Source organism: Mangifera indica, chromosome 14 (genome assembly GCF_011075055.1).
Source record: "Mangifera indica cultivar Alphonso chromosome 14, CATAS_Mindica_2.1, whole genome shotgun sequence".
NCBI lineage: Eukaryota > Viridiplantae > Streptophyta > Magnoliopsida > Sapindales > Anacardiaceae > Mangifera > Mangifera indica.
The window spans coordinates 13,036,862-13,108,520 of record NC_058150.1 but is presented as its reverse complement, the minus strand read 5'-3'; the positions used below and the strand labels follow the sequence as shown (position 1 = coordinate 13,108,520).

The 71,659-nt window shown below is 33.4% G+C and overlaps 5 protein-coding genes and 2 long non-coding RNA genes across 15 annotated transcripts; 2 read left to right on the top strand and 5 right to left on the bottom strand.

Annotated features, from left to right (window-relative positions):
* Window positions 1-1,490: 1,490 nt before the first annotated feature.
* On the bottom strand, window positions 1,491-2,248 carry LOC123195421. Its single transcript, XR_006497451.1, has 3 exons — window positions 2,186-2,248; window positions 1,934-1,991; window positions 1,491-1,719 (listed from the first exon to the last, which is right to left on the bottom strand). It is a non-coding gene; the product is annotated as an uncharacterized LOC123195421 (long non-coding RNA).
* A 2,241-nt stretch (window positions 2,249-4,489) lies between these two features.
* LOC123195498 lies at window positions 4,490-5,228 on the bottom strand. The gene is made up of 3 exons (XR_006497478.1): window positions 5,128-5,228; window positions 4,963-5,025; window positions 4,490-4,833 (listed from the first exon to the last, which is right to left on the bottom strand). It is a non-coding gene; the product is annotated as an uncharacterized LOC123195498 (long non-coding RNA).
* Window positions 5,229-7,482, bottom strand: LOC123195676 (zinc finger BED domain-containing protein RICESLEEPER 2-like). Its single transcript, XM_044609493.1, has 6 exons — window positions 7,192-7,482; window positions 6,805-7,059; window positions 5,909-6,573; window positions 5,614-5,816; window positions 5,356-5,537; window positions 5,229-5,267 (listed from the first exon to the last, which is right to left on the bottom strand). The coding sequence occupies exons 1-6, from the start codon at window positions 7,480-7,482 to the stop codon at window positions 5,229-5,231; spliced, it is 1,635 nt and encodes a 544-aa protein (XP_044465428.1).
* Window positions 7,483-18,778: 11,296 nt separating this feature from the next.
* On the top strand, window positions 18,779-24,958 carry LOC123195392 (probable disease resistance protein At1g15890). 2 transcript variants are annotated; one of them, XM_044609065.1, is made up of 5 exons: window positions 18,781-18,925; window positions 19,907-20,037; window positions 21,157-23,450; window positions 23,582-24,439; window positions 24,550-24,958. In XM_044609065.1, exons 3-4 carry the CDS (start codon window positions 21,158-21,160, stop codon window positions 24,436-24,438), a joined length of 3,150 nt encoding a protein of 1,049 aa, XP_044465000.1. In that variant the 5' UTR covers window positions 18,781-18,925; window positions 19,907-20,037; window position 21,157; the 3' UTR covers window position 24,439; window positions 24,550-24,958. The 2 variants fall into 2 exon arrangements, with proteins under 2 accessions (XP_044464999.1, XP_044465000.1); XM_044609064.1 differs by lacking the exon at window positions 19,907-20,037 and having other exon boundaries at window positions 18,779-18,925.
* Window positions 24,959-26,214: 1,256 nt separating this feature from the next.
* LOC123196454 (probable disease resistance protein At4g27220) lies at window positions 26,215-31,980 on the bottom strand. Of its 2 annotated transcripts, none has more exons than XM_044610497.1 (2): window positions 30,024-31,980; window positions 26,215-29,404 (listed from the first exon to the last, which is right to left on the bottom strand). In XM_044610497.1, exons 1-2 carry the CDS (start codon window positions 31,816-31,818, stop codon window positions 26,400-26,402), a joined length of 4,800 nt encoding a protein of 1,599 aa, XP_044466432.1. In that variant the 5' UTR covers window positions 31,819-31,980; the 3' UTR covers window positions 26,215-26,399. The 2 variants fall into 2 exon arrangements, with proteins under 2 accessions (XP_044466432.1, XP_044466433.1); XM_044610498.1 differs by having other exon boundaries at window positions 26,215-29,383.
* Window positions 31,981-37,936: 5,956 nt separating this feature from the next.
* Window positions 37,937-45,358, top strand: LOC123196724 (disease resistance protein At4g27190-like). 4 transcript variants are annotated; one of them, XM_044610821.1, is made up of 5 exons: window positions 37,937-38,195; window positions 38,314-41,156; window positions 41,920-42,272; window positions 42,370-42,393; window positions 43,322-43,478. In XM_044610821.1, the coding sequence occupies exons 2-5, from the start codon at window positions 38,343-38,345 to the stop codon at window positions 43,344-43,346; spliced, it is 3,216 nt and encodes a 1,071-aa protein (XP_044466756.1). In that variant the 5' UTR covers window positions 37,937-38,195; window positions 38,314-38,342; the 3' UTR covers window positions 43,347-43,478. The 4 variants fall into 4 exon arrangements, with proteins under 4 accessions (XP_044466756.1, XP_044466755.1, XP_044466753.1 ...); XM_044610820.1 differs by adding an exon at window positions 44,028-44,137 and having other exon boundaries at window positions 37,941-38,195; window positions 41,920-42,393; window positions 43,322-43,933; XM_044610818.1 differs by adding an exon at window positions 44,293-45,358 and having other exon boundaries at window positions 37,943-38,195; window positions 41,920-42,393; window positions 43,322-44,137.
* A 2,972-nt stretch (window positions 45,359-48,330) lies between these two features.
* Window positions 48,331-59,544, bottom strand: LOC123195393 (disease resistance protein At4g27190-like). 4 transcript variants are annotated; one of them, XR_006497447.1, is made up of 7 exons: window positions 56,302-59,544; window positions 55,660-56,109; window positions 54,823-55,518; window positions 53,735-54,562; window positions 52,933-53,013; window positions 49,416-49,462; window positions 48,331-49,207 (listed from the first exon to the last, which is right to left on the bottom strand). XR_006497447.1 is itself a non-coding variant. In XM_044609067.1 (6 exons), the coding sequence occupies exons 1-5, from the start codon at window positions 59,497-59,499 to the stop codon at window positions 52,975-52,977; spliced, it is 5,211 nt and encodes a 1,736-aa protein (XP_044465002.1). In that variant the 5' UTR covers window positions 59,500-59,544; the 3' UTR covers window positions 48,331-49,462; window positions 52,933-52,974. The 4 variants fall into 4 exon arrangements, 2 of the variants coding, with proteins under 2 accessions (XP_044465002.1, XP_044465003.1); XM_044609067.1 differs by having other exon boundaries at window positions 48,331-49,462; XR_006497448.1 differs by having other exon boundaries at window positions 48,331-49,462; window positions 52,933-53,019.
* Window positions 59,545-71,659: the final 12,115 nt, after the last annotated feature.

Here is a 71,659-nt window from a genome sequence, read left to right as displayed (position 1 = left end):
GGTTGGTGTAACCATTATATAAAGAGGAATATTTATAGTCGGTACAAACAAATAAAACATGTAGAAAGATTATTTTGGAGAGTTATAAAAACTTATCGAATAGAAGATTTTGAGAAGGCAATGTGGATGGTTAAAACTGAAATCCCATTGTAGCAACTTATTTGGAAGGTATTAACTATTAACAGTGGGCTTGTGCTTATTTCCTTAGCATTTGATATAATACTATGATCGCAAATATTGTTAAGTCGTTTAATGCTTTGACACGACACGCATGCAAGTTGTCAATGATAATGCTCTTTGAATTTCTATGTTCTATCTTACAAAAATAGTTTTATATTTGTCGCAATATGACATGTTTGATTAATTTTGTATTTAATATTTGATGTTTGTATGAATTCATAAATTATTAATATTTTTATGTTTGTTTAATTATGTAGATGCTTATATCGATCTCGTGACTCCATGGGTAGGGGTGGATTCGAGTCGAGCCAAGCTCGAACATAGGGAAACTCGATTTCAGCTCGTTTACTGTTCACTCGAGCCGAGCCGTGGCTCGAGCTCGTCGAGCTTAATGAAAATGCAGCTCGTATTTGAGCTCGCTGGCTCGCGAGCCTTTAAACGAACCGGATCATGAGCCATATCGAATCGAAATATTCGCGAGCCTCTTATCGAGCTGAATTTTGAGCCGATAATCGAGCTAGGACCGATAACCCTGAACCAGCCGAGCCATCGAGCTTCTAACGAGCTTAAGAGTCGAGCTTTCAAACGAGCTTACGAGCTGAGCTTTCGAACGAGTTTTTGAGCTAAGCTTAACGAGCTTGTTCGCAAGATCATAGTTTAAAATTTTAAAAATATTATTTTCGTTTAAACATTGTTTAATACATTTTTATTGTTTGTAAATCAATCTATTCTATTTATATATTTTGAGAGAGAAGAGAAAAGAGTGAAATGTATTTATTAAAAGATAAACCCAAATGGAGAAGCAATGTAAAAAAGCAAATGGCTATGGCTTCCTCTGCTTTTGATTTTCCTTTTTTTCTCTTTTTTGGGGTAAGTCCTTGACACAGATTTAAATCCAAATAAAAAAATTGTATTTGTTTTTCCCTATTTTAAGGAATCAGGGGATAAGGAGAAGACGCAGGGTCCTGGCTAATTTTTTTTTTTAGTTTTAACTTATTACTAAGTAATATATTGTCATTGACAGTTGTGTCAGAGCATGCTCAAAGAGCAATCTTGTTAAGAGCTGCGAATGCCATAACAATATGCTTCTGCCTGAGTAGAAAGACTTGCCATCTTTCATATGATGCAAATGCAATGCAATTACCTACATTGAGCAGAAAGAATTAATTTTTCAACTTCTGTTTGCTCATCTATAAGGCCAATAGAACCAAGTTAATTATAATGACATAAATCATAACCTGTATTAATTCTCCAAGAGCAACAGAAAATTTTTCATGTATTAATTGAGTCAATGAAGAAGCACCAATCACTAAGAAACTTAAAAAAACCAAAGTTTGATGGATTTGAAGTCCAGCTTTATTAGGAATATGAGAATGAATAGTTAATATAGAACCAACGATGACAGGGCAGCATAAAGAGCTTCCTCCTGTTCATGAATCATGCGGAAATGTTCGATTAATTTGCTTTTGAAGAAGCAGGATTCCACCCAAACTGGATGATTATTGGTTTGCCTTTGAAAACGTATCCATTCACTAGATTCTGCAAGAGAACATTAGGATCATAGCTGAAAAGTTAGATTCCGTAACAAATCATTTACAACATTCAAAGAATAAGTCATAGTTCATCAATCAGCACAAAAGTTGTATAATAGACTATTTGAGCAAGACTTCATGCCATGTATGCCACATGGCCAAGCAAACATTTATAGGGATTAAAAAATTGGATATGAAATTGCATCATGTGAAAAACATACCAAAGCACGATGGGCAAGTTCACTTATCAGCATTTGGTGGCTGATCTTTATCTTTCTTCTGTTAGGATGACTAAAAGTTAAAAAGGCAGACTACTACAATAAGTTGCAACATACATGATGTATATTTCTGATATCCATAAAAACAAATAATAAGGCAAACATAGATATTAATGTTATAACATAGATATAAAATTAAAATAATGTAAAATCAGTCATCCATTCAAATTTTACAGAAAGTTCTAATTGACAAACCTCAGGCTGGCCTTGCAGAGATGCAATCAGATCTTTCATTGAAGGATCATTTGGATCAACTCCTAGAAGCTGTGAAGCAATAGGTCAGGATTCAGGTTTATATGCTGCCATTTAGTAGAAAGTTCATTTATACTGATGAAATTACACTTACTGATGTAAGGATAGATGAGACAAAAGACTGATCCCCCAACACCTTGTTTATATCTGATGGGTTTGATGAATCTTTTGTATCTTCTTGCATAGACATTTGAAGAGTTGCTTGCAGTGAAATAAGTCAATGGAAAGCAAAATGTTAATTCTTCAAAAACTAGAACTTTGTCAGCATTCAGGTAATGTTGACGATATCTTGAATTAAATTTCACGATGCATCTTTTGGTGCGTATTCTATATCTCTAAGATGCAACACTACAGTTAAACAGAAAAAGTTAACAAAACAAGAGTTTCCCAAATGTTCAACTTGGCATAGTTTTAGTAAGTTCTTGCAGCAGGTAATAACACAACTAAAGACAAGCAAATAACAGAGATCAGTTAAGTTGCATGTTAATATTTGTTCTCTCCTTTTCCTATATCAACCAAAAGGATCTAGCTAAGTGATTTTGCAATGACCTTGAACAAAAAATGAGAAAAGAAAACAGGAGATATAATACAAAAAAGTTTGATAGTTTTGACAAATCAATGAAGAAAACAATATAATCAACAAAAACTTATCACTGAATCTTTTTTATATATGGTGTAGCTGAAGAGACCCTGCCTGCCCATCTTGCGCATAAACTTTACAAATGATATTTCTTCCACAAAAATTTAGACATGCTCACTTGACAGACATGTTATGAGATCTTGATTGGCTAGAAGGAAAAAATATTTAAAAGTGAAAATGCTGTCTCAAATGTTACAATATCTGATTTGGAAAGGCTGCTTCTGTTATTAAAAATCTAATAAATATGTTGTATTACACTAATGTTATGCACAAGTTTCAAGACTCAACCCAGTTGAAGAGCACAGATTAAGATTACCAGCCAATTTTCTCTAGCAAAATGCCTCCTGGAACATCAGAGTTTCCTCAGACACTGGCTGAGACTTCATTTGCAACTGGATTACTAGTTTTTTCTTTGGCGGTTCTTGTGTCTTCTGTAAACAGCCTTATTTGGAACCAAAACAATAAATATGTTCCTGTCTCTGAAGTTCTTGCTCTCCTCAGTGGCAATTTGCAAGCCATTGCACCAATGAAGACTTGAAATTAACAAAAGAATGAATCATAGTTTTAAATTTACTAGCTCAAAGCAACAATAGCAAAATGTGAATACTAATACTGACTGATACTAGAAATTCATGTGTAAATTATGCCATCAAACTACACACAACAAGCATATGATAAGTACATTAGAACCCAGCTTTGGATGAACAAGTTGCCACATAATTTCCATTGATCTTTCTGTTTCCTCTAGATCATTTCCACCAACAAATGTTATGATAGCCAAACACCCGAGCAGCTACAATCACAGACCACTTATGCATAAGAACAATGGCTGACAATCATCATGAATAAAACATTTGAAAGTAATGACAACTAAAAGTTGGCTAGTGAATTCCAAACCAACTGAAATGTTATTATATCATACATACTGCTACTGTCTTCAAGGACTCAGACCCTGCCTTTAGAGCCTGTGAAATTGGAGTGACTGATTCATCCAATATTTCCCGCGCATTGTCACCAAAGCCAACAATCAAAGCCAACAAGCCTGTAAATTAAACAAACATAGCATTGAACATTAAATTAATGCAGGGAAAACATGAAATAAAAGTCAACAAGAGGGATCAAAAGCTAACCAATGGCCTGAGATGCTAGAGTTATCTCCCTGCTGGAGCCCCGTTTTATGGAACCCAGGCACTGATGAAGTAAAGTGGCGAATCTACACAAACCACAACAAAATATGAGAATGGAAATAGATGTCTACATCAAAATATATTGCCTGATAAATCCTAATTTATTAAGTCATCAACTTGGAAAGAAATAGAAACCACATTATTCACTTCTTTAATAAACAAGTTTATAATAAATCTGAATTTTTCTACTTCTAATAAATGGCACCGTCTACTTACTTCTTTTCAACAAACTGATGCTGCAAGCTGTTATTGAAAGCCTCAATAATGGAGGCCAAAGCTTTCTCTCTTGTGAAGCCCTTTTTATCCATAAAAGGAAAATTTAACAAAACAACATTAAATTTTGCAAATTACAAGATCGCTCTTATAGATCAAAAGATGCAATAACTTGAAATCATACTAAAAAGCATGGTGATTATCTTAATTTTGATTTATGAAAGAAATAGCTAGCAAGAAAAACATTAATAAAATCAATTACTAAATAATAAAAAAATGAATTACATTAAACACACCTTTTCTCGTATAAAGCATCCAAAGCTTTATCTAACAAACTATCTTTCTCAAGCTGAACTTCTTCAGTACCAGACACCGACATATAATCAGACCTCATCGTTGACGGCAATCTGCAAGCCATCACTCCTTTAGTGTTGTAACAACACCTAAACCTTTCTGCACCACCTGGTGCCACTTTACCATCAATGTGCTTCAGCAAATGGTCCAAGAGCCCAGTATCACCAATGCCATGCCAAGATTAATCTAATTGACAACTGTGTCCACCAAAACGAAAAACTCACTAATAACATGTAACTGGATAGCACATTTATGCAAGCAAATATTTTGAGATATTTACAATCACATTTAAGAAAGAAGAATCTTCAAGGCCAGACTATTCTCACCTATTTACCCAGTCATAATTTATCTGGCAAGATAATCTCAGCAATCTCATTTTCAACTTCAATCTTCAAGAAATTAAAAATTAATGAAAGCTATTAATCATACTATCAACAGTTAAATGAAAAATCAATTTAAAGATCATATAGTTGTGATAAGTTATTGACTACCTCATCTTGTTTTTTCATATTATAACGTGTTCTCATCTAATCAGCTCTACACATAAGCATGTTAACTGTTTCTGGAGATAGAGCTGACCTGTACGGGTTAATCACTCTACTACCCACACTAAATGCGCTCTCTGAAGCCACTGTTGTAATAGGAATTGCTAAGATATCGACTGCCATTTGTGAAAGCACTTTATACTTGTATTGATTGTCTCTCCACCAGTGAAGCACATTAAAGTCCGCTGAGTTGACATCATCAGGTATCTCCACACAATGCTCGTCCAAATACATTTCTAACTCAGACTTCTTAGTTTCTACTGAGTATGTTTTCTCCTTATGATCCTTCAAACGCATCCAACTATATCCAGGACCATAATGTCTAGTTTCTGAATATCGAGAGCTTGATGATTTACCTACAAATTAAATGTTAGAACTTATGATATGTTATAAAGTTTCATTTAATGACAATGAATCAATGATCTAATGTACCTGATGTACTTGATGGTGCTTGTTGGGTCTTTGGCTGATGTTGTGGATGTGCAAATACGGTTGATGAATTTCTTGATGACAACATGTCAACGTATTCTCCGTATAATTTTTCTAACGCCCTTTTGACATTTTCTATCTCCACAGGGGTATTTTCTTCACCATATAAAGTGGGAAATGCCAAAGTAATCATAAAAAACTTTATCCTGAAATCATCACAAGCAAACTAATTAGTTAGAAACATGTTCTTTATATACATATATATTATAATAAACCCAATCAATTGTAAATTAATTACCTGGGATCCATGATGCTAGCAATCGCCATAAGGAAATTCACCTCACCCCAATATTTGTCAAATTTTTCTGACATTGCTCGCACCATCATTGATATAGAATAATCTTCATCAAATTCTCGCTCTCTCAAGACCTCTTTTATCCTAAACACTTCTTGAAAGTATCTATTTGCAGTGGTATACTGTGACCCAGAAATTAATTTTGTTATATCATCAAATATTTCCAAGAAGTCACAGACAACCTCCAATCTCTCCCACTCTTCCCTTGTTGGACAATAAATATAACTTGACTCAACAAGCATAAACCGAAGAAAGACCTCTTTGAACTGCAGTGCTGTCACTAGCATTTTGTATGTGCTATTCCATCGTGTAGCACAATCCAAAACTAGCTTCCTCTCTTTAATTCCACACTGCATAGCAATTTTGGCAAAATTTTTTTGCCTTGCCTCACTAGCTTTTATAAACTTTACACTTTCCCGAATATTGTCTATGATGGGTTTAATCACGGCCACCCCATCCTGAACTAACAAATTTACAATATCAGCAGTGCACCTAACATGGAAAAGTTTTCCATCACACAACAAAGTTCTCTGCATTTGAAAATCTTCCTTTAATCTTTTAACACAACTATCATTTGCAGAAGCATTGTCTACTATGACAGTTTCCACCTACAAACAAAATTAATGAATATTAATGAAATGATATGCAATAAAATTATATGTGTTTTGATAAACAATTTACAAATTTGATTTTACCTTATGTTCAATCCCCCAACCCTTTAGACAGTCAAATATTGTTGCTGCAATGTCTATTCCTCTCCTAGGTGGAGGTAGGTGCACAAAATTTATAATTTGTTTATTTAAGGACCACGACTAGTCCACCCAATGCATTGTGAGTACCATGTACTCAATACTTTGATGATCTGACTTCCAAAGATCAGTAGTAATACTGATCCTTCTAGTCTCCTCAAAAACCTTCTTCAATCTTTCACGCTCTGCTTGATAAACCCTAAAGCAATCAGCTTTTACTTGTTTTCTTCCAACTTTTTCATAAAAAGGTTGCGGAACGTGAAAAAAATTAATGAAGTCGGGGTGCTCGACAAAATTAAACGGCAATTCAGATATCATAACCATGTGGGCTAAGGCCTCTCGAACCTGAAACACCAACACCATAATCATTGCATTAGTTAATATAATTAATTTCATAACAATTCTATAGTAATAATATACGTTAATAATTAAACTCAAACTAATCTTGGGATGCTCATAACTAGTCTTTGTTTTCACCACAGTTGGAGTAGGCACCCCTGAGGTTGAATGCTCAAAACCCAAAATTGTTTGTCCCTCCACGACCAAGTCTTTCCCCATTGCTTTCTTCCTTTCAACATATTGACCCATATGTCGTGTCAAATGGGAAGTAGCCTTGGTCTTTTGTAATTTCAGCTTTTTTTGGCAATACTTGCAAACCGCAAATGTAGCATCGCCAATAGTAACAAACTTATCTTCGGGATAACACTCCCAAACAACTGATGTTTTCCTCCTCTTAGTAGATGGAATAACAGGAGGTGGTGCTTCCATTTGGCTTTCAAGACGTTCAGTTGCTTCAGCTTCTTCACTTGAAGCTGAGACATCAAAATCTCCTATTGCAGCCAAATCAATATCCACATCATCAACTGGTGCTTCAATTTGCACCGATTTTCTCTCAACAGATACACATACAGAAGGAGCCATTGTGCTTGCAGTCGATGCTTGAGATGAAGCTCAACTTGCTCCAGAGGGTTCTACTCTTCTTGATGTCATATTCTACATCACAATCACATGCCAACGGTTAGATAAAATTTAAATAAAAATTTAAAAACACAACCTAGTTAGATACATGAACATAATTTTAGTAACAACACAAGCTAAAAGGAATAATCATAATTCTAGTTTAAGCAATTAACACTTTAATTCTTCCTAGGATACAAAACATAGAAAACAAAGATATATTACTAGTTTAAATGAGACAAAGGATTAGAACAGTTCAGTATTAAATCAGGTCTCGCAAAAATTAAATTGATCAATCCTATAGTTTCACGGATCATATCACTACATAGTATTGAGACATAAGGTTAACCAAATTAAGAGAGATACAACATGCAAGTAGCATTTTTTTTTTTTTTTGAAGCAGTATCCAGAATCATACTTCATCAAATTAGTCAAATTTGGTACCCAACAATGAGTAATCAAACAACAAAAAAAACTGGAAGCAAACACAATCGATTTAACATGCATAAAAGAAAACAAACAAAAGTGATACAACTTAAAAAAAAATTACAGCCTGCATTTAACCTCCACAGACAGTGAAATGATTAGATTTCTCTTCAAACACAAAGACTGTAGAATATAGACCTAAACAAAGTACACTAACTTACAGTGGATCTTTAATGATGCATGACACAACATAGCAACCATAACAAGTTTGAACATGTAGCAAACAAGATTGCAATGATATCATAAGACATTTTAGTAACAGATTATAACAAATTGGATCTACTTCAGGAATCAAATTATACATGAACATCAAATTGAATGCAAGCAGTAACACCGACAAGTAGATCTACACATTGAATGCAAATCCATATACTAAACATTGTGAACAAATTATCAAAGATCATGAAACATTGAACACCAGAACTGAAAAAAAACTTAGATCTACTAAAGTAAACCCTAAAATTAAAAACCCCAACAGCGTAGTTTCAACAATAAAATTTTATATTAAAAAATGGACTACTGAAAGGTGTCTCCTTCATCTCACTTTGGTGGTAGCATAAAATGTAAACTACTCCTACAACTATCTATCTAACCAAATCAAATCTTATATTCTTAAGATGGTGAATGTTAACTTGATAATTTCTTGTGTTGACTGCAGCCCTAGAGGGTGAAACTGATCTGAAGACAAGGGTCATACCTGCTGCTTGCACAGGAATAGATTTTGAATTATTGCACAAAATTAAGGCAACATTTATTCTCTTTTTTTTTTTAATTCATTATAAATGCAGTATTCTTTGTAAGTTTCTAGCTTTATTCTCATTATGACTTTTCATTATTAATCTACCATGGCCACAGTGTAATTGAATGTCCTGGTCCAGATAAGGACATTAGAAGATTCGATGCACATCTATGTTTTTTTCCACCATTTATTGATAATGATGTGTTCCCTTTGACGATTAAAAACACAATTCTTCAGTCATGCTATCTACGGAATACAGAGTGGGCTTGTGGAGTAGCCGTCTACATGGGCAAGTTCCTATTTGAATGAAATGGCTGAGTCATAATTAATTGGAGGACTAGTTTGTTCTTTATGAGTTGTTCTTTATGAGCTGTTTAAACTTTCATGAAGTGTTGTTACTTTAAGGGTTGTTTATTAAAGAAGCACAGTGTGTCTACCTTATGCATGTTTTCTGCGGTGAAAACAGATATGAAACAGGAAAACAGAATGTCTACCATTTAGGTCAATTGTCCTATGCCTATTTATGGGATGATTTTGGGTTGATTCACTCTTGTTTAAACTGTACTGGAGGTCAAGTTTTTGATATTGTATTATATCAGTTTTAAGCTACCACTAAATTTATCTTTTTAATTGTCTTTAATTACTTTTAATGAATCTACAATTACATAATAGAAGTAGTCGTTTGAATCTGGTAGTAGTCCTAAAGTTGAGTTTAAATTTAAAGCCTTAGAACAAGGAGTGTTTGCAAGTTATTCTGGGTAAAAAGAGTAATGGTAGACTTGAGGATTTTTTGAATAGGCCACTGATTAATTCAACAGATATTCTAATTTTCCAATAGCGTCAATTAATTCTTTGACCATAGACAGCAGCACAACAGCCGTCTACATCCAACCCCAACAGCGTAATTTCAACAATAAATTTTATATTAAGAATTAAAAAATTAAAAACCCCCAATTCAGAAACCTTAATTCCAAAGTTAGGGTTTAATCAATTTAAGGCAAAAATTACAAAATTGAGAGTGAAAAAATGGAAAAACACAAACCTGAAATATATTTGTGTCGTCCACGTCGCCGTCGTCATCAAACTTCTCGCTGTAGAACTCTCGATCGCTGGAATCTGCTATTGGCACATGATGTCAGAAGACTTGAACAGAATCGCTTGAGAAACACCTGTCGACAGAACTGGAAAGCAGCTGTAGGCCGAAACTTCAGATGGCAGAGGGCTGGACTCTGGTCTGGAACTGGAACTGGAACTGTAGCTTGGAGTTTGGTTGGAGGAGAGTTTTTATGCGTAGGTCTGGAACTGAAAGTCTGGAACGCAAGCGTGAACTAGTCTGGAAAAATAAACATGTTTAAAGGGAATAAATTATGTTCTTATTCTAACCAAAAACGGCACCGTTTGCCTTTTTGGTTAAATAAGAATTGGCTCGTGAGCCAAGTTAAGGGACTCAGCTCGCGAGCCATAACGAGCCATTGGCTCGTGACACATAACGAGCCACTGGCTCGCGATCCACAACGAGCCACTGGCTCGCGATCCACAACGAGCCAATGGCTCGCGATCCACAACGAGCCACTGGCTCGAGATCCCATAACGAGCCACTGGCTCGCGAGCCATAACGAGCTGCTCGCTTCGAGCTCGAGCTCGATTCCTCTGAAACTTAAAGCTCGAGCTCAGGTTCGGGCTCGTTAATACCTGGCTCTTTTTGGGCTCGTTCGAGTCGAACTCGATTTCGAGCTCGAGCCAGCTCGGCTCGAATCTAGCCCTATCCGTGGGTTGACAAGAAGTTAGCTAGTCATATCCAAAAATCAACCAATATGATTATCAAGCCAATAATCCTTGACAAATATGAAATGCATGGTCTGAGCAAACCAGTCGCTAAAGTCGACCTTGCTATAAGAGAGTATAGTTGTAAGAAATTTGAACTATCACAACTAGCATGCACACAAGTTGCACTAATTGTCAGATTTCAAAACCTTTTGAATTGTTATCCATGAGTGAACAAGTACTACTCAATCGAATATTAGAAAGCAGTTTATAGGGAGAGTGTAAAACCATTGGGAGATCCATCTGAATAGGTGTAACCTGAAGAAATACGTATAATCCATCCAACTCAAATAAAACATCGGCCATTGCAAAGAGAAGAAGTACATCAACTTGAATGCAATCGATGTCATGAGAAAGGTCATAGATGATTGGGTTGTACAAATCTATTACACGAAACTGATACATCATCATCAAATGTCGAGTTTTCAAGAAAAGTATAATTTCAGATAATGTTATATTCTAAACTTTACAAGAATAAACATTAGAGAAAGTGATTTTGAAATTACTGAATCATATATTAAATTAAAATGATATTTTATAGGCCAAAGGACTATTTCCTACCCAAAGTATCATTTCATCTCAAGTTCCCACCCTTTAATTTTGAAAATCCCAAACACCCATCCATGGATGGTTAAAATTAATAGTTTTAGGGACAAAATTATCATTTTATCTATAATATTAAAAATAAATTAAAATTTAATCTCTTTTTCCCTTCTAAACCTTAAAAACTAAAAGTTTCCCCTTAACCCAAGTTTTAAAAAATAACATTTCCCCTCTAGGGTTTAGTTTCCAAATCTTCGACATCAAATCTGATGTCATCACCAGTGACGAATATCTCTCAATGTCTTGTCTCCTTCTAATGGCTAAGCTTCTCTTGTTTGGAAGCTTGGATGGCATCGATTAACATCGAAAATGACTCTTAGTTTTGTCAACTCTCGTCTTCATTAGGAAAGATGAGAGATCTCATCTTTTTCAAGGAAGATAACAAAGATGAGATCTCATCTTTGTTGGGGAGATGATGTTTCATCTTCCTTGACGAAATATCATCTCCTGCTAGGTTTCTGACTATTGATCAAAGGGGGAGATGGTAAAGAAGTGACTGCTAGAGGAAGAGAAAGAAGATGGTGTCAGAGTTTGAAACTAAACCCTAGGGGGGGAATGCCATTTTTTAAAATTTGGTCTATGGGGGAAATTGTTAGTTTTTAAAGGTTAGGAGGGAAAAGTAAATAAAATTTTAAAGGGTTAAAAGTTTGTTAACTTTAACTGCTTATGGGTGGGTAAATGAGATTTTCAAAGTTAAGGGGTGGGAACTTGAGATAAGAGGATACTTTGGTGGGAAATAGTCTTTTGACCTATTTTATATTGTTATGTTGGTTTCGCTTCTTCTGTTTGGTCTGTTATTTCTATTTTTGCTTCTTTAGTTTGTTTTACCATTACTACATCTTCTATTTAAGTATATAAATGACGGTTTGTTAAGTAGTTATATTTTTTTGGTTGCAAGTTTGATTTCCCTTTTTTTCTTTTGTTTTATTATTAAAAAAATTTTTGGTAGTATTTCCCCCGTATTTTATGCATTTTCCTCCCTGTAATAAAAATCACTCCAATATATACATTTAATCAACCCAAACTTAAACTTTATCAAACATCAAGTATAAGCAAAGAAAACAACTATAAAAATGAAAACTATAATATAAATAAAAAACAATAATATAAATAAGTATAATATGAAAAATCATCTAGAGTGTGAATTGTGATTATGCTTCCATATCTTCGATGCTACAATGCAACGCATGGAGGCAACCTTTTTTGCTGTAAAATCAAATATGTGTCCAATGACAAGATACTCAAAAATATAAACTATGAATATCCCACAATCATCGGATGTTGTAACCTGTTGGGGTACATCTGTTCATCTTTTGATTGTTAATGACTCTATCTTTGGCTTTAGACCCTTAACGTCCCAATAACTAGTCGCATTTATCATAGATAAAAGGTGAAGATAATGTGCCATCACTTGAGAGAACCTCTTTGTAGAGTCAAAGAAAGTCATTGATGAGTCATAAACAGTTAAAACCCATGCATTTAGGTCCAACTCACTACATGTCTAATACTGACAATCAAAATTGATTGAAATGTATACCTATAAAAATAATAATAACTTTGCTATCATTGCAACTAATATGTGTAAAGTTAATTAAATAATATATTAATTATTTAAAATGTGACAAACCCTATCCACATGAGCCTATGAGATATAGCCTCGATCTAGAGTTGGATCACTTATTCCTTCAATGTAGTCTAATAGTAATCGCAACCATTGATAATTATCGGGTCCAACCTCTTCTCGATTTTTTATTTCATGTGGCAACCACCTATCAAAAGAAGTCTCAACATAAGCCCATTTGGCCATTGGAAGCGCATGTCGTAACACACCTAGATAGGTATCAATGCATTGAAACAACAATATTATAGATATAATAAGAGAATTAATAATATAATAATAATATGATGAAGAAATAATGTCATGTGTGCATTCAAAATTACGTACTTAATCCATTAGCCATTAGTTGTCGTCACATAACATCTTTCACCATTCATTTTTTTTGGCATGACCCATACAAAAAGTGGTTGTTGTGGCTTCTTTAGAAGTGTCCTCATACCACTATAAAAATTCCATTGTATTAGCTTTTTCTTCATACAGATGTGACAGTTAGAAAACTTCTCTCACGTATCATTGTCTCAATGGATCAATAGATGGGCTCCGAAGTAAATGATGCTTCTTTGCAATCCTTCCCCGTAATGTCCTATGTGTACTAGATCAATGTTGTATCAGAGTTTTCATTGTAAGTACAATTGATTGTTGGGGATCCATATCCTCATGGCCGAAGAACTCAATCACCACCTCAATTGACTCATGTTGAAATTTAAAAAAAAAAAATTATCAATTATAGTAAAAAATATAACTATAAATTATAAATAACAAATACTATGGGAATTACCTCTTTTGTGGGGGTTGCATAGTAAATATGTTGAAGCTCTATCAATTTGGCTTCCACCGACGCTTGACGTGTTTTGAGTGTCATTTGGCGCTCATCGATGTTCTAAGTCACTTGTCAACTTTATGCATAAACCCTTGGATAAGTTTCTGAAGTCGATTGAGTTCATCTTCAACCATCGATACGGATGCAGTGGTAGCCATATAGGGGAGTGTTTCTTTAGTCAATCGAAATGATAACATGACAGGGCTGTGCACAGGCAGACTTGATATAATAAAGCCACGAACAGGTGCACTCTAATTTTTTTATTGTAGAGATTAAATTTTTGGAGGAGATCTTATAGGGACATGAACATTATTATATTCTTCTCTTTCACCAATGTATTCCACAACATCTCTATGCCACGATGAGTGCCTCTTAACTACAAATGAAATCAAAATAGAAGTTACAACATCTTGTAAAATGTGATCAATGGTTTAGTTAAAAATTTGTAAGAATAGATGTTTAATCATATTATATTATAAATCGTAATAACATATATGAGAAGCTTAAAAAATGTGGTAAACATCCTTACAGCCCAGACCTTCTAAAATCTTCCATCTTAACATTCGGGGAACATTTTTTATAGACTTGCAAACCATAAAACACCCCAGATTGTTAAGAGTTTCGTATATCTACATCTGTAATATTAAAAATACGGTATTAATTTTACATATTCATTCATAAATAGAGCAGTAAAATAAGCATTATATTACTTGAAATGTCATATCCCATTATCCCATAGGATAACATTGGGATATCTTTTGAATATGGTGGATATGTTTTTGAAACTTCATCATACTTTTTCTGTATGACCCAACTTATAGATTCTGCAGTCATCCTCCAAACAAGTGTACCCCATGGATATGTATTAAACACATCCCATTCATCAACTATATTCAAGATGCATTCTGATACGACTTTCCTATTATCTACTCCTATCAGTCCATAGTGAAGCAAGTAGAGCGCAACTATTTTCACCACATTTTCATCATTATTACCTCATGTCTTCTCTTTAAAAACTTTTCCCAAATCATTGTAGGATATATGTTTAGGACTTGGAAAGTACCTTTCTCTCAACTGTGATTCTCCTGTTGTATCATTCATATCCATCTCTTTTACCAAATTTCAACCTTGTTATTAGAGCAAACTTAACAGGGTTATATCTACAGTTGATCCTATTAAGTTAAAACCAAAATTTCTCTCCCAACATTCCCTTGTTTACTTGCCAAAAGAGTGCAAAATGTATCAAAGTGGAGCTATGTTTCAAAATTTCCATATTCAAAAATTGTCCAAAGCAACTTTTTCTAAACAATTCTTTTTGGTCATGATTAAAAGTACTTCTTATATGCTTAACTATTTCTACATGACTTCTAACTTTTATCTTAGCCATAAAACTATGCGCATCATTATACCGTCTTTCCCCAAGCTAATCATTAAATGGAATTCCCTGAGAAATCCCTTGAAAACAAAGAATTTTCAACATTAAATCATTTAAACCCAAAACAAAATAATCCATCCAAAAAGTAATCTATCATATGAGTGCGAGTGCGACGAATGCGTCTGGGTGCAAAGAGGTGTGTACGGGCGCTTACGGGGTGCGTCTAAGTGTGAAAGAGTGTGGCGACTGTGACTAGAATCAACCTTTCTTCTCTGCCAATGACAACACAACACAATCAAGTCTAGCAAAATACATGACATTATAATCGAAACCTACAACTCTAAACCAAAATAAATCACAACCTACAACTCTAAACTAAATGCAACAGTATAATTGAAACCAAGAGAATAATAGCCATTTCAAACATCCCTAAATCGAGGAATAAAATACCTTTCCAGTCTTAACAATGCAAAGGAATCATTGTCGAATAGTGTTTGCCGACGTTCGTCATTTAAATGTGAATTGATGGAGTATTGCTTTGGTAAGGAATAGGAACAAGTTGGTTGGGTTTTTTAGATATAGTGGGTTGAATACATTTTTAATCTCTCACACTCATCACACCGAAATCGGACTCTTTTGCACTCGCTCGCACCCTTACTCGCACCCCCTTTTCACACTTATGTTTATCTTTTTGTTCCAATCTGTATTATACCAAAAATTGATCTATTTTCAAATAAGTTTTTAAATCTTTGGATCATAACTTACCAAACATAGAGTATGCTCTGAAAGGAAAGGTTGTTAAAAAAAGTTATACCGAATCTGACGTAATTAGTAGAAAAGGGTATTATTAGAATAAAAATTAAATTTGCTTAGAAAAGTAAAACCACTCAAAGTTTGTCTAAAAAGTTTAAGTGAAAACTTTCATACCTATTTTAATTAATATCCCAAAGAAAAAAGACAGTTTTCTTCATTAATTACAACAACCTACATCCCCACAGGTTTGAGCCTGAGATTTGACACAATGGACATTTCTTTAGTTTTTATTCTTACTCTTTCCCAAAAGACTACCTTGGTATGGAGATGACTCTCTATCACAACCTTTTTCACATAACCCTCTCATGAAAGTAATAACTTGGTTAGGAAATTGAAGCAAAGGAACAAATTGAGAATCTTAGCTCCAATTTTCTCCTCAATGTCACCTGCCTCGTCCACGACCAACTTATCCTTCTGTTCCATATATATCCTATATAAGGACTCCCTCAAAGCGTGATTACTAGATTATTCTCATGCTTCACTAAAGTTTAGGGTACCATTTTTCTGACTTTAGGGGCCCATCCTGCTTGATCAATTTGGACTGTGATCATGTAACCCCATGGTCTACCTTGCAACTTCTTGACTTGTATAAAACGAAGATTGAAATTCTTCTATCATCAATCTCTAGTTTGAGAAACCTCGAAGCAATTTACACAGTCACTTAAGAATTGTGATCAATAAACGGAGCTCTGTGCAGAGGTAGGAGATCTTCATAGTCTCAATATCTGACTTACGTCATACTGGAATTTATCATTTAAAAAAATTATTTGGAACCAAAACCATGCTAATGGTGGCCTTAGTGATATGATTTCTTCTAATGTAATTACAAGACTTCATTCATTGGAAGAGCCGGACATTGTGGTGGATCCAATTGATGAAAAGTGAGATCAAAATGAAGGAAATATTATTGTTGAAATTGATGTTATTAAAGAGTTGACAACTGTTTGTTTTTACTTTCCAACCCTGTAATGCTTTGAAACTTTTGTTGGTATCGACATATTATGGAATGGAAACAATCCGTGGAAAGGCAAAAGACTCGTATCATTCAACATTATTGTTGGTTATCAGCAATGGAATTCTCTTCTTAAATTTGATGTCTCCGAATGATCAATTGAAAGGTGGTTGAGATTTTTTGCAAGTGAAAACAGCCCTTATGCAACAATGAGCTTTCAGCTGAAGCTTTTCCTGATGCAATTTAAAAAATGTTGAAGCAAGCATGCTCTTTTGAGCTAATTGATCCTACCACTTTTCATGCACTTGTTGCATGGTTGTTTTTTTTTTTTTTTTAAATAACCTTCTCAAAAATAATCTATCCATTGCCCAATATGAGGCATTCTATTATAAATAGTTCTTCCAAAAACTGGATTTTGAAAGCATAATTCCCTAAGCAAAAAAGCATATAGAGCTTTCTAAATAAAAAAGTATTAAACAGTTCAATTTGCTAAAGGTAATCTCAATTGTTATTTTATTTGTAGAGACCTATATTTCTTTTTAAGTTCCCCGCAGTCTAATAATTCAATTTTCTGCATTCAAGATTTAAAGTGTATTTTGAAATTGTGATTATTTTAATGCTATGATGTATAAATTTTTATGATTAAATACTAGTTTGAATACAAGATTTTAATTTATTTATTTTTTTGAGTTAGGGCTTCAAATTTATATGTTAAATTTCTTGGATTTTATTTGTGTTTAAGGTTTAGGCTATTGTGATTGTTGTTGAGATTGAAGTGAAAAGTCTTTTAATTGAGTAATACTACAAGTATATATTATAAGTACACATATAGACATATATATTTATATATGTAATCACGTGATTAGTTATTATTTTATTTTTAATATAAAATCATTTAATTATATAATGATATATATTTATATTTTATTTTATTTCTAATTCAAAATATATAATCATATAATGATATGTCAAATTTCGTACCCATCATTTTTAATAAAATTACGTGTAAAGACTTTGAGTACACAAAATAGGTACATATATGATGTGTTCTTATATGATTATATAATTTTAAATTAAAGATAAAATAATATCTAATTATAAGATTATATATTATCTATGTATTTATTTTGTATACATAAATATATATATACAATATTACTCCAGAGATTTTTATTTATAAAAACTTGTAAAATTAGAGCCAAGTCAACCAAGATAAAAAGTGGGGTACCAATGACAAAACTCTAAATCTTTTAGCCTTGGATAAAATTAATTTTAACAAAAAAATAATTCAAATGGTTAGCTAATAATAAGGGATTATAATTTTCTATATTTAAGGGGCTTAATAATACTCTTAATTGGGTTTATAGGATTTTAATTTTTTCATAAGAAAATATAGAACTGACAATTTGTAACATTTATTAACTATACATAATATGTTAAAAGAAAAAAAAGTTCGTATTAATAAATTTTAACACAAATATAGAACGAGTTATAGTCATAACAATTTGTTTGCTAAATAGGTCGTATTTGAGTTAACTTATCATAACCTAAACAAAACTTGTACAAAAAACAAACATATTGTATTGTGTTAAAATAAGTCAAATTAGTATAACAAACTTAGGTCACGTTAAGTTATGACACAATATTAATCTATTTAAATAGATTAAATGAGTTGTGTTATTCAACTTGTTTACAAATACAATTCTTGTTTGTGTTGAATGTTTTTTTTTTTTTTTTTTGTAATATGAAAAGATTCAACACAAACACCTTATCGGAAAGAAATTTTTAAATCAAATGGGAGGTGAGGAATCCTATTTTAAACTCGTGGAGTGATTGTGCAAAACCGAAACCTTAGGGGACATATGGACAATAACCCTAAAATAAATATATAAATGAGGAAAGACAAGCTGCTTATGCCCTGCTTGGAAGTGAAATTTAGAAAACTCTGGTTGACTTACTCTGGTTTTGAGTTGTTTTCCGTATTTTGACGACGAGGAGAGGGCAGTAACCAGGCAATTTTCCAGGTTTGAACGAGAGCAATATTCTCTTTTTCTCTAAGATTTTCATAATTAGAAACTTCATTATGTTGTATTATTACATCTGTTTGATTGTTGAGATTTGTAGTTACTAATCAGTTAATGCTGAAAATTTAATGCCATTTTATTGTGATTTAAGCTACTTCTGAGTTTTAAACGCATGGTTGAAGCAATTAAAGTTGGACGAAAATGTAAAGTCAAGTCTTTTTCTTTCTTCTTGTCTTTCGATCTTTTTTTAGAAAATTTCAATTAAGAATAAACTTTAGCTTTTAGGATCCATAGGAGTATTTTTGCTGATTGATTTGGTTTTGACAAAAGGAGGGAACTTAGTAAAAGTGTCATATATATTTAGTGCTATAAAGTTGGGTACCAGTGATGATTTATCATGATGTGATTGGATATTATTTTATTTTTAATTTAAAATTAATCAATCACATAATTCATTATCATTGATACCCAAATTGTAACTCATTATATGTGCACATAGTTTTATTGTATATTTATAGTGTAATACTACATTGTATAAACTGTGATTATTAACAGCTACAAGCAAACCAACGTGTCATCTTGTAATTGAGTGATCTAATTATTTACTCTATCTTTAATTCAAAATTACTCAATAACATAAAGACACATAAGTTTATTTATACTTGTTAGTATCATCGTTTGTACATGAAGTATCATTGATATCCTATACATAAGCAAGCTGCAAAACTCTATAAATGGATGCTTAATGCACGCAATTTCAAGATAATATTCAAATAATTATGTTTAATTGAGTGAAAATGGAACATTTTGTTAGTTGGAAAAACGGATTCGAAAGTACACAAATAGGGTTGGATCCAATATGAGTTATGCTTCAATGTGAACAAGCTGATTTTGAGCTGGAATTCCAATTCAATTTGCTTGCTCGAGATTGACTCGTTTCTTCATTTGACGATATTGTTTATCCCGATGGTGGCCTTTCAGTGATACTGTTTGCAACCACGAATGAGCTAGAACCCAAGCTTTAGCTTGGCATTTTGGCTTCAATCCAAGCTCAAGCCGGCCCCAAGCTCAGCTTAGCTTCGGTCGAATCTGCCCTTACATACAAATATAAGGTTAGATTTGCAAGCAAATGTTTTCAGCAAACCCTCTTAAAAACAGAGTATGCAGCTGCCTGCGAATTTAAAAGATTATATGGATAAAACAGGCTTGTTGATCTTAGTTTCACAAACTAAAGTTCTCACCATTGTGGTGGGGATTTTGTTGTTCCAAAATTAAAATTAGTTTACTCATTCCAGTGCTGAATAATTGTCTTATTTATATTTTAGTTTACGTGGATGACATATCCAGGAGATGTTTTTACAGATAATCCGCTAGTTTGGTTTGAAGACTCTAGTATTAACTAGCTAGATTATTATGTTTGAATCTCATAGGCATTCTGCTTGCGTTTTCACTAACTTAAATTAATTTAATAGGCAATCCAAAGTTATCTGAAATTAAACCTTGTGTGATAGCCCATTGTATTATTAAAAGGCTGCAAAATCTCAGAATGATGATACTGAATATTTCTTATTTTGTGAACAAGCTTAGTCCACTCTTGCAAGTCCCCAGTAATCACCTTTGGCAAGCCTGAAAATAAATTCTTAGTTATTGCAAATGATAGCAACCTATGGCTGCATTTCTCTCCTGCAAATGCTTTAGCTGTTGAAGGTTTTATAGATGTTAATTGGGCTGGTAGTGTTGATGATAGGTTATCTACTATAAAGATATTGCATCTTCTTAGGTTGTGAATTGATTCATTGGACAGAAAGTGGTAGCTAAATCATGCACATAATCTACATAGATCAAAGATGGGTTGGATACATAGTGTTTTTGCTAAAATGGAGATCAAAGTTCTTGGTTCTCTGGTGGGATAAATTAGGTGCTTCAAATCTAAATTTGAACAGAACATAAAGTCTGCTATGTTCCAACTTAGTATCCGTTAGCAAGTATACCGGGTCTCTTGCAACTGCAGATCATGGAGAAAATTTTACCATCATACCTTCTAGTACAGCCTGAAGGGACCTTTTTGGCCAATTCTTATCTGCAGTTAGTAACACTAGGAAGTTAGTTAACCAACTCATCATCTGCTCCTGGGTCATCAATTGCTTTCTAGCTTTATTTTTCTTTTATATGGAAAACTCATGACATTTGTCGATAGATAGATCATTAATCATTTTCAACAATATTTGCAGGATGCCTGTTGATCCGCTGGCAGCAACGCAAACAGGCATAGCAGCAGCCGATTTTGCAATTAAACAAGGTACAGGGATATTCAACTATCTGAAGCGTAATTATGGTTATGTGAAAGATATGAGCAAGAACTATGACAAACTTATGAAGGAATATAGAGAGCTATGTCGTGAAGAGGATGATGTGAATAAAGAAGTGGAGAGAAATGAGATAGAAAAAGAGAAGACCAACGCTTGCAAAGACTGGTTGAAAAAAGTACAAGAGATGAAAAAAGATGTCAACGAATTGGAGGCGAAGTATAAAACGTCCTTCAGCTGCATGTGTGGATTATGTCCATTTTGTTGTCTTGTCAAACTTGGTGGCCAAATTGTCAAGAAGACTGAGAAGCTAAGGAATCTGAAGGCTGAAAGGAGGACTATAGGAAGCTTAATGGTTCAAAAGGCTCCAACTCCGTATATAACAAACCCTACCAACAAAATTAGTGCGTTTCCATCCCTGGAAGAAAATGTAAAAGAGCTCCAAGACTATCTAATGGTTGAAAATTTAAAAAGGATTTGTGTTTTTGGACCAATAGGAGTTGGTAAAAGTACTATAATGAATCGGCTCCACCAAGCAATGAAGGGATCTAAAATATTTGAATTTGTTTTCTTGATAGTTGTAGGCAGAAAAAGAGATGGAAGATACATACAACAAGAACTACTAAAGCGCTTACAAATAAAACCGAAAAAGTTCAGTGATGAAGAAAGAAAGAGCATTATTCATGAACAGCTGAAGAACAGGAGCTATTTATTGTTACTTGATGAAGTATTTTCCAAGATTGATTTGGAACAAATTGGCATTAATGATGAACATAAAGGAAAGATAGTCTTTGCCTCCAGGTATTTAGATGTTTGTGAGCAGGCAGATGAACAAATTGAAGTAAAGAGATTGTCAGACATGGATGCACAAAATATGTTTTGGGAGAAAGTGGGCATGCATTTGAAGGATAATCCACACATCAAGAGAGAGGCAGAATTGATTATCAAGTTCTGCAGTGGCAATCCACACTTGATAAAGTTGATAGGAAACCACTTGGCAACTAAAGCGAGAGTTGCTGCAACAAATGGGACAGATCCTGCAATATGGCGGAACACATTGCATGAATTAAGATCACCAACTGGGGAACCAAAACAAGATTTGGAAGAAGTTTACAAGTCCCTTAAACTTGAAGTCGACAGGCTACAACCAGATGAGAAGTCTTGCTTTTTATATTTGGCTATATTTCCAGTTGGTCATGAACTTCATCGGGATTATATAATTGAGTGTTGGAGAGCAGAACAGTTTTTGAAGCACTACGAAAAGCTTGGGGATGCACGTGATCGTGGGAATGTTATATTGCGATATTTTGTTGACAATTCTCTGTTGGAAAAGGAAACCAAGGAAAAGCGATATAAGATGTTTGAGTTTTATCAACAAGTGGCATTTAGATTTGCCAAGCACAATGAGACCAATTATGTTCAAGACAATGAAATGGTCAGAGAAATAAGATGGGAAGATGCAACTAGGATCTCAATGATCGGCGATTCATGTCTCCTTTCATTGCCCGATGAGCCCAATTCTAAAAGAATCTTAACATTGTTACTCCAAGAAGTTAGTTGCTTGGTAAAATTTCCAGGATCATTCTTTGTGCATATGTCTGCCCTACAACTTCTTGACTTGTATAAAATGAAGATTGAAACTCTTCCATCATCAATCTCCAGTTTGAAAAATCTTAAAGCAATGTTCCTTAAGAATTGTGATCAATTAACAGAGCTCCGCACTGAGGTAGGAGATCTTCATAATCTCGAAATCCTTGACATATGTTATACTGGAATTTATCATTTGCCTCCAGTAATAGGAAATTTGACTGCTCTCAAGTGTTTAAGAGTTTCATTTAAAAAAATTATTTGTAACCAAAACCATGTTAATGGTGGCCTGAGTGATATGATTTCTTCTAATGTAATTGCAAGCCTTCATTCATTGGAAGAGCTGGGCATTGTGGTGGATCCAACTGATGGAAGGTGGTGTCAAAATGTAGGAAATATTGTTGCTGAAATTGCTGTTCTTAAAGAGTTGACTACTCTTTGTTTTTACTTTCCAACCATGAAATGCTTCGAGACTTTTATTAGTACCAGCATATTATGGAATGGAAACAATCCGTGGAAAGGTGGCAGACTCAGATCATTCAACATTATTGTTGGTCATCAACAAGGAAATTCTTTTACCAAATTTGATGTATCCGAATGGTCAGCTGAAAAGCGGTTGACATTTTCTGCAGGTGAGTGGTTATTTTAAATTATTTAATTTAATCATTTTCTTTCTCCTAAAATGTTCTACTTTATTTCTTTTATTAAGTATTATATGAACAAAATTTAATCTAAACTGTCCTTTGCGGCAATGTGCCTTTAGGTGAAACTTTTCCTGATGCAATCTTAAAGATATTGAAACAAGCATGTTCTTTTGAGCTGATTGGTCATAAGGCTGCCAACTTATCTGTGTTTAGTGCTGATTATTTACAAGGGCTCGAAGTCTGTATGATTGAAGATTGTCCTGAAATGACAAGCATTATTGATGGTACCCTTACTACTGGTGCTGCGTTTCAAAGCTTGAATAAGTTATACATTGACAGTCTTCCAAAACTGAAGCAAATTTGGAAAGGCTCGATAGTTTCACAGAGTCTTGTCATGCTTACACATTTAACATTAAAAGGATGCCACAGTCTGAAAGTTGTATTCTCAGAGGAGATGGTTGTGCAACTTAATCAGTTACAATTTATTCAAATTGAAGACTGCCACGTCATGAAAGAAATTATCAAGGATGGAAGTACAGTTGAACCCAGGGCCTTTCCTAAGTTGAAGAGTTTGGAACTCATCAATCTTCCCTTACTATCTAAGATTTGCAATGATGCAACACTGACCTGGAATTCTTTGGAAGTGTTGAAGATTGAGAGCTGTGCACTGATTGAGGAAATTACCAAGGATGAAGGTACAGTTGATTCTGGGGCCTTTCCTAAATTGAAGAATTTTGAACTCGTTGATCTTCCGAAATTGTCAAAGGTTTGCAAAAATGTGTCATTGAAATGGGATTCATTGGAGACATTGAGGATTGATTCATGTATGGCACTAAAAACTTTCCCAGCTACTTTCCAAAGGGCTGAGAAATTGATAGCAATCTATTGCTCTCAAAATCTGTGGAATCAGGTGGATTGGCTAGATGTTGTGGATGTTACAAAAACTCGATTTCAGGATCTGTATATACACACATGAGGTATCCCAAAGAAAATCTCTTTCAAATGTATTTCTTTGCGTTTATTTCAGATGACAATCACAAAATTTTATAGGACTAATGTGCTGAAATATTTTCTGTTCTTTTTGCAGGCCTCGGTTTGTGGCTGGGTGTAAGGGGTTCACTACTGGAAAAGTGTGATTTTCCAATGATGTTTGTTCCATTGCTGCAAGATATCTTTGAAATTTATCACATAACTAGATGGCATAAAACATCTCATGGGTTCAAGCTGTGCCACTATAGAGCTGTTGCTGTTGTATTCTCTACCTTAGTTGATCTTTGTTCAGAAGTTTTTTGACCCTTGGCTGTTGCTGGATTTCAGTTTTTCCAGATTTATGCTTTTGTTCTGGGTATTGCTAAGTTTGTGAGTTTCCTTCTAAGCAGTATTTTTTTTTTCAGTATTTTTCAGTATGATTTTGTGGGAAGAGTTGTATATGTAAAATTATTGTCTTTTTTACCACAATTTCTTGGAAATATTATTTTCTCGTGTGTTTTACTGTATAGTTGACATTTGTACAATTCTCTTGAATAATTTTCCTTTGCACATGATGATAGAAGCTAAAACTTGGGAAATTACAATATCTCTGTTTCAAAACTTAGAGCGGCTAATCGAACCAATTCAAGTCAAGTCGTAAACTCAATTTAACCACAGATGCTAACATCAACAATACTTAACATAAATTTTCTCTTGCAATTCGGGAATACGTGTATGTACCATCATACTACAACTTTATTTGATTATATATTAATTCAATCCCATGTATATTGAGAGGGTCGATATTCCAATCAATCAAAATAAAGAGAAATTCGAACTGAGAGTATTTGAACTTCATTATCAGCTTGGTTCAAATAAATTTGAAAAACACTCAGCCTATGTGAACTCAAGCTTAAGTTTTTTATATTGTCAAAGCTTGAGTTTAAAGGGTCATCAGTTTGCCGAGTTTATGAGCCTTCAAATCGATTAAAATTACGACGTTTTAATCAATATATATCTAAACAATATTGCTCTAATCAATTTTTGGTTCAATTACAAATTTACAATAATAAGTTGAACTCAAATTTAACTCTTTTCAAATTAAACCAAATTTAAATTAGTTTGAAAAAATCTTAACCCTTGCAAATTGATTCAAACTTAAATTCAATCTAACTAAAAAAAAAAAAAAAAGAATGAAAAACCCAGATCGGCCCTTAACCATCTGAAAATATTACATTTTATTGTATTTATTTATTTCTCGATTGTCCCACCCATTGCTTACACGTAAAAAGAAGTGGTTAAAAAAAGCATGTCATTTTTATTTATTTTTAGCTTTATCTACGTTGATATACAATTTTCAACCTTTTAAGATGACGCTCACTATATCAAATGAAACTCTGGCTTGAATCATGCCAAAAATAAATGGCAAGTAAACCTTGATCAATTTCATTCCATTTACATTAATCCATGAACTAATTTCAAATGATTCGCTACACACTCATCTCCAGTTTCATTTTCACAATGAGTCCCTCTGCTTAAAGTCCTTATCTTAAAAAAGCTCAGGTCTTAATATATCATAACATAGTTTAAACAATAAAACTATATATACTTATGAGTGTTAATTTGAATACTAATGATGATATGTCATATAATTTTAAATTAAAGATAAAATAACAGTTAATCATGTGATGACACATTATTTCTGTCACCTAAATTAACACTCGTACATAAAATCACTTGAGCTAAAATTCATATATGCATAGATTACCAGATGCAAGTAACATCCATTCGAAGCTCAATTTTCGATAATATTTATTAATTCATGCATTTAGCGATTTCCAACTCAGACTGTAAAGATAAAGGTTAAAAAAATGATAATTCAGATATACAATATGTACAACATGGTTAAAACTATGAACTCCTACTGAATCTATGAACTCATTAAAAAAAATAAACCAAAATTTTTACTTACAGATGATCTTGAAAAATAATGGTGGCGTACTTTTCAATGTGCAACCGCAATTCATCATCTTCCCACTCTAACGCATCCCACCAACTCTTCTCAGCCTTTATTATTACATCTTTGAACCTGGAATCAGCATCAATCTTCTTCAAGTTTGGGCAACAGTAGAAGCTGACATATTCTAATTGTGGCCAGGGACTACTCGAAATGGTAATCAATCCAGGCAGATAGTGAAGTGTTAACTTCTTCAAACTGGGAAGTGAAACAGAACATGAATCTGCTACCCCATCATCGAATATGATTTGTTCGATGGCTTGACAATCTTCGATAATCAGTTCCTCTAATTTACAGAGATACTGAATCATTGAACTTCTAAAAACATACTCCATCTTTGGACATCCATGCAGTGACAAAATTCTTAACTGAGCAAAACTTCGTTCTGGTAGAATCCCCTCCCAAATAGCTGTTAAATTCCACAAATGATGGATACTTAAGGTCTCTAGGAAAGGAAAAACAGTATTAGTATCTTTTTTCACTTCATCCACATGCACAACCATTTTAACCTTGGGGCAACCACTTATTATACAAAACTTCAACCCATTGATATTGCGAACACCAAAGTTGGAAAGGCTCTCAATGTCAAGATGATTATCCAAATAGAAAGCAGTGCTGCGAGCTAATATTTGAAGAACTTCATCAGGTTTCTTTTCACCATTTACAAATCTCAAGCATTGACCCTGCTGATTATAATCATATTCCAAATACTCTGGGACCTGAGAAGAAATGCTCTTGACATTGCGGCCAACCACAAACTTGAACTCCGTTAAGAGTCTCTTCTTCCATGGTTCGCTTTCTGTGAGGAATTCTTGGACATGCTCAACTTCTGGGAAATGAAAACAGAGAAACTTCAAATTTTTCAACTTGCTGACTTCAGTTTTGACATACTTCACATCCTCATGCCACCTTTCATCCCCTGGATAAAGAACAATACTCAAGGTGTCCAAATTACACAACTTTGATATAATGCCACTCAAAATCAAATTACGAGGCAATTTAACATATTCACTGTCATCGATAGATCCATAGAAGGACACTTCCAAACGTTTCAGGGATGTCAATTCGCCAATCTTATCAGGCAAAACTTTAATTTTAGTGCCTCGGAGATTAAGCACCTCAAGACAAAGAAGAGATCCAACATCAGAGGGAAGCATAAACAGACGTTTACAATCACATACAATGAGAATTAGGAGGTTTTTAAGCTTAAACAGTCTCTCTGGCAAGGACCTTATTCTAGTCTCGGATAGATTCAACACTTTGAGAGAGGTCATGCAGTCAAAAAAGGATGGAGGTATCACTCTCAGCAACCGGTTTCTTTGTAAGAACAATGCCAAAAGTTCAGGGCAATTTGGTTTCTCAGGTAGAGTGCATAACTCATTATCACTCAAAAACATCATTTTGGCCTGTTTCCACTCTTCCATCAAAGGAGGTTCTGTTAGACCTGCTCCAACTCTCAACAGAAATTGATTACCTTCTGGTATACACAATCTACTGCTTTCAAGGATGTTCAATGATCTTGATGATGAACTACTTCCCGCATTAGGTAGTTCGATTGATCTTGCATAAGCACTCAACAGAAACTGAATTCCTTCTGCTCCCAACGGAAACTGAATATCTTTTGGCATTGAAGATATGATTCGTAATGCTAAATCTCTGATTAAATCATGCATTTTGATGGAATTTCCACCTTCAGTAGCTTGTAAAAATGAAGCATGTATAAGAATATCAACGATATAACGCCCCCTTCTATGTGCATCAGCTTGAGCACCAGTGATTAAACGTTCTTGTATACAATATTCTATGAATTTATTTATACTGACCTCCTGAGCTTCTGAAAACAGAGCACAGTGGAGGAAACAACTCTTCACATCATTATCACTTAGTTGGTCAAAGCTGAATTTCAATAATTGGAGCACATCTTCAATTTGACATTTTCTAGAAGTTTTATGCAGTGAGAATTTTTTTGAAGCATCCTTCCATATGGAAACATCATTTTTCTCTCCTAGGGCTCTTCCAGTAACGATAATCAGCAGTGGCAAACCACCACAGCCCTTAACTATAGTTTCAGCAATGGTCTTGATATCTGACAGTGGAATGTCTCTACTCACTTGTTCATAGAACAGTTCCCTAGCTTCCTTCCAAGAGATACTTTTTACTTCAACCACCTTAAACAAATTCATGTCATGACAAACATCAAACTTTCTGGATGCTATTACTATCTTGCAGCCATTTTCTGAACTGGGACTGGGAATACCCACTGCCTCTAAATTAATCTGCTCCCAAACATCATCCAAAATCAACAAAAACTTCTTCCCCTTCAGAACTTTATATAATCTTTCTGCGACTTCAGCATCAGTTTCGGAATACTCACAACCTAATGATAACTGTCTTAAAACCTCGTTTTGGACCTTTCTTGTGTTCCAATATCTAGAAACAGTCACTGAAATTACCACATCAAACATACCTTTTGTGCCTGGGAAGTTGATCAAGGCCTTGAGCACAGTAGTCTTTCCAATACCACCAGTTCCAATAACAGCAATTTTTGTAGTTCTAACATTATTTATGTGGCTGAAAATCTTCTGTACAGTTGTCTTAATCGATTTCTTTGCAAATAAAACTGATTCTTGCAACAACTGATCTTCCACTGAAATTTCATTTTCTACAGTGAGATGTTCTACTGCAACTTCAATGGCTTCTTTTGTGGCAACCGTAACTGATTGCTGGGCACTTGCCTTCAATCTGCACTTCATCTTATGCTCTCCTTCAGTTTGAGAAGGTATAATCTCGGATTCCATGTTATAAATAGATGGCATCTTTTCTCTTGCTTCAAGAGATACAATCTGAATTTCAGATTTACGAGCTGGCGGTGTACCCATTTGTGGAGGAAATGGCACCACATCTTCTTCCACAATCTCTGAGCTGGGATCATGATCTTGTAACAGTTGGACAATTGCTGCAACAAAAAGAACAATCATTAGTATGACAACCCAGTCATGTAAGAAGATAAAGTTTTGCCACCAGTAATGTTTCTCACAAAAATAAAGAAAAACCATCTCCACCATCCTTGAAAAAGAACCAAGGACAAAAAGAATGGAATCATAATCTAAACTCCACTAGCAGAGGACAAGATATCAATAGAAAGACACCTTTGCACATTTTCTAATCATTAATTATAACAACTTATAACTTTAAATTGTACCATAGCAATTAGCGACCTCTCCATAATAATTGTATTTGAAGATATATCTGTTATGAATTTTCATAACAGACGTACCATAGCAATTACTAACCTTTCCATTAATAATTGTATTTGAAAAGATATTAACTATGAATTTTCAAAACAGACTAACAGTCTTTCCCCTATCAACCATTAAGCTACTTATCATAACTGATAAGCGAATAACTGTATAAAGTCTACAAAATGAAAAGCAGCTAACACCTTATTGTTTAAAATACCAAACTCCTTATGACACAATTAAAGCTCAAGGCACAATTAAACCTTTCAACCTTATGCTACTTTAGAATACTCAAATTTCCCATGATAAAGTAAAAGTGTGGAATAACAGAATTACCATGATGCCCTCTGATTGCAGCAATATGCAAGGGATCAAGCATGGACTTATTCTTCCTTGTAAGACCCTCTTTGGTTGAATACTTCAACAACTCCTTCACAACTTCTATATGCCCTTTATCAGCAGCTGTAAAAAGTGCAGTTTCCCCAAACTCATTCACCTCATTCACAACTGATGCCCTTATCTCTGCAACTTCTGCATCAAAATCAGCCCCACTTAAGGTATCCACCATTTGGGAATCTATGTCAGCAAGAATCTGTTTAACTGCTCCTAAATCTCCACGCTGAGCAGCCAAATGCAGCTCAGTGTCACTGTGATGACCTGTTACTTGTTTCACATACTTCTTCTTTCCTGCTTGGTCTATGTTTTTACCTGATTTGGAAAGGACCAAAGCTGGTGCTGTTGTTGAAGAATGTGAAAGGGATGGTGAAGCTGTCGGTTCCCTCTGCAAAGGTGTACCTATTTGAGGAGGAAATGGCACCACATCTTCTTCCACAATCTCCAAGCTTGATGTAGGAGCCTGATACCCAAACGTCAGAGATGTTGTATCTGAAGCTTTTATTTTCTCATCCCGAACCTCAAAGTGACCTGACACAGCAGAAGTTGGCTCATATTTACTTCCACAAAATGAAGCCCACGCGACAGCTTCCTGTGTCAGAGATGTACCTGCAGCTTGTACTCTCTCACTTTCAGCCTCAAAATCCAAAATGGCAGAACTCCATGGATCTTTACTTTCAGAAGTTGAAGCCATTACCACAGGTTCTGGTGCCAGAGATGCTGTGTCAGCACTCAGCAATCTCTCACTCTTAACCTCAAAGTGACCTGATACAGCAGAAGTCGACTCATCTTTACCTCTGGAAGTTGATGTCATCCCTACAGAGTCTAATACCACAGGTTCCAAACCCTGTTCATGTTCAAGCCCTGGAGCTGGACGAAGCAAAGGAACTTCAATTGAAGAATACGACAAGTGCTGCTCTGGTACTGTCCCCATGACATCAGCCACACGTCTAAAGCGAGTAGTCATTAAAACACAAGATCCCTCGACTTCTAACCACTTCTTTAACCATGATTTTAATTTCTCCAATCTTGTATCATCTGCTTCCGAAACATCATTCAATACAAGCAAGAACCTATTATGCGGCAACACATTCTCGCCGCTTCGAGCATTGACTATTGCCTCTACAATTTTATCGATTTCAAGATTTTCACCAACAGAAACCCAAGCCCTAGATTGGAAATAAGATTTGACCATCTCATCATTGTAAATTCTTTGAGCAAGAAGAGTACTCTTCTCAGCTCCATGTATCCCCACAAAAGGAATAAAACGCAAAATTTGCTCATCGTTTCGTAGTAACAAAGAAATTATAGTATTAAAATGCAATAATTCAAGATCAACAAAATCTCCTAATCCTGGAAAACTCACATCAGGAATTGCACTAATTTCTTCATCTTCACCAGCAATAAGTTTATGAAACGATTCCAAGACACGTACCAATCGGACAAGGATTCTCCGGACCTGTTGCTCGATTTTAACTTTTGATTTTTCAGATTGCTCCCAGTCATCAATCAATTCATCGACTCCATATGCAATTTCTTCAAGTTCAGCGAATCGTGACGCCACCGACGGAATTTTTTCGTCAAATTCAAAGGGGTTTCTGTCCTGATTTAGCAGATCTTGAACTTCTTCCAGTTTTAGACGCAGCAGCTTCCGTTGCTTGGTGTTCCAGAAAGCTTTAGCGTGGGAGTCCAGTCTGTTGCAGACCGTCTCGAAGACAAGCGCCACTCGATCGGCCATTGATGACACCAAGAGTTTACAACTGAAGGGAAGAAAACCAGTTTGAAGTGTTTTTCCGACTATGACGATGATGGGAAAAGTCAGAAATTTCGACTTTTGTTTTGGAATCTAGTGAACTAAAAAAAATTGACCGTATATACAAAGAAAATTTAACTGTTTACATTCGAACCTACGACCAATAATATATATACATATACATACATACATACATATATATATATACATATACATACATACATACATATATATATATATATATATATATATATATATATATATATATATATATATATATATATAATATGTGTATGCGGATGCGTGCACTTCTTCATATCTGTGCGTATCCTCGCACCCCTGAATACACCACACACGTCCATATGCACTTGGACACACCTGCATACACTCGTGCACACATACTTACATCTGTGTGCATTCGCTCTCACCTGCATATACCCACACATACCTAAACGCACTCAAACACAATTGCACACACTTGCGTCTACCTATACTCACTCGCGTGCACCCACACACGCTTATTCGCACTTACACCTATTTTTTGTATTTATATTATTTTTTCGTTTTGATTTGTATTATATCAAAAATTAATTTATTTTTAAATAAGTTTTTGAATCATAATTTATCAAACATAAAATATGCTCTAGAAAAAAAAGTTGTCAAAAAAAATTTTGAATCTAATATAATTATCAAAGAGGGATATTATTGAAAACAATATTAAATTTATTTTAAAAAGTAAAATCACTCAAAATTTGCTTTAAAAAGTTTAAACAAAAATTTTTATGCCTATTTTAATTAAGAGCAATACTATGTGTACCCACTTTGGATACACAAATATATACACACTTATATGTGTCATCATATGATTGGTTATTGTTTTATTCTTAATTCAAAATCATCTAATCACATGATGACACATATAAATGTGTATATATTTGTGTATCTAAAGTGGGTACACGTAGTTTTATTGTTTAATTAATATCCCTAACTTTTATAGGTTTCACATAAATTCTCAAAACTTATATTATATCAAGCGACTTAAGAATTTAACATTTGTTAAATTTTTTTTTTTTATATAAGTATCTATTGTATAAACAAAAAGCAAGCAAGAACATTTGTTAAACATTTGCTACAATAACCATGAAAATTATTGCTTCATGAAATCAACCATATTTGACCATGTTAACCATCCATAATCCATGAAACCAAGTAAGTAAATATTAAAAATAAAAAACATTTACAATTAGACCAAAACACTTATTCTTATATAAAGTTTAGTTGATTATGAAACTTCCACATATTAAGTTTTGAAAATCTAAATATTCATTTATCAGTTATTAAAGTTGATAAAATTTGTTCAATCTAAAGGTAAAATTATTATTTAATTAATACTATTAAAAAATAAAATTTTATCATGTTTTTCCTTTTATATTTTAAAAACTAATAATTTTCTCTGGTATAAGTTTTAAAACCTTAACTTTTTCCTCTTGAGAATTTTTTTCTTCCTTCTTCAATGACCAGATTTTGATAGGCCGACTTCGTCTTCTCACACATCTTCTTCGTCGGTTGTTTTTCTCTCCACTTTTGGTTTTATTTGGTCAAAATTGAACATGTCTACTCTTCCCCCAAACAAAGATGAAGTTGATGCTATTCGTTTGTTGGCACTCTCCCCCCAAATGTTTACTCTTTATACGAATCGAGAGTGACACATTCGTTTGCTCTTTTGTCGACAAAACTAGAGCTTTGAATTTAACTAAAAGCGTTGAACATGTCACTCCTGATTCAGGAGAAACCAAAACAAATGAATGTCGAATTGGAAAGCCCTTTTGGGGTGGGGGGGGGGGGGTGGTGGAGAGGAGTTAAGTTTATAAAACTTAGGTTGAAAGAAATTTTGCTAGTTTAAAAAATTTAAATGGAAAAATAGGATAAATTTTATATTTTTTAAAATTATTGATTAAATGACAATTATACGTTTAAATTTAATGAATTTTGTTAATTTTAACAGATGATAAATAAATATTTGAATTTTTAAAACTTAGAATGTGGGAGTTTGATAATAAAATAAACCTTGATATAATTATGATAGTATTGTTTTATGGTGTTGGTATGTAATTAATGCTGAAGGAAAAGATTATTTTTTCAACAATGTAAAAGATTGAACAATTTGAAAGAATAAGTATTAATTTGAACAATATTTCAATTTGCCAAATGACTAAACATTAATTAGAATACTTTTAATGTTTATTTATAGGTTTTGGTTTCGATTTCGACTTTTTACGAGGTGCAATTAGAATCGGATCATAGTTCGCTGATTCCATAAATTGGGAATCAAAATCTATTCGAGGAAAGCCATTTCCCAGTAGAAATTGGAATGAAAAATCAAGTACCCACAGTCTTGGTTTCGGTTCCCTTTTTTTCGCTCACCCTTTGGTAAAACTGTTTTAAAGGATTAAAATAGGAAAGTGATCTCATGTATATTCCAGGTATTGTTATAATAAAAGCATGCAACATAAACCCATGTACAAAGTAATAATATATGTATAGACAAAATTTACTAACTTAATCATATGTAATTATTTTAATTTGTAATTTCTGGTAGTCGAATTATGTATTATATTATACATAAAAAACCTAATTTTTAATATTGTGTATCGTATCATATAATACATAGTTTTATAAAATAAAATAATAAAAATTTTCTAATTGACATGTGATTATTTTAGAAAATATCACAAATTCTCTTGAAAATTTAAAATATGTCGTATACATTTATAATATATTATCATTTTTTTTACAAAGTGTATCAATTTGTATCAGTAATTTGTATTATATTGTAGGATATATATCATATCATATAATATATTTACTATGTCATCTATATTGTATCATATCATATTATAAGGTATATATTATATATCATAAAATACTAATAACTATAGTTTATACGGATAAGTTAGACTAGTTAGTGATACTTGTTTGTACACATAATTATATATATAGATACTTAGGACTACTAATGAGACAAGTAGTTCACGAGTTACTTGTGGGTTGATTTGTATTGAATCAAACTCGATTTGATTATTTACTTAAGTCGAAGTCAAAGCATGGCATACCTCTACTCGATGAGAACACAAGTTTACGCAAGCAGAAATATTGCATTTATACTCAGAATCTGACCTACCCCTTTATCAGGATAGCATTAAGCCCACACCCAAATAAAAATAAGAATGAAAAATCTGTCTCTAGGCCCACAGCCATTTAAAAGAGGCCAAAACACTTATTCCCACCCTAGTTTTAATCTAATCCCAGGCATCCATCTTGGGATTTCAAAAATTCAAATATCCATCCATCATTTAACTTTTATTAAATTTTTTAGTTAGTTATTAAGGTAAAATTGTTATTTTATAATTGTATTAAAACAAATAAAATTATATTTCACTTTACCCTCTTAGATTAAAACGCTAATAATTTTCTCCCACCAAAAAATTTGAAAAGTTGTATTTTCCTCTTAAGGTTTGATTTTTCTCCGTTATAGTGACTATTCTGAGAAGGTCTTTGATCGACCTTCCCACCACCTTTCTCTCTAGTGGTTTCTTGACATGAAAACAATCAAAAAGTTGGCCAAAATGGTCGGCCACATTACACAAATGTCACATAGATTTGTGTGATGTTTAATCGTTTGTGCGTTAGTTAGATGATGCATTGACATGACTCACATGTTTGTGCATCGTTTAACCAATGCACAAGTTGATGCACATATGACCAAAGGTCGCACAAATCTGTGTAATGTTGCACATATCTGTGTAATGTTTATGCAATGTCTTCGACAATTTCAATTTGCTTTTTGGTGGTTTTCACATCAAGAAACCATCGGGGAGGAAGGTGGTGGGAAGGCCAACTGACGATCCTCCTAGAGTGGTTGCCAAAATTTGAAAAATCAAATCTTAGGGGGAAAATAGAAGTTTCCAAACTTTTAGATAGGAGAAATTACTAGTTTTTTTAAACTAAGAGGAGGAATGTAATATAATTTTATTTATTTTAATATTAATAATAAAATAATAATTTTATTTTTATAATTAAATAAAAAATTTAATAAAAATTAAATAATGAGTGAGTAGTTAGGTTTTTAAAATCCTGTGGATGGGCGTCTAAAAATGGAGTAAAACTTGGGTAGGAATAAGCCCTTCGGCCCATAAAAACACATCTGCATCTAATTTGGTCTCATTGTAACCCACTTCAATTTGAAGATATGACCAAGCCCACCTGTCATCTTAAAGATTATTCCCAACCCAAATTGATGGAGCCCACAAGCGATTTCTTTTAAAAAAAAAATTGAATAAAACAAAAAAAAAAAGAAATAGAATAGCAACAAAAAAAAAAAAAACCCTAATATTCCTATAAATCAAACAACCGAAAAAATTGAATTTGAATGTTCCAATCCAACTCCACTTTAAATCTAATTGTAATTATAAATCTATTAGCACTCTCACTAGAGTTGACTCTAATTGTAAAAGTGAAAATAACATATAAATCTATTAACAAATTTTATTGCTGTCTTCACTTTAAAGAGGTTTTTCCATATAGAAAATTACATGTATAATCACATTATTTCCTTTCATCTTTCTTGATATTGAATCATTTCCTTTATTCAAGATTAGATGATTTTTAAAAATTTTTCATTAGTTGATTGACAAACAATGACTAGAGTTGGATTTGAATTACACTGACTTGGTTTCGAAAGTTATCGTAGTATGTTTTGTTTGGCTTGAATTTGTTTCAATCGAACTCAAGCTAAACTCGAGTTAGGAGATTCAACTCAATTTTAAAATCTAGTTAAACTTGAGATAGAGGAAATTTAATTTGATCTAAGTTGCGAGCTAGACAAATAACTCAATTTATTTTAAACTTGGCTTGCGATTCGATTGAAATTCTGCTAAATAATTATCAAAATAACGTCAATTTATCTATTATTGGATAAAACAACACTATTTTGTTAATGAACTATAAACTTAAACTATGAATTTGAATTATAAATTAAAATCATGAACTCAAGTCAAACTCCAATAAAACTATTTTTTATTTGAACTACTTTTAACTTTAGTTCGACAAACTTGAATCCAATTATAACTCAAAGAGTGTTTGGATTCAATTCGTATTTATCCTTAACAATGATGGAGTCACAGAGGACCCCTCTTCAATAAAAATCCTAAGTTTGTCATTGCTCATATCTTCAAAATCTTCCATTTACCCTTAAACTTTATAATTATCCTCCAAAAATATGACTTTTAAAATTTGCTAAGCTCGGTTTTGAAATAAATATATAAATTGTGAGTTTTTATTATAATCTCTTAACCAAAGTTCAAGTCAACAATTTTTATTATAGACTCAGGCTTAAGCCTATAACTCCTAAACTCATTGAGTTTAAGTCTTGCATCTTATCAAATTAAGTTCAAATGTAAAAACATTTAACTTGATTCGAACCCTATTGTAGCACTACAATAACTAGTATTAATCATTCGAAACCCTTCAAGTTCTAAAAAACCTTCAAATACCTTATAACCTTAGCACGTAAAATTTTTCTTGTAAAAGGTTATATAAGATATATTACTTTTAATATAACCCTAATATTATTATTTTACCTTTACTTATTCAATTTTTAATAAATATTACTGTTTTTAATTAAATATTACAAACCACAACATTTATTATGATTATTTTATTTTTATTTATTCAATTTTTAAAATAGAATGTCCCTATTTTTAATTAAAATAACAAACCATCCCACCTTCATTAGTGTGTAAAAATATTATTGAGTTTAGAGTAATTCAAATTCATTTTAAAAAAGAGTTAAAACTCAAATTTATTTTAAATTCTATTTAATTTGAAAAAATAAAAATCGGGCTTCTATTTGATTTTACTTAATTTTTAATTTAAATATAATTTTAGTGATTAAACTCGAATTCTGATTGAATTAATCTCCACTATGGGGTTTAACTAAAAATTTAGTTTGAGTCCTATAAAAAAAAAAGTGATTAATCAAAATAAAATTAGTTTAATCATTCAGAATGAGTTTGTCCAAACTTGCAAGTCTACTGAGCTTAAGTTTGGGCTTCAGCTTGTCTAAATTACTTCACTCAGCTCCAGCTCGCCTAGGATTCTCGGCTCGAATCCAGCCGTCAACTCCATTCTTATTGTCAACGAAGCCCAAAACGCCATTTCTCCGTCGGATCCGGATCTGTTTCCTCCGCTACGAACCGCGTATTCTACTTTTGGAGTCAGAGGTGATTCGGTTGCTGCTGGAGCTGTGAGTAACCCATTCTTCGTTCGGATTTTAGTGGAGGTCTGAAGGACTTATTAAAGAGGTAATTTAAGTAAATATAATTGAAGTTAGTTGTTTCAATGACTGCTTCTTGATTTCTTCTGTTTGATGATTGTGGTTGTAGTTGTACTCTTACTGATTAAGGCTCGAATTTCCTTCAGATTTGCATATTGTTGTGTTATTGTTGACAATGGTCGATGCTGGGGTTGGAACTGTTGCCAAGAAGTTGGAAGAATCGACAAGACTTCGGTTGAGTTATTTGTGGAATCACAAAAGCAACCTTGAGGAACTTAAGAAAGAAGTTGAAAGGGTGAGGGATGTTAGAGCTGATTTGCTGAGTTCAATGGAGAGAGCTGAACGCCGAGGGGAACAGATAGAAAATGATGTTGAGAGGTGGCTGAAGAATGTTGAAGAGTGCATCAATAATGCGACGATGATTATTGAGGACTTTGAGGGGAGAGCAGGTATTCGATGTTGCAAGGGGCTGTGTCCAGATTTGACAACCCGGTATCGGCTTATCAAGAAATCAGTGAAGGAGTTGAAGGCTGTAAGTGGACTCTTGAAAGATAGAAACTTTGATAGAGTTTCATATGTTATCCATCAACGGGACATATGGTCTAGATATTCTAAGGATTATGAGACCTTTGAGTCAAGATTGTCCATTTTTAATGATATATACAACGCTTTATGCAATGATGATACCAACATGATTGGAGTGTATGGGATGGGGGGCATTGGCAAGACTGCACTGGTGAAGCAAGTTGCCTGGCAAGCCAAGGAAGACAAGTTGTTTGATGAAGTGGTTCTGGCATTGGTAAGCCCGACTCCAGACATAAGAAAGATCCAAGGAGACATTGCAAATCAGCTAGGTCTTCAATTCCATGAGGAGAATGAATCTGGAAGAGCAAGGAGGCTACGTGATCGATTGAATCAAGAGAAGAGATTCCTTTTAATCTTTGATGATATCTGGGAAATTCTTGATTTGGAGAGAGTTGGAATTCCTTTAGGAAACGATCATCAGGGATGTAAAATTATGCTGACGTCAAGAATTCATGATGTATCAGGTAAGATGGGTTCTCAATGTAATTTCTTGGTTGCTGCTCTGAAGGAAGAAGAAGCTTTTAGTCTATTTAAGAATATAGTAGGTGATTCAATTGAAAATTTTGAGTTCCAATCCTTGGCAGTTGAATTTGTCAAGGCATGTGGAGGTCTGCCTATTGCCATTGTTAATATTGCAAATTCATTAAGAGGCAAGAGTCTATTTGAATGGAGGGAGGAATTCCAGACTTTGAGCCATCCTTCGTCAAGGAAATTCACTAGAATGCTTGAGGATGTTTGTTCAACAATAGAGTTGAGTTACTACCATTTAGAAGATGAGGAACTCAAGTCAATATTTTTGCTTTGTGGTCTAATAAATTATACTGATGAAGCTTCTGTTATGGATTTATTGAAATATGGAACTGGTTTGGGTTTGTTTAAAGGCATCAATACTCTGGAAGAAACACGAGATAAGTTATATTCATTGGTTCATGAACTCAAAAGCTCTTGTTTACTGCTTGATGGTCATAACCGTGAATGGTTTTCTATGCATGCTATTGTTCGTTATGTTGCCTTATCAATTGTATATAGAGATCAACATGTTTCTGCACTGAGAATTAAGACTATCCCCAAGGATTGGCTAAATAGGGATACAGTAAAAAGTTGCAACGCAATCTGCAGTCATGATGGTGACATTAGCGAGCTTACTGAAGGATTGGAATATCCAGAAGTTGAATTTGTCTATTTGAATCTGAAGGATTCTATTTCCAAAATCCCTGACAACTTTTTTTCAGGAATGACAAAACTCAGTGTTCTAAGTTTGACCAAAGTGCATTTAGTGCCACTACCTTCCTCACTTCATCTCTTAATAAACCTTCGAACACTTTGTTTCAATCAATGTGTACTGGGAGACTTAGCTGGTATTGGAGACCTGAAGAAACTAGAAATCCTTAGTCTTGTCTGTTTGGATATTGAGCACTTGCCAAGAGAAATAGGTCAATTGACGAAGTTAAGGTTGTTAGATTTGAGCAATTGCTCTAATCTAAAAGCTATATCATCCAATGTTATATCTAGTTTATCACTATTAGAAGAATTGTATATGGGTAATAGCATTGTTGAATGGGCGTATGAAGGAATCAACAATGAAACATATGCTAGCCTTCATGAGTTGAAGTTTTTGTCTTTACTAACCACTTTAGAACTTCATATTCGAGATGCCAAACTACTACCAGTGGGCTTGTTCCCTAAAAAGCTGAAAAGGTACAAAATATACATTGGAGATGAATGGGACTGGCATGATGAGTATGAGTACAAAAGAACTTTGAAGCTCAAACTCAATACCAACATTGGCCTGGAGAATGAGATTGTCATGCAGTTGAAGGAAATCGAAGAACTTTATCTAGATGAAGTCCAAGGTGTCAAGAATGTACTTTATGATCTTGATGCAGGTGGTCTCCCAAAATTAAAGCATCTCTCTGTCCAAAATAATCCCTACATTTGGTGTATAGTTGACTCAGTGGAGTGGCTACCTTGTGACGCCTTCCCACTCTTGGAGTCATTGTTTCTTCGTAATTTAATTAACTTGGAGAAGATATGTCATGGTGAACTGACAGCAACATTTTTCTCTAACTTAAGGATGATAAAAGTGAGAAACTGTGATAAATTAAGAGATTTCTTGTCGATCTCTGTTTTTAGAGGCCTTCCAAAACTTCAAAATTTTGAGTTGATTAAATGCAAGAATATGGAAGAGATTTTCACAATTGAAAGAGAAAGTGAAAAGATTGACTTTCATCAATTACGCTTCTTGAGTCTAAAATTTCTTCCACGGCTCACAAGCTTTTACCATGAAGTGAAGTCACATTCTGCTGTACAAATTACGCACAAGGAATTGACAACTGATAAATTATCTAATGAAGTCATTTCGGTGGATGACTTTGATGTTCCCATGCCATTTTTTAGTGGAAAGGTAGGTTAACAATAATTTTGTTCTTTATCATTTTATCTTTCTTGTTTGCATTTTTTTGTAGATATATATATGAAAAGGAATTCCTTGGAGAAAAGTAAAAGTAGTGCTACACATTCTTAAGGATTTGCACTATTTCTTTCTATTCCTTTTGGGTTTTGGTCCTTTTCATTCTTTTTTTTCTTGGTAAGTAATTTTTCCAGTGTTTCACAAGTGTGATAGAGATTCGAACTAAAATTTATTTGAAAGTTCTAATACTCTACTAGTTTTACTAACCCCTGGTTTTTATATGACTGAGGTCCTTTTATTCTTAGTCTCTGTCAATTGTCAAAGATTTTTCTCGTTAGTAGTTCTTATATGATTTTGGATGCAAAAAGTACATCACAGTTCAAGAGCTTGTGTTTGCATATTTACTGTGTTATTAATTTCTTTGTGGCTTTATTTTTTTGAAGTTATCTGGATTACAGTAAACCTCAGTCTTCTATGTGCTGCTTTTACTCATTAATCTAAAGCTACAATTAGGCATGCAATTGGTATGTTTCTATGGTGGTTTTGCAAAATGAATATGACCTTCTCTACATTTTAAAAATGAAGGATTCTAACTTGGATGTCATAGGCTAAACTTTATGGTTGGAGAAGTTAAATATTTGCTTGTCTCAGTAGAAGGTTTTCAATCCTTACGGCATGTCATTTCTCCATGATGAAAAGGAATATTTTATTTTATTTTTTGGAAGAGTGTTAAAAAAAGTTTTTTTTTTCTCTGCAGGTTATGTTCTCTAACTTGGAGGCCTTGGAACTTTGTGCAATTAATTGTGAAAAGATTTGGCCTTGCCAACCTCCAGCACTGCCTTCTTTTCAAAATTTTACAAGCTTGATTGTGCGAGGCTGTGATAAACTAAAGCATCTTTTTCCATCCTTCGTAGCCAGAAGTTTTGTCCAGCTCCAACACCTTGAGATAAGTAACTGCAGGGTTTTGGAGGACATTGTTACACAGGAAGACGAAGCAGAGTTTACTAAATTTGTCTTTCCACAAGTAACCTTTCTGAAACTCTGGGACCTACCAGAACTGAGAACTTTCTACCGTGGGAGGCATACTTCAGAATGGCCATTGTTAAAAAGGTTGGAGTTAAGTGGTTGTGACAAAGTAAATATATTCACTTCAGAGTCTTTTAAGTTCCAGGAAATTAACGAGGCCCTGCTGAATATTCCCGTGCAGGAAGCTCTCTTCTTGGTGGAGAAGGTACAAGAGTCATTTTCATTTTCTTCTTCAATTGACTGTGATTAGATATAAACTGAAAGGTGCTGCACTTTTGAATTGAATGATTTGTCTTTTTATTGCCATACTTAGTTACCTAAAATTTTAACATAACCACTTCAGCAAGTGTGACTCTGTCCATATTAAATGAAGATTTCTTAAAATTAAATGATCTATTGGTGGTACTTGCTGCAAATTTAGAGAAATTTTAGCCTTAGTCAGGGACATTGGTTTGCATTCAGTCTAGAAGTGGCCCTTAAGGGTGTAAATTTTGTGGCAATGAATTCTGCTAAAGGCTCAGTCTGATCCAATTTTCATCATTTTATTGAATTTCATCCATATTTAGATTAGTCAAACTAAATTTATTCCAAATATAACTAGATTGAAATCTCTTCCTTTCCCCTCTAACCAAATTGAGCTTGCTCTTTGCTTCATGAATGGTTTGGTTCATACAGTTGCTTGTTATATGTTGCATCCTTTTTTTTTTTTCCTATTGGTTTGGGAGGTTTAATAATGGAACTGATAAATTTTGATTTCAAAAGCTCTGATCCAATCAAAATATATTTCAGATTAGGCTGATATCAAGTCTACTTAATTTGAAAATCCATTTGATAACAAGGGAAGTGGTAAGATTCTAATTTTCTTGTCTCTTCCTTTGATCCTCAATATGGGAGCGGAGAAAATTGAACTAGGACAGTCTAATCACATATCTTTCTCAGGCATTTCATATTTTTGTGTAAAGTTTGGCTGGTCCTGGCTCAAACTTTGCCACATTAGTTGGTCCACAGTCATACCATCAGTTCTACTTATTCCCCTTTTTTCTGTTGGTGAAGTATTAAACAAAACCACTATAACTACTATATTCTACGAAATTGGGGGAACTCCAACTTAATTTTTTCTGATTGGTGTTCAGGTTGTTACCAACTTGGAGGAATTGAAATTAAGTGGCAAAGAAATTACGATGATATTCCAGGGCCAATTCCCAGATCACCTTTTTCACAATCTGAAAATGCTTGAGATCATGAATGATAGGTCAGAAAATTTCCCACTTGGTATCCTTGAGACATTTCGCTGTCTGGAAAAGCTTGAAGTAAGATCAAGTTCATACGGAGGGATATTCCCTAATGGAGACGCTGTGAGACATGCTCCAATGCTTGAATGCATAAAAAGTTTGAAGTTGTGGAAACTTCCTGATCTGAAGTACATCTGGGAACAAGAATCTGAAACAGATTCTATTCTTCAAAATCTTGAGATTCTGGAAGTATGGTGGTGTGATGATTTGATTAATCTGGTGCCATCCTCAGTTTCTTTCCAAAATCTTACAATTTTGGAGTTATGGTGTTGCAGAAGATTGAAAAGCCTTCTAGCACCATCCACAGCCAAAAGTCTTGTGAGACTCGAAAAAATAAGTATAGAAGGATGTGAAATGATGACAGAAATAATAGCAAGTGAGGTAGATGCGGGAGAACATGAGATTATTTTCAGAAAATTGAAGTTTTTGTCACTTGAAAATTTAGAATGTCTCGTAAGTTTCTGTTCTGGCAATAGCACCTTCACATTCCCATCTCTGGAAGATTTGTTTGTGATAGAATGTCCCATGATGAAGATTTTCTCTACAGGAGTCTTAGAGACACCAATGCTAAATAAAGTTAGACAAAATCAGGAAGTAGATGAAGGGTTTTGGCAAGGTGACCTCAATGCAACCATAAAATGGTTAAGCAAAGAAAAGGTATGAATCAAGTTTACAAAATATCACATTATTTTTATTCAAAGATACTTAGGACGTTAAAATGCCCATGACACTATTTTAATTTAAATAGTATGAAGTAACACTTTGGTAGTTCATAGGTTTGCCCTAAAATGTGTTATCTTTTATGGTTACAGAATGTCCAGAATTTTGAAGAAGGTTGTGATCATCCTTTTATTTATCATGTGGAGTAAGGCCATTTTGCAATTTGATTTGCGGGTGAGTGCCACAATTTGCTTTTGTTCATCTTATGCAACCCTGTGGCTTGGCACTATTTGTATATGTAGTCCACATTTTCAAACACTGAGCTTTAGACTCAAACATGCTGAAGAAAGATAGGACCCATCATATGTACAGCTGAGATACCTAATGATTTTCTGAGCAAGGCAAGCAGAAGTCTATCAAGAAACAACATTCTAAAGAATCTTACTGCCAGAAGCCTTGAAGTGCAAAAATTTCAGCTGGCCATGATAATCAGCTTCTGTAATTGCAAGATGAGTTATTGCTTACTATATTTCAACTCAGAAAATGCACCAAAATGAGACTTCTGAATATGGCAAATTTACTGTCCAGCTTTAGATGCACTAAGTGCTGTTTGGAAGATGGTGAAAGGTAGGGGTGGCTTTGAGCCCAGCTGGCCTTAGGCTTGAATCCACTTTCAGATTGAACATGCTGAACTCAAGCTGGAACTTCAGTTCAACAGCTTGGCTCAAGTTCGGATCGATTTGCCCATCTGACAACACTGTTCTCTCCCCTAGCAACATAGCTCATCTCTCCGATGACACTGTTTACCCTTAGTTGGCAGAACTGCTCACTTTGTGGTAGGCCTAAGAAGATACGATACATCAGCACAAACGAGCTCGAGCTCGAGCTCAAGCTTAAATATGAGTTGGGCATTATGGATTCGAACCAAGTTTAAGTTGGGCCCTTGTTCAGCTTGGTTAAACTCAAGTCCACCCCTTGTTAAAGAGCCGTTCTGTATGTGTCTGCTGGAGGGATTGGATTTATAGTCTACTTATTAAACGTAATGGTCCCAATCTACCATATATATGGGCTCCTGTATGACAAATTCAGTAACATTTCTACATTTGTTCTGGACTTATTTGGTTATGGTTTGACCTTTTTTTTTGTTTATCTGATCAGAGTGAAAAACATCAGCTATGCCCACAATATTGATAGATTTTAGTTCTTTTTATTTGTTCATGATCTATGATTTCCATACAAACCTTAAAAGGGTCTGTTGGTTAAGGCCAGAAGAGAGTTCTGAGTTTCAGCTTTAACTAAAATTTGGACGGTATTTCTATATCATTATATAATTGTTTTTATAAATGTTTTCTTATATATGTTTTTTTAATATAAGAAAAAAGGTTTTTTTCACATCTTTGTAATAAAACTAATAAATATTAATAAAAATTCTACCTTGACCAGCCGAACTTTCATAGGCTCTACCAATCAGATCTAGGACATCTAGTCTACTAACGTTAGGAGTGTTTTTGCTATTTTCAAAACCTTGGGAGGGAATTGTAATATAACCTTTTTTTTATAAACCGGAGCACGCTTTTGAAAAACCCCGAGAACCCTTAACTATGGATCGGGCAAATCAGGAATAATTTTATTGTAGAATATTACGCGGAAATCATTCGAATCTTAGATATTTTGCGAATAATCTTCGACCCTTTAGGAGTTCTTTTATCTGTATTTTCTTAATTATACAATATATGTTAAAAATGATATGTATTTTAAGATAAATAAAAAATTGAGATAATATAATATGATGGTTATATTGTGCAATATGATATATCTTAATTTGTGTAAGTAATTTTACTATTCTCAATACACATTTTAAAAGAAGTGATAATATGAGAAGGGCACATTTATAAAATTTTAGAAAAGGTGTGATATCTTCTGAGACTATTTTCTGATAATTGAAATATTATTCAAATAGGTTTTTGTGATAATTAGGTTTTTTTTTTTTAAACACAATATCTATGAAGATGTCTGAATTATTCAAATATCTCCCAAGATACATACCTAGGGAGGTCTAGGAAAGTCAGCTAAAATTTTACATATAAGATATCAATATGAGATGTAAAATTCTATTTTTAGATTTCATTATTTTTTTATTGACCTTTTATATTTTTAATAATATTACGTGTATAATTTTTGTATATAAATAATGATGTATTATTATATGATTATATTGTTTTATCTTTAATTTTTAATTATCCAATTATTTAAGGACCTGTTATTATTTGTACATAAAGTTGTATAAAAAAATTATTCACGTAACACGAGTCTTATATTTTATTTCTTCAAAATTTGATTAACTGGAGAAAATATTTCTTGTTCAATCCACTACCATAATATAACCCTTCAACAACTAAAAAACACTTGACATAGAGAACAATGAAGTGTTTGATATGTCTGAATTAACTTTGAAATCTCTTCCACAACATAGGAGATCTTTGAAAGAAATCTGGTCTGGAATGTGGTCAAATGAAGCCGTTTTGGAGTATCACCTATAAGCCACTTAGTCAAGAAAGCGAGATGCACACGGGAACCACTGCCTGGTTAATAGGCGGAGGCTCCAATCTCCGGTGATAAGTATACATACATGTTATTCTTACAAATGAATGATATGATAATTTACTGGCAAACACATTCATTATAACGAACGAAGTTTGAAGATATTGATATAATATTCTCCCAATTGATTTGACCAAGACTCGGTGGCCAGTTTGGTCTGGGTGGCAGTCTAATGGCTATATGGTGGCTATTTTGCTTTGAGTGAACGGTCTAATTGCTCTAGTCATTAGACCACATGGAACCGCAGTTCAACTTAGTTAACTGCATCAATTCACAGTTGAAGTTGCAAATATTAAGGCTTGAAGTTTCATTTGTGGAACTGCATGAACGAGCTTCATTTGCTAGACATAGGCAGCACCATCAGACCACAAGTTTTACTTGTGGTATACTATAAAATATTTGTGTATTTAAACAGTGTTATTTTCTTAGTGTTAGTTGAATTGATTAGATCTGAAAAAACTAAAACTGGGCCTTCGACTGGGTCAAAGATTGGTCCGGTAATAGAGTTCATATGTTTAGAACAGAAAGTTGTTACTTTTTCGATTTATACAAAAAAATACTGAAACAATTTCTGCAGGTTATGTTTACAAGTTGAGGGCTCTTGGAACTGTCGGAAATTAATATTCAAAAGATTTGTCACAATGGATTCGAAAGAATAATTTTAGTGATGAAAAAGAGACTCCCTGACAAAAAAATAAGGCATGAGTGTGTGGGTTCGCACCCCTAAACAGTGAGAAAGGCAAATATTCCTCAAGTAAGACGAATTTGATTATGGCCACACATCTACCATTTGGTGAGATATTCAAGTTAATGGAATAGACACTTTGCCAAATTCAATGCGGAGTGCCTATACTAATTTGGTAACACATTAAATACAAAGTGATTGAATTGATCAAATAACATGTATTACAATGTAAAACGATAGTGACACTACAGTTGGGGGTCATTCTGGAGTCAATGTGATCATCAAGAGGTTGGAATCCATAGTCTATTGGAAAGGTATCTGGAAGGATGTACGTAACTATGTTAAGGGGTGTCAAGTTTGTCAAAGGAACAAATTAGAAAACACAACATCTCTTGGTCTGCTACAACCCTTACCAGTGCCTATAGGTGTGTTTGCTAATATCGTAATGGATTTTGTGGAAGGGCTATCTAGGTCATAGGGAGAATCAGCCATATTGGTGGTTGTGGATTGGGTAACCAAATACGGACACTTTGTTAGCCTTAGCCACCCCTTCTCAGTTGCAACTGTAGCTTAAGCATTCATGGACCATGTTTACAAGTTTCATGGAATGCCAAGTACCGTTACTAGTGATAAGGGATCTACCTTTGTGACTCGAGTATAGTAAGATATGTTTTGAATACAAGGGGTAAGAATTCAATTGTCCACTGCTTATCATCTTCAAACAGACGGTCAGATAGAAGTTGTGAATAAATGTATGGAGAACTATCTAAACTGAGAACTATCTAAACTGTATGACTAGAGATTTACTACATACATAGAATCAGTGGTTGTCACTGGTAGAATTTTGGTACAATACTTCGTACCATTCCAGCATTAACATGATGCCATTTGAAGCATTATATTGGTACAACTCCTCATCCACATTCCATACTTTCCAAATGATACAAAAACAGAGGCATTAGACACCTTCGTGAGGACAAGGGAAGTGACATTACAAATTCTAAGGCACCATCTCACAATAGCTTAGTAAAGGATAAAATTGATGGCAAATAAAAAAAGAATTGAAAGAAAATTCTAGAAAGGTGATTAGGTATATCTCAAATTATAGCCTTATTGGCAACTGTCGATATATAAGGGGAGTCACAAGCTTCAAGCCAAATATTTTGGACCTTTCCAGATACATGATACTATTGGTCTTGTAGCTTATAAGTTGAAGCTACCACCAAATTCAGAGATTCATGATGTTTTTCGTGTATCACTTTTTAAGCCTATTCTCAAATTCACGTTTCGCCAAATATTCCTAGCATGTTGGCTTCTCATGATTTAATTCCCATAGCAGTTCTTGATAGATGCATGGTGAAACAATGGAATGTCATAGCTGCTCAACTCCTTGTTCAATGGCAAGGGTTAGCACCATCAGAAACAACTTGGGAATATGCAAATGAGATAAGGTTGCAATTTCCATATTTTAGACTTGAGGGCAAGTCTGTCGAAAAGGGGAATACTAATATGCATTTAAGCCTTCAAAATAACGCATAAGAGTAGGAGTCAACATCATCTTTTGGAAAGGAAATATACAAAATATATATGAATAAGTATTATGTTGTAGCCAGTTGTCACCTTTTGATTGTTTTGGTTAGTGAAAACATATATAGACACAACAACACTGTAATAAACATTACTACGGAACAAACAATATTTTCCACCTGCTCCTTCTTATATCTGTGTTAACTTTCCTTTCTAGATTTTTCTTAATTCTGAGTCTCTACAATCTCAATCTCCTACAACGTATCAGAAATGAGCGTCAATGAACCAAGAACAACAAATTCACCAATTGATAATACAGTTCAAAGCACAATAACAAATTACTTCACTAACATTAACTTCAAACCCTAAGCTTTAAGTCTCAATTTATCAAATTCATAAATACTAAATGAAAATAAATAATAACCAATCCAGTCAAACAAGAGGGGAGGTGCATGAACTGACCAAGATTGTGGTTAAGAGGTGAAGAGAGAGCAATGGTGAAACCCTAGCTGCAAGTAAGAGAGACGACACAAGTAGACAAGTAGAGGCGTGAGAATAAGAACTAAGTATAAATTATAAAAGGCCAAAGGACTTTTTCCTAACCAAGCTTTGATACATTCCCAAAATCACACCAATGGAGTTTGAAAAACTCAAAGTCTTATCCATGGGCCAATTATTGTTAAAATTTTTTGTTTGAGACAGAGATAAAATCATTATTTTACTAATAATATTAAAAAAAAAAATTATTATATTTTCTCCCTAAGTTTTAAAACTAACACTTCACTTTTGCCTAAAGTTTTACAATTTTGAAAAATCACAATCCTCCCCAAACCTAAGGTTTTTTTTTTTTTTACACTCCGACCACCATCTTCAGTGCCAACGACCTCCCTTCTCCACCATAAAATGTTGGTCGACACATGATGAACTCCCTAAAATAGATCTCTTCATCTCCAACGAAGAGATCGGTCTCTTCATTGAGATGAAGAAATCATTATATGTCGACCAATGTTTTAAGGTGGAGAAAAGAGGTCATCGTCACTGGAGATGGTGATTGGAGGGGAGAAGAAAAAAAGCCTAGGTTTGAGGGAGGGGGGGGGGGGGAATGAGACTTTTCAAAGTTAGAAAACTTTAAATAGAGGTAAAGTTATTAGTTTTTAAAAATTAAGAGGAGAAAGATAATGAATTTTATATATTTTTAATATTATTAGTAAAATAACAATTTTACCTTTATCTTTAATAGAAAATTTTAACTACAGTTAGTTCATAAGTGAGACTTTGAATTTTTCAAATCCCGTGAATGTGACTTTGAAAACGTATCAAAACTTGAGTGAAAAGTAGTCATTTGGCTATTATAAAATACTCACAAGTTGGGTCATTTATTATTTTAATTAAATATAAAATGTATTTATATTAGAATCTAAAGTGTACTCATATATTATCATACTATTATGAGTATCATAATAATATTTTGACACTTAAAAGAACAGTAAAGAAATTATCTCTGGTAATAATAGACTTTTTTTATCTTCTATTACTTGTTATATTAAATAATTCTAATAATTAAAGATTGGAATATTCTTTTATTATCTTCCAGGGTAATTTCTCTCAACTCTCATTTTAGAAGGGTGGTAGTCAAAAAAAGAAAGTGGCATAGGTCATAAAGTTCAGTGTGTATCCACATAACTATATTATGCATCTATCAAAAACAAGAGTGAGTTGTACAAATCACATTAGCAAATTTATAGTGCGCTTTCAAAAATAAAGATGTGGGATGCGGGAAAACATTGAAAAAACTAAATCCTATCAAAATCTAAGAGTGGCATCATTTCAAGAACTTTTTAGGTGGCTTTACTGTAAAACAACGTGAAACTGACTGAAGGTTGAAGGTTCTGTTAGGACTTATTTATGTATATACCCGTTAAAACAAATAAACAGAAGGCACAAGAACAGGACACTTGTCCTTCAATTATAAATTAGAGCATATTATATAAAAAATGTTTAGATTATAAAAAAAAAGGGGGGGGGGGGGGGGGGGGGGGGGGGGGGGGTCAGCGGGACGGGGAGTACGGCTTGGGCAGTCTTTTTCGGTTGATTATAAGAGGTCTTCGACATCTTGAATGGTCAAATGGGAGGCTTCAGACTCTTTGAACTATCCGATTTATCTATGTAATCCTTCCTATTAGGAGTGTGTATAATTCGATTCAAACCATAAAACTAGACCGAACTGTTTAAAAATTACGGTTCAGTTTGGTTTGTAAAAAAAGGGGGGGATGAGAAAAAATATCAGGGTTTGGGCAGCCTAGGTCTTCGACACTTTGAATGGTCAAAAAATGGGAGGCTTCGAACTCCTTGAACCATCCGATTTATCTATGTAATCCTTTCTATTAAGAGTGTGCATAATTCGATTCAAACCATAAAACTGGACCGAACTGTTTGAAAATTATGGTTCAATTTGGTTTATAAAATGAATTGGTTCGAATTGATAAGTTTTTTAAAACGGTTTTTTGTTTGGGTTACAATTTAGGTAATTTTCAAATCGAACCAAACCGTTAACCGTAATTTTTTAAAATACATATATATATATAAATATATTTAATATAATTTTCAATAAACATGTGTACAACTTGTTTTTTCATATTTTTTTTATTATTTTCTTTACATGAAACTATATATATATATTTCATATTAATTTTATATATTTATATTATATTCAATGAATTTTATTAAATAATATATATTTGAATAATTTTAATATATTCAATCCATAATTCAAAACAGACTAATCATATTTTTTAATTTGGTTTAATCTGAAACTTAAAATGATTTGATTTGATTTGGTTTGCACATTTTTTAAAAGATTAGTTTGAAAAAGTTCTCAAACCGCATCAAACCCAATCATACACACTTTACTTACTATCAATAAAAAAATTTTTGTTTCATTTTATTTTGTTTTTTTATTGTGTTTTGGTGAATAAAGGATTGGAGCAGTAGATCTTGGCGGGGAAGACTGATCAATGTCCAATAGATTGTCGACGGCAGGTTATCGGAAAGTTGAAAAGTTATGTTCAAAGGTAAGATCCATGAGAATGAAAGGGAAGACGGCGACTGGAAAAGAGCCACCAAAGCAAGTAAAAAAAAAAAAAAAAAGAAAAAATGGGAGAAGGAGAAGAAAAGGCAATCACAAAAAAAGTCAAAATTTGAACAGGATGCGACGGTGAATTCGCGAAAAAAGTCGGCCGATTAGGGAAGAAAGTCAGGCAAAAACGTGGAGGAAGAAAAAATTCACAGAAAATGAGAAAAAGCAAAGAGAAGAAAGGAGGAAAGAGAAAAAAAATTTGCACACCCCTAAATTTCATACCAAAAATCTATGTGATGAATAATCTTTTAGCATAATCTGAGTAGTATATATACAAACTATTCATTAAAACTGAATTCACAATTATACATCTATTTCAATTCAAGACTTACAAATACTAGTATGTTTGAGACTTGTACACAACAACTATACGCATGTTTCAATTCAAGACTTATTTCTAGGTCTTAACACTCCTACTTTGGCTTAAACAGGTATCGTTGGCCACTCCATTCAACACCTTTTTAGACATTAGAACTCACCTTTTTATGATTTCAGAGAAACAAATCCAACTTAGATTTAGAAAGAATTGGACGACTACAATTTTCTAAAAGAAAAAAACCCTTATAGGAGATACTATATTTAAACAATAATACTTTACATACTAAAAATTAATATAAACACGGGTTTAAATATTGGCGTATGATTATGTGATTGAGTTATTTTAAATTAATAGATAAAATAACATTCAATTATTTTGAGTTAATGTATATAGAATTACTCTTACTCAAATAAGTATAACAATAGAATATATTATAACACCAATATTCATGGACAAAGTTAGACGGGATGAAAGAGGGTCATTTGCATATATAAAAGATCAATAAAATTCTATTTTTCACAAACCTGGCATCATTTATATTGCAGACACATCCAAGGGACAACCAATCAACTGCTTGCTCTGTGCATTAATTTCTCCAAGATTTCCTACAGCTAAAAAAGATAGAAGCCTTTGAGCTTAAGCAAAACCTTTCAGTAAAATATTTACTTGTAGTTAACATGTCTCTTCAATACAAGTACATTTGCACCGTTTTTTTATACCTAACTTAAAAAAATTGGAATAAATATATTCGTCTGAAACCAAGCTTTTTTTTTTTTTTCTGTTGTTAACGACCAAGATGCTGCTCTAAGCCTAAACACTAACCCAAAATCAAGGATAATTTTACCTCATTAATCCTAAAAATTAATAATATTACTCCATTTCTTAAACTCTATAGCAATCAAACTCTACAGCAATTGATAATTTTAACCCAATTCATTTGTAGTAAGTCCAAAGTCTTGTCATCCAGCAAAAATAGAGCACCAGGCCAATAACTTCCTAGATAATATTAACACTTGCATAAAGGAAGACTTAGACTAAGAATATTGACGAATCTCTTCAATAAGGATGAATTAAAGCATATCCAGAGAAATTATTTGTCAAGGATTTTCATCCCTCTAGTTTCAAAAGAAATATGAATCATAATGCTCTGCAAACTACATGAAGAAGAACTTAAACTTTGGAAGTTTCGACATCCTATAACCATAGCAATTCAAGGTGAACTATGAATAAACAATAGGGAAAAGAACTAGATATTGTCGAAGTTGCTCTAAAGTTCAAAAATAAATGAAAAAAACAGAGGAGTTAGCTCAGCAAATCAATACGTACCATTTTCTTATGCAACTGTCGTATGGTTGTATTAAGATCACCGTCCCAATGCCACACATCCGCTGCCCAACTCTGTTGTACGGCTTGTAGGTTTGGTGTGCTCAAAACTCCATTTGAGAAAAAAGTCATATTGGGACATTCTATTACAAATACTTCTTCTAATAATGGGAATATGAAAGAATTATTCCCAGAGCAAAAGCTTCTAAGACTTTCTAAACCAAAAAGTGTTAAGCTCTTCAATTTGCAAAAGTTTATCTCGACTTCTTCTATCACATATCCCTCATTTGCTACTACTTCTATAAGCAATTCACATCCACCAATCTTCATTTCTTTGAGTTGCACTAGGGTTTTGGCTGTTGAGAGGGCTACTAAGTTCTTCAATTTTTTGCAAAACCACACTTCCAGAACTGTTAAATTGTGGAAAGATGTCGATGATGGCACTAAATAATTCAAATTATGGCACCACCATACATCAAGAATGAAAAGATTCTGAAGTAATGTGCTAAGTTTTGACTCTTGTTTCCACATCCATTTTAGATTGGAAAGTTCAAACAACCTTATTTCTTTAATCTGTGTCAATATCCTGGCTTGTCCATCTTGTTCATCTACCTCTTCATGTGAGAATATCTCTTTGTATGAACCATGACTTAGGATGAGCTTTTCTAGATTGTGAAATCTTTGAAAGGCATGAAATGGAAAAACATCTGATTCATCTCTAACAACAAAAAGTACTTCAACTCCACGAAACAGGTGTTCTGGAAATGCCCCTTGCCATATCATTGCAACGACTTTTCCACCTAGTTTCAATTCCTCCAAATTTGGGAAGACCTAGTAACAAATAAACAAGAAAAAGTTGAAGTTAATCCTGTCGACCCCAACTATTAACACGATTTCAAGCTGCAGCAATCAATTCATCTTTTAAAAGACCTTCAAAAAAATGAGAAAGATACTGCCTGATTGAAGTTGATATACTATTTTAGATTACTTAATGTGGCAATTAAAAGAAAATTATTCTTTTGACAGAGATAGAGGTTCCCATCACATATCAATTTAGTGATTTAATGAACAAAAAGTAAAGGGGCTATTACCTTTTCAACCAAGAAGAGGGGTTGTTTTGCTGGTACATCAAGCTGGTTGCGGAGAAATTTTGAAGTGAATATCTCCACATTATCACAATCAAACACCTCCAACTTTTTTAATGTAATCCATTCTGATGTATGTGTTCCAGGATAGAAACATCTGAGTTGTGGAAGCATTGAGAATTTGAGAAATGTTATCCGTGGAAAGACAAACCTAGCAGTTGATTCTCCGCTTTCTTCTTTTGAAACAATCTCCTTCACTCCACAATTAACCATCTCAAGCTCTTCAAGTTCAAAAAGGCTCTTGGCAATGGAGGTTGGAAAAAGATTTTCTAGATTCTGACATTCAAAAACTTTCACTAACCGGAGCTTTGGAAAGGAAAGCTTCACTTGGGACTCCGTTTTCCATATTTGCCTCACTTTTGGTAGACTATGAATATACAGTTCTTTTAACTGAGCTTGAATATTTGGCCTCGGGAGATCAAATATCTCCACTAATGAAGCACAAGCAGAAACAGTTAGTGTTTCTAACTGCCAGAACCTTTCAAACATATTTGAAGGAAAAATAGACAACAGCTTATCACAGTTCTTGATTTCGATTAGTTTTAGTTTTTGAAAAGAATGCCCAAGGAGTTGGTAGTTCCATATCACCTTCAAGTTATCCATGCCAGAAATTACCATTTCATCTAAGCTAGGTAATGCAACCTGTAAGTTTCACACTATAGAGTAACTAAATAATTTTAATATGCACGGAAGTAATTGAAAGCTCTTATGCAGATAAATTAATATCTAGAAGATCATAAGACCAGTAAAATGACAAGTTGTTGATAATTTAATATCATGTACCTTTTCGGTGAAGAAAGGTTGAATCTCCTCTGAGCCGGTGTTTATGTTTGTCAGGATGAATGACGTGAATTGAGGGCATTGCTTTATCTCCACGCGTTTCAAGGATGGAAATTCAATGCAATTTCCTGAGCAAAATCTTCCAAGTTTTTCAAGATCTTTTATCACCAGGCACTCTAAAGAAGGGAAGATTTTTAACTTCCATTCTTCACTGAACTCTTCCATGAAGATTATCTCTTCCAGAATTTCACAATTGCATATTTCAAGGTGTTGAAGCTTCACAAAGCATTGTAATATAGAAGACGAAAAAATATAGTTCAATTTACCACATCCTTGCAAGATTAAATGTGTTAAATTTTGAATGGAAGAAAACTTTGATGGAAGTTGATTATGCCAAATCTTTTGAATATTAATGTCAACCAGTTCCAGTACCTGCAACATGGGAAACAAAACCTGCAGAAAGTTGTTTGTTTCAATAATTTTGTGTAAATCTAACAAGTAATAACTTTTTATCATGAACGTATGGCATCCCTAAGGCTTACATTTCTGTTGCTTTTCCCTAAGCAATTTATATTTGTTAATAAATGGAGCAGAAGAAAATTGAATAAAAAAGAAAAAAAAAGAAAAAGCTTCGGATTAACTTGCCGTTTCACTGACAAGTGGCACGTTTGAGTCAACCAAATCCTCCAAAACTTCACTGAACAATATCACTTTCAAGCAAGAGCTTCTGAGTTTTGGAAGTGATTTCAAAGTCAAGGAGCGTATCTGACCAAATTCAATCTCATTCACCACTTCATTGATTTCAATGTTTTCTTCACAGTCATCAACATAAATATCTGCAACTGTTTCAGGAAAAAATAGATGTTCCACATTATTGCATTCATTAAATTCCAGTGTTTGAAGTCGTGGAAGCCCTCTGGCAATAGAAAATGAAAAGACATTATTTAACTTATCACACTTTTCCACCTTTATGATTTTTAAATTGCAAAACGACTCTTTAGTGAATCGACCTTTAAACATCATCTCCAGGTTCATCAAATTGTGAAGAAACATTGACTCCAATTTGGGAAAAGCATGACCAGGTTCACGGTCCGTTGGGTCAACAATACATTGCAAGGAGGAATTATTCTGAATATGGAGATGCTTCAATTGTGAAAAACCCTCACCATCTAATTGATAAAGAACGTTACCGACACCCAACAATTCATCCAAGTATAGTTCTGCAATTCCATATAATTGCCTGGTAATCCCACGCTTCGGAAAAATGCTGGTATCGGCCTTGAGTTTCAATGTTCTTAAAGTTCCATACTCACTGAACCAGTCCCACACGTCACCTATGAATATCCTATATCTTCTCAACTTAGAAACAAGATCTCTTGGTAGAATATTGGCATCTTTAACACATATTTCTAAAGATGTCAATTCAGCCAAATGCTTCAACTCATTAAGGCTAGCATTTCTTCCTTCCATACTGAGCCCTTCAACTTCCCATCGAAGAAAGCTATTACTCATATACAATTCTTCTAAGCGAGATAAACTTGATATAACATTTGGTGAAATAACTTCTAGTTTGGAACAACCACTCATATCTAACATCCTCAACTGAGTCAACTGACCTATATCTTTAGGCAAAAACTTAATATCAGAATGTGATAAGCTGAGGATTTCAAGGTTCTTCAAGTCTCCAATACCAGCTACATTTCCCAGTATGCACTGATCCAAACACAATGTCCGAAGGTTTACTAAGATACAAAGTGAGAAAGGTAACGGTGATAAGTGCATTTTAGTCAAGTTTAGAACAGTGAGTTGTGTCATTCCAGTGAAAAAACTGTCTGGAATTTTCATAATTGAATTTTGAGCAAGAAGATAGAAAAAACTGAGTTGTGGACATTCCAAACCTTCAGGAAGCTCTGCCATATTAATGTCCCATATGAGGATTGCCTGGCATTTTCTAAGTGCACCCTTATCTAGCCGATCTATAGCCCCATTTCTCAGTGTAAACGCATGTTGATCTCTAGATGCAATTGTTATGGCAACAAGTAGAACAATATCATGAATAGAAAACCATTCATTGGAATGAGCATCTAGTAACAAACAACAGCATTTGAGTTCATGAATCAATGTATATACTCTATTTCGTGCTTCTTCCACACTAGAAATTTCTTTAAATAAACCCAAACCCATTCCATATTTTAACAGTCCCATGATGGAAATATCACCAGAATACTTCATTAGACTACAAAGCAAAAAAGTTGACTTGAGTTCCTCACCTTTCAAAAGATTATAACTCAACTCTATACTTGAGTAAACTTCCGCAAGTATCCCACTGAAGTTATTCAATAACGGCTGTCCCAAACTTCGCAATGTATTGCGCCATGTAGCTATGTCCTTGCTTCTCAATGCAGTTGCAACTGAAGAAACGGCAAGAGGCAAGCCTCCAGATGCCTTGGCTATGTTAAATGCTAAGGGCTGCAACTCCAGGTTTTCAGCAGAATCACCTGCTATTTTCTTAAAGAGATCAAAATTTTCTTCTTCATCTAAAACATCAACAAAAAAATTCCGCTGAGAACCTATTTGGCTTAATACATCACCATCTCTTGATGTTAGCAGTACTTTACACATCTTATGATCATCTCCCACAGGAACTCCAACTCTCCTCAAATTAAAACTTGTCCAGATATCATCTAATATTACAAGAACGGTCTTCTCTAGCTTCAATCGATCAAATAGCCTGATTGCTCTTCCAATTTCATCCTCCTGACGGAACATCAGACCCAGATGATCTGCAATGTCTCCTTGAATCTTTTTTATGTTTGGTCTTGAAGTTACCTCTGCAAAAATCACAACATCAAAGAGCTTATCTCTCTCGGCTCGAGCTGCTAATTGCTTCACTAACACAGTCTTGCCAATGCCACCCATTCCATACACCCCAACTATGTTGATATTAGGATCCTCTAATGTGTTGTGCAGACCCTGCAAAGTGGGCATTCTTGATCCAAAATTCTCGTAAACTTTGGTAGAAGTAAGCCATACGTTGGGTGGAATGATAGTGTAAGAAACTCTATCGAACACTTCTCCCCGGAGTTCAGCAACAGCCTTCAGTTGCCTCACTGCTTTGTTGCCGAGATTGTAACGGGCTTTCAGACGAGGATACAACCCGATGAAAAATCGGCCATTTTCTTTCTGCTTAAAGGCTTCAAAAGTCCTTCTTGTATCATCAACAAGCTCTCCAACACTCATCATCCACTTCGAAACATCTTCATAAATCGATTCTCCGTTTCTTCTAGAAACCTCTATCAAACGCTGCACACGCTCCCTGTCATCCATCAGCTTCTCAACTTCAGTAACAAGTTTTTCATAGTATCTCTTGTAGTTCCGCAAAGAAATAAAGGGATTTTGGCTTGAAGTAACCAAGCTGGAAATGTCCTCTGGAATGGTACGGGAGGAGATTTCATGGAATTTTTCTCCTTTAGACAGGAGTAAAACCATAGCCTTAACTTCGTTAGCTGCTTTCTTGGTAAGCTGATCGCGGGTTCCCAAATTAGGACACAAACCCCGGAAACATCTCTTCTTTCCATACTGTTCATATAAAAAAGTCATATGTGCCTTAGCGATGAGCTTGTCGACATTAATCATCCACTCTTGAACGTCGTTATCAATCTCTTCTCCATTTCTTCTAGCAACCTCAATCTTCTGCAGCACACGCTGTTTGACAAGGGTAAGTTTCTCAACTTGTGCCTTGAGATTCTCAAACTCGGTGTTGTAGTTGTGCAAATAACTAGACTGATTCCTGATCCAATCAGTGCGGGATAGGAGAGCGGTAGCAGAATCCGATTCCCGCATTTTTAACCACAAAAGTAATAAAACTAGACTGTTATGCTGAAATGATAAAAACTATTTGGATGTGGACACAGATGATGCAGAAGCAGAGGGTAAAATAGACATTTCAGAATGAAAACGAAAACCCATTTCGGAAAATTTATTTATTTATTTATTTATTTTTGGAGGTAGCTGATAATTAAAGATATAGTAGAGAAGATGATGTCTCCACAATCAGAAAGTCTTACATCCAGCTTAGAAGAAAATAATTGAGGGCAACTTCCTGGAAATTGGCTAATTCATATACCCTTCAGGTTTGAAGGGCAATTGACAGTCTTTGAGTTTGGGGGTAATTTTTATTTAAATAAAAATTACGCTCAAATTGAGGGCAACTTTGTTGGACAATGAGCATTGTCCGAATTTGGACGAGGCTCATTGTCTTTTACTGGACAATGGAGCATAGTTGAAATCTCTAGATGATGAAACGCCATTTAGGTCGAGCAACAAAGTGTTGTCTAAGAACGATACTCGTAATCCTCTAAAAGATGATGTCTTTGTCTGTTGTAGGGTCGATATTCGTCAAAATAAGTGGCTAGATTTCAGGTTTGGTATTCTATGGAGAAAAGTGAATTTTTTAAAACTTAATTCTAAAGAAAAATTGTTAATTTTTCAAATTATGAAAGGGAAATGAAATATAATTTTAATTATTTTAATATTATTAATAAAATGATTATTTTACTCTTTAACCTTAATAAAAAATTTATGGATATATCTTAATAAACTAAAATTTAAATAAATATTTAAATTTTTTATCTGTTATATATTTATCATCTCACTGAAACTTGAATGGTAAAAAGTCCTTTGGCTCGTAAATATATTTCAGTAATCCTATTACTAAATGCAACAATTGACCCTAAAATTAGTAGAAGTGGTAGAGCTGCAGACCTGAATTTGAATTGTATTAGCTGTGAAACACTGAATTATACCTGATATAATAGGTCCAATTATTATACTCGCGACCTTACTATCTGATCAAATCGAGTAGGTTTCTGTTAAAAAAATATATATATGCCGTAATTTAATAATGAAAGTGGAAATGCCCATCTTCTTGTCTATGATTAAAGATACAGAAAAGAAAATGAGGGCTCCAAGATCAAAAAGTCACCAAGCCAACAACTTCCTGGAAATATTAAATATTCCTGGAAAATATAAAAAATTGTAAGAAGAAAGACTTGGATTAAATATGTTGACCCGTCTCTTCAATTATACAATGTTCCAAGATTAATTATAGTATGTGAACTAAAATATTCAGGAGCATCTCAGACGGGATCTAAAGTTGAGACTATATGCGAAAAATGCCGACCATATTTAATTACTTAATAGAGATAATAATTTGGCCTATAAAATTGAATTTTTTAATAAAGATGAGAATGTTATAAAGCCAGGTGGCTTTCCACCAGATTAAGTCAAGAAAAGTAGTGGGAACGTATTTATTACGGCAAGCACATACAAGAAAAAATTGGCAAGGCTTACGCAGGAGAAACCAAAGGAGTGTAAATGCATTAATGAAGTTGGAAAATTGGCTTGGAAATTTGCTTCCTTTGTTGACTGGAGGGACGGCAAATTGCCTAAAATACCCCCTCCTCTCTTCATGTAAACACAATTTTTCTCTTCTCTTCTCTGCATCCGGTTCATATATAAAAGCATTCTCTCAATACTTTCTTACTTCCTTCCATCAATTCTTCTTTAATTTCTTCATCTGTCATATTGATTAAGTTAGTTTTATAACACGTTATCAGCACAATCAGCTCAGATATATTATATCTTTATATTATATCGTTATACAACTTATATATTATAAATACGGATATCCCAGTTGTGATATCCCAGTAATTTATGTTATATTTCTGTTTAATTTTTCTTTATAATTGTATCATATTTGCAACCCGAAGATTACAAAATTGTAAATCTGGACCTGAAGTCCTGAAACTCTTGAATCTAGACCTGAAGTCTGGAATATCATAAATCTGAACTTAAAGTTCTGAATCTTATTTGTAACTTGAAGTTTACAAAATTATGAATCTGAACATGCAGTCCTGAATATCATAAATCTGGATCTGAAATCCTGAGTATCATTCGTAACCCGAAGTTTACGAAATTATAAATTTGTGACCTGAAGTCATAAATATTACTTGTAACCTGAAGTTTACAAAACTAAGAATCTGGACCGGAAGTCCTGATATTATTTAAATGTTTATTTTTATTGTATTTCATTTATTTGAATATTTATTTTTATTTATATCCGATTTACAACCTGAAGCTTGTAAAATCGTGAGAAAATCATATATATGGGCCCGAAGTTTCGAGTTTTATGATTTACAACTTGAAGTTTGTAAAATCATGAGAATACATATATATGGGCCAGAAGTCCCCAGTTTTATATATATAGGTCGGAAGTCTCCAGTTTCATCAAAGTCTTTATTTTAATAATGATATCACCTTTGCAACCTGAAGTTTGCATAAAGTGTGAAAAATACGGACTTGAAGTCCAAAACATAATCAGAATACGTATTATAATATTCTGAATACTAACCACAAAACCAGAAGTTTTGTAGATATGAGATAATATATGGACCTAAAGCTTCAAAATTAATCTCAATATTTCTCCTACAAAATCAGCTGTTTTATAAATATGAGTTAATATTTGAACCTGAAGTTTTAAAGATTAACTCATATATATTATCTACAAAACCAGAAGTTTTGTAAATATGACAATAATTGAACCTGAAGTTCCTAAAATTAGATGGATAATATTAAATGGGCTTTTTGCATAAGTCTCCACTTATAATTTATGGGTTTTGAAAAATTGATCAAATAAAATGTCCTAGAAGGACAAACACAAGGCTATTATTTCTCGACATCATATCCCTGAAGGATTAAATTTGTGGATATAATGATAAATCTATTAAATTTGTGGAGAAATTTTAAAGATAGATTTGAACATCAGATTCAATAATACTTTCAATGACTCTATCTTTAGTATAACTCTACAATATTCAGAATCTTTTCCTAAATGTGGAAGAAAAATATTCTCCACATTTTATTTTATGCTCCTGTAGTAGCAATATCGTAGAAGAAAATTCTGACTTAATATTTTCTCGTTATATATCGTTCCCTGAAGTGAACGCAACTACCAGAAGTAGTTGTAATGCAGAGTAAACCACAAAATAATATGTGTGGTTATAAATGTCATTGGTGGTGTACCTATAGTACACACAAACATTGGGTGGATCTATATCAAACACCCATAAGTATTAAATTTTTAATAAGTTAGATCTTGTCGATCTAATGATTCTTGATGTTTCAAATCTTCTTTCAAAGAATAACAATATAGGTCACTTAAATAGTGACAAGGATGCTCAAGATTTTTATAAGTCATAAATATTATTTTGTCTTTCTTCCTTTCAATATTTTGTGTATGTTATAACTAACGTAATTTTTGAATGAGAGGAAATGGACTCCAAAATTGAAACGTTGACTTCAAAAGCTGATATGGGAGACATGTGTTTGGTGGACAGTGCAACAACACACACAATTCTTAAGGAAAAGAAATTTTTCTTAACTTTAACATTAATCGAAGCTAAAGTAAATACTATATCAGGATCAATTAATCTAATAGAAGTCTCCAAAAAAGCCACAATTATGTTAAACAATAGGACCAAATTAAGCATCAATGATGCATTATATTCAAGTAGATCCAGAAGAAATCTACTGAGTTTTAAAGATATAAGAAAAAATGATTATCATCTTGAAACTGAGTGAAAATGGTACAGAATTCATCTGTATAACTAGTAATACCTTCGGAAGAAGGCTTATACTAGAAAAATTGTCTGTTTTATCATCTGGATTGTATTGTACAATCATAAAGGCAATTGAAACCTACGCAGTATCGAACCAGAAGTTCGTTGATCCAAAAGCATTTATGTTTTGGCATGATCGTTTAGGCCATCCAGGATCTACAATGATGCGTAGGATTATTGAAAATTCACATGGACATACATTACAGAATCATAAAATTTTATTGTCCAGTGAATAATTCTGCACCACCTGTTTCCAAGGCAAATTAGTAATAAGACCATCCCCTTCCAAAATTGGAGATGAATCCTCATCATTCTTGCAAAGGATTCAAGGGGATATATATGGGCCTATTCATCCATCAAGTGGGCTATTTCGTTATTTTATGGTCTTAATTGATGCATCTGCACGACGGTCTCATGTTTGTTTATTGCCTACTTGAAATGTTGCATTTGCTAAACTGTTAGCACAAATTATCAAATTAAGGGCACATTTCGCAGATTATTCGATCAAGTCAATACGGCTAGATAATGCTGATGAATTTACCTCCAAAACATTTGATGATTATTGCATGTCTATGGGGATTGAGGTTGAACATCCAATCCTGCATGTCCACACACAGAATGAATTAGTTGAGTCTCTTATCAAACGACTCTAGGTAATTACACGCACTTTATTACTGAAAAGTCAATTACCTACTTCTATGTGGGGATATGTTATATTACATGCTGCAGCGTTAATTCACTTGCGATCTTCTTCTTATCATCAATATTCTCCCTTACAATTGGTTCTTGGTTACCAACCAAATGTATCTCATTTGAGAATATTTGGTTGTGCTGTATATGTCTCTATTGCGTCCCTTCAACGCACAAAAATGGGACCCCAACGTTGTTTGGGAATATATGTTAGATATAATTCACCATCCATTATCAGGTACCTGGAACCATTAACAGGTGATCTTTTTACTGTACGATTTATAGATTGTCACTTTAATGAGACAACTTTCTCATCTTTAGGGGAAAAGAAAATGTCTTTTGAAGTTAGGCATGAACTTACTTGGTATGCACCTACCATGTCTCATTTAGATCTTCGCACATCCCAAAGTGAAACTAAAGTTCAGAGGATAGTGCGTTTACAAATTATTGCCAACCAAATGCCTGATGCATTTGTTGATACGACAAAAGTGATAAGATCACATGTTCCAGCTGCTAATGCACTAGCAAAAATCAATGTGACTGCTGAATAGTCCATTCGAACCGTGACTGATTAATCTACCTTACGCCAGAAGCATAGTAGACCTATTGGATCAAAGGACACTGTTCCTCAAAAAAGAAAGACAAATAATCAAACAAATATTTCTCCAGAAGAGGTTATGGTCCTTGAAGAGACTCAAGCCCCTGAAGTGGTACAAAATCCTGAAGAACAGGAAAATGAGAATATTGAAATATCTTTAAATTATGCTCATACACAAGAAATGTAGAATCGTGAAACAATTATAATTGATGATATATTTTCATTTGCAGTAGCTACTGAAATTCTGAATGATGATGATTTTGAATCACGTACTGTGGTTGAGTGCAAACAAAAACATGATTGGCCTAAATGGGAAGAAGCAATTCAAACAGAATTAGCTTCCCTAGCAAAACATAAAGTGTTTAGGCCTGTCGTTTCAACACCTCAAGACGTACAACCCGTTGGATATAAATAGGTATTTGTGAGAAAAAGAAATGAGAAAAATGAAATTGCTAGATATAAAGCCAGGCTTGTAGCCCAAGGCTTTTCCCAAAGGCCCGATATAGACTTTGATGAAACATATGCACCTGTGATGGATATAATTACATTCAGATATTTAATCAGTTTAACAGCCTCTAAAGGACTTGATATGCATCTAATGGATGTAGTTACTGCTTATTTGTATGAAAATTTAGACACTGAAATTTATATGAAACTCCTTGAAGAATACAAATTGCCTGAAGCAAAAAGGGTCAATTTAAGAGGCTTGTACTCAATTAAATTACAACGATCATTGTACGGATTAAAACAATCCGGACATATGTGGTACAATCGCCTCAGTGAATATTTGAAAAAAGAGGGTTATATGAATGACTTTATATGCCCATGTGTCTTTATCAGAAGATCAGAATCGAGATTTGCTATTATAGTAGTTTATGTTGATGATATGAATTTAATGGGGACTCCTGAAGAGCTCTAAAAAACTGCTGAATATTTAAAAATAGAATTTGAAATGAAGGATTTGGGGAAAACAGAATATTGTCTCGACCTGCAGATCGAACACAATTCAAATAGAATACTTATCCATCAATCAGCGTATATTGAAAAATTATTAAAACGCTTTAATATGGATAAGACTTATCCTTTGAGCACCCCAATGGTTGTTCGGTCTCTTGATCCAAAAAAGGATCCATTTCGTCCTAAAGAAGAAGATGAAAAGATACTTGGTCATGAAGTATCATATCTTAATGTCATTGGACCTTTATTATATTTGACCCAATGCACGAGACCAGATATATCCTTTGTAGTTAATTTATTGGCCCGATTTAGCTCTGCACCAACTTGTCGTCACTGGAATGGAATCAAACATATACTCCGTTACCTATGTGGAACTAGAGATTTGAGATTATTCTATTTTGTCAAATCCCCTAAAAATCCTAGTTTGGTTGGATATGCAGATGCTGGTTATCTTTCTGACCCTCATAAGGCCCGTTCACAGACAAGATATATTTTCACTTATAATGACATAGCTATATCATGGCGCTCCATCAAACAGACCTTGGTTGCAACTTCTTTAAATCATTCAGAGATTTTAGCTCTCCATGAAGCCAGCCAAGAATGTATATGGTTATGGTCTGTCATCCATCATATCCGAAATGCATGCAGTCTTCCTTCTACAACAAACACTCCTTCCATATTATATGAAGACAATGCAACATGTATAGCCTAAATTAGAGGTGGGTACATCAAAGGAGACAGAACCAAACATATCTCACCGAAGTTCTTTTACACTCATGAGCTCCAACAGAGTAAAAAGATTGATGTCAAGCAAATCAGATCTAGTGAGAATCTTGCAGATTTGTTCACTAAGACACTACCGACATCAACATTTGAGAAGTTAATGTATAACATCGGTATGCGACGACTCAACAAGCAACCAAGTTAATCTTACTACAAAGAGGAGGAACGTTCATCAGGAGGAGCATTCATCAGGAAAAATTTGGAAGTTTATCCAATATTGGACAAAAGGTGCTCTGTACTTTTTTTTCCTTCACTAGGTTTTATCCCACTGGGTTTTCCTAGTAAGGTTTTTAATGAAGCAGTTTAAGCACGTCCAACGCCAACTTACAGGATATTTAATAATTATGTTCCTTTGCTTTGGTTTTTATCCCACTGAGTTTTTCCTTAGCAAAGTTAATATAATTATCTGTAAGTGGTGGAAATCCAAGGGGGAGTGTTATAAAGCCAGGTGGCTTTCCACCAGATTAAGTCAAGAAAAGCAATAGGAACGTATTTATTATTGCAAGCACATGGAAGAAGAAATTGGCAAGGCTTACGCAGGAGAAACCAAAGGAGTGTGAATGCATTAATGAAGTTGGAAAATTGGCTTGGAAATTTGCTTCCTTTGTTGACTGGAGGGGCGGCAAATTGCCTATAAATACCCCCTCCTCTCTTCATGTAAACACAATTTTTCTCTTCTCTTCTCTGCATCCGGTTCATATATAAAAGCATTCTCTCAATACCTTCTTACTTCTTTCCATCAATTCTTCTTTAATTTCTTCATCTGTCATATTGATTAAGTTAATTTTATAACAGAGAACAATCAAAATTGGATCTTCGGCTTGTTCCTTTTTGAATAGGCGGAGAGTTCTCTAATAAAGATAAGTACAATTAAAATCCTCACAGTTGGACATAAAAATAAATATATTTCAAATTTATTATTTTTTAAATATATTATCTAAATATTTATATATTGAATTACACATAAAAGTTTTAAATTATTACACATAATATATATGCACTATTATTTTTTTAGTGAAGATGGGAGGGTAAGAGTGTATATAATTTGGTTGAAACTGTAAAACCAACTAGAGTGTTTAAAATTACGGTTTGGTTTGGTTTAGTTTTAGTTGATAAATTTAAAAAAAAAAATTAATTTGGGTTACAATATGGACAATTTTTTAACTTAACTAAATTGTAAACTATATTTTTCAAAAATATATATATAAAACTATATTTAATAAAATTTTTCAATATATAATTAGGTGCACAACTTATTTTTAGACCTAGTAGTTCATGTTATCAAGTCGTGTTAGTTCAGGTTTCATGTTAGAGACATTCAACTCTAACCCGATTCAAATTAGAATTTTATTAACATTTTTTAATTCTTAGCCAACCCTTTAATATTCGAGTTGATCTGATCCAACCCAAATTGACTTAAAATTATCTATTATTTTTACTTTCCAAAATGTTTTATTGTTTTAATTTATTCACCAAATTACCCTAATATACTATTAATAAAACAAACAATATAACATTTTGTCTTATTGACAAATGGTCTAAAAATTTATATATTAAGATTTTTAAAACACGTCAATAATTTGACTAGCCAAATTAAATTTTTACTACTTAATAATAAAATAAAATAATATGAGTAATTGTAATTATATAAAATATAATTATATACAATTTGTAAAGATTTCAAATTATTACTATAAGGATACAACATATAATTATAATGAGATAGAACTTTAAAAAAGGTCTATAATTTGATTAATAAAATCAAATTTTTACTACTTAATAATAAAATAAAATATTTAAATAAAATAAACAGTAATATGAGTAATTATAATTATATAAGAATATAACTATATGCAATCTATAAAGATTTCAGCTGTTGTTAATATTATTTTTTAACATTTCTATAATTTATTCCTAGTAAATTCAATTACAGTAATATTTCTTCAAAATATTTAAGCTGATTCAGATTATGTTAGGTTATTTTTGTGTAAATATTAATACTACTTAATTTAATTTCGAGTCTTGTTGGGTAAACTTGAAATAAATTTCGTGTTGAAAAACTTATCTCTAACCCAATATTTTTTGTGTTGTGTCAAGTTAACAGATCGTGTTAAAAATTGCCAACTGTACTTATTTTTTTCATATTTATTTTGTCATTATATATATATATATATATATATATATATATATATATATATATATATATATATATATATATATATATATATTTCATATTTATAAATGAATGATTTTAATAAGTTTAAATTGTAATCTATATTGGACAAAACCATATTTTTTTAGTTTAGCTTGAAAACCCAAAATAGTTTTATTTGGTTTGTAAATTTTTCAAGCCATTTTTTTTTTAATTTAGTTTGAAAAAACTCTCAAATCACACCAAACTGAACTATGCACACCACTATAGGAGGGAAAAGTATGGGTAAATTTCCCTACATGGATGGAGAAGGGAAGGGGAGGCAAATTTTTTTATAGAGAGGGGACAAGGATTCTCTGTCATTCTCATATGAGGGACAGGGCAAGAACAAGGAGGTGGATTAAGGTATTCGACCTCTACCTACCCTATTACCATCTCTACTAATTAAGTTGACCAATAGTGCAATTTGTTGGTGATAAAATTAGTACCAACAAAAAGTATATTGAATTGTGATGGAGTTCAATACAAGAAGATGAAGAGACACAAGAAGACAATCAAGATACTTAACGTGTTTCGTTTAGAAAACAATAATATTACAACTGCGATTGTGATATTGTCATAGTACTTTAATACAATGCCTAAGTATTAGTAAGTCATTGGAATTGTCTTTCACTTTAGACTTTTCATTGTTTTAAATTTATATTTATGGAGACTAAGGTTACATGTGTAACTATTCAAGTAAAATGTAAAATTATATGACTTGATAGACGTTGTTGTGATTTTGGTATGGTAAGATAGTGATTGCTTTGATTGCAAGTTGAAACTCTTCTAGTTGTGATTTTGGTAGTGATTGTTTTAATTGCAAGATGAAACTATTGAAGTTATGATTTTGGTATGGTTAGTTACTTCCTAAGTGATTATCAATCACTTATGCCAATATAAGTGACAACTAGGTGTCATTATAAGTACGAGTAACATCAAATAAGTAGAATACACCCTATGTCTAGGCAGTCAAGACACCAACCTTCGATGGTCAAGAGATAATTGACATCAGGTCAATGTCATCTTTAGGCATGTTATAAATTCATGTCATGAGGTTAAGGTTTGATATTCGATGTTAAAAAATAACTTACCACCTTGTAAGTGTAAACATCTAATATTTAGAATTTAATTCCTATCTAACAGGTTACATCGAGGTTTGTGGTACAAAGTCCAAGGACGATCTAACCTACATTTGCTAAGCAAGGCTTACACAAAGAAAAGATTGTGTAAATTTGTAATATCCAAAGGTTACTCATGCCAACAAAATTCCGCCCGTCATGAGTACAACATCCAAGGATATAAATCATGCAAACTAGGGGCATACATATTTATGTCATCATTCTAATGTGTTAGTCCTAAAGGGATAAGTAGTCAATAGAAGTGAGCAAAAGCTTGAAAGCTATTTTGTAGCCCATCTTAGCTATTTTGTAGCCCATCTTAGCTATTAACTTTCACTAGTCTCTCCCACAAACCTAATGCAGAAGGCTCTATAAGAACACTGCCTAAAAGAGGGATCATTATGAGCTTTGTCACCACTTTGGTGACCACATGCTTTTACTAAGCCATGTTGTTGCCCTGGTGCTCACAAACTCCTAATAAGATTTCTCACTGTTGTAATAATCGTAGATGTAACATCTAACAACAAAAAGATTTTTACTCAAAAAATTATTGAAAAATGAAGTATTGTGATGACATGCCTAATGATGGTTGGGGGTCATCATAACTCCCTAAACTCATTGTCTAAGTTCAAGTTTTCACAAACACTCAAATCGTAGTATTTACATTTTAAAATGTTTGTTTCTTGTTCTTGTATGCTAGTCACCAAAAGATGTAGGTCAAAATTCTTTAGTATACATGACAATAATAAATATAATCCACCAAAAATACTTGTAATTGTAAGTTTATTAATTGGTTGCTTTATAATTATAAGTTATGAAAACATACTATGAAAGAGGAACAAAATATGGCATCATTAGACCTTTTTTTTTTTTAACTAAAGAAAAAGGTATAATAATTAAAATAGGCACGAAAGTTTCTGCCTAAACTTTTTTAGACAAACTTTAAGTGATTTTACTTTTTTAAGCAAATTTAATTTGTATTTCAATAATACTCCTTTCTTCTAATTACATTAGATTTGATATAGTTTTTCTTGAAAAACCTTTTCTCCTATATCATCATATTGATAATATGATATGTTTGATAACTTATGATCCAAATATTCAAAAACCTATTCAAAAATAGATAATTTTTTGTGTAATTGTTAATATTTATAAACCGTAACAAAAAGCTGAACATAAGTACACAAAGCGCGTGCGGGTGTGAAGAGTGTGTGTAAGTGCAAAGAGTGCGTACAGGTGTGAAGAGGTGTGTGTAAGTGTGTGTGGGTGTGAAAAGTGCGTGCAGGTGTGTGTGAGGTGCAAAAAATGGTGAGCGAAATCGCAATACAAAATTACGTGAATTTATGCATAAGAAAATTGAAAAAGTTGAATAAAACTATTTTATGAAAACACTTGTCATTAAACAATTGCATGAAAACAATTTACATGAAGACAATTGATTTCATTTATTAATGATTTGGATGGGGTAGCTTTGGAGGCATATGAAAATATTTATTGCATTAAAACACACTTCTTTACTTATTTCATTCAAAACTTAATTGATTTTAAACAAACCATATTTCATTTTCTTTAATTGCTTGATCAAAAAAATTGGTAGGAGTGATATTCATGCTTGGATTTAGTTGGCAATTGTGCAACAAAGGTGGTAATAATTTAAAATATATTGGTAGAGTTCATACATTAGTTTAAATTAATAGAAAAATCAATTATAATGGATTTGTAAAAGCGATATCTTCTCATTTGGGTATCGATCAAAGTTATAATAAGATAAAAATTTATATGTTAAATCCAATAGAGTTTAGTGATTTGCTATATTTATTAAAAGATGACTATAATATTCGGATGATGATAAAGCTATCTAAGTCACGTAAAAAGTCTTTTTATTTCTTAAAGAGGTGACACACCAAATTGAATTCCGAGTAAATTCTGAACAATAACATCCAGAACTAGAACAAGAGATTTACCAAGAGGTTCATCAAAATCC

What these genes read in the sequence shown, in the direction of transcription:
- LOC123195676 (XM_044609493.1), bottom strand. Translation starts at nt 7,482, where the DNA reads ATGGAAGCACCACCTCCTGTTATTCCATCTACTAAGAGGAGGAAAACA. An exon ending in GGGTGCCTACTCCAACTGTG is followed by an intron (nt 7,060 to 7,191) that starts GTGAAAACAAAG and finishes TTGGTGTTTCAG; the next exon opens with GTTCGAGAGGCCTTAGCCCA. An exon ending in TCAACTCAGCGGACTTTAAT is followed by an intron (nt 5,268 to 5,355) that starts GTGCTTCACTGG and finishes CTATTACAACAG; the next exon opens with TGGCTTCAGAGAGCGCATTT.
- LOC123196454 (XM_044610497.1), bottom strand. Translation starts at nt 31,818, where the DNA reads ATGGCCGATCGAGTGGCGCTTGTCTTCGAGACGGTCTGCAACAGACTG. An exon ending in TGCAATCAGAGGGCATCATG is followed by an intron (nt 29,405 to 30,023) that starts GTAATTCTGTTA and finishes TTTTTGTTGCAG; the next exon opens with CAATTGTCCAACTGTTACAA.
- LOC123195392 (XM_044609064.1), top strand. Translation starts at nt 21,158, where the DNA reads ATGCCTGTTGATCCGCTGGCAGCAACGCAAACAGGCATAGCAGCAGCC. An exon ending in GCGGTTGACATTTTCTGCAG is followed by an intron (nt 23,451 to 23,581) that starts GTGAGTGGTTAT and finishes ATGTGCCTTTAG; the next exon opens with GTGAAACTTTTCCTGATGCA.
- LOC123196724 (XM_044610818.1), top strand. Translation starts at nt 38,343, where the DNA reads ATGGTCGATGCTGGGGTTGGAACTGTTGCCAAGAAGTTGGAAGAATCG. An exon ending in CTCTCTTCTTGGTGGAGAAG is followed by an intron (nt 42,394 to 43,321) that starts GTACAAGAGTCA and finishes ATTGGTGTTCAG; the next exon opens with GTTGTTACCAACTTGGAGGA. An exon ending in AATGGTTAAGCAAAGAAAAG is followed by an intron (nt 44,138 to 44,292) that starts GTATGAATCAAG and finishes TTATGGTTACAG; the next exon opens with AATGTCCAGAATTTTGAAGA.
- LOC123195393 (XM_044609067.1), bottom strand. Translation starts at nt 59,499, where the DNA reads ATGCGGGAATCGGATTCTGCTACCGCTCTCCTATCCCGCACTGATTGG. An exon ending in AACCTTTCTTCACCGAAAAG is followed by an intron (nt 55,519 to 55,659) that starts GTACATGATATT and finishes TGAAACTTACAG; the next exon opens with GTTGCATTACCTAGCTTAGA. An exon ending in CCCTCTTCTTGGTTGAAAAG is followed by an intron (nt 54,563 to 54,822) that starts GTAATAGCCCCT and finishes ATTTGTTACTAG; the next exon opens with GTCTTCCCAAATTTGGAGGA.